This window comes from Manihot esculenta, chromosome 12 (genome assembly GCF_001659605.2).
Source record: "Manihot esculenta cultivar AM560-2 chromosome 12, M.esculenta_v8, whole genome shotgun sequence".
Taxonomy (NCBI): Eukaryota; Viridiplantae; Streptophyta; class Magnoliopsida; order Malpighiales; family Euphorbiaceae; genus Manihot; species Manihot esculenta.
This window is the reverse complement of record NC_035172.2, coordinates 331,620-383,111: the sequence shown is the minus strand read 5'-3', so window position 1 is coordinate 383,111 and position 51,492 is coordinate 331,620. Positions and strand designations below refer to the sequence as shown.

Here is a 51,492-nt window from a genome sequence, read left to right as displayed (position 1 = left end):
TAGCTTGATAATTAGCTAACTGAGGAAACAGGACACGATGCTACTTAGCAAGTACACACCTGATACATAACTGGTTCACCTGTTCAATGTGTGGCATTCCATCCACCATTTTTGTATTAGTAAGGCTCCTGAGAGCTTGAAAATTTAAGTGACTGTAACGGGCATGCCAGAGCCACGCATCCTCTTTATAACTAATCATAAGATACGCTAGCTGTACATGTATGATGTTTACCACATACAACCTATTCTTTTATCTCCTCACTTTTGCAACCAATCTTCTCCGCTTGTCAAAGAGACATAGAAAGTCTTCCTCAATCAATGTTTTTCCTCTGCATTCATCTAGCTGCCCAATACTCACAATATTACTTTTTAATTTCGGTATATAATAAACATTTATGAGTGCCATGTGTTCTCCATTTTAACATTGAAACGACATGGTTCTGCAGCCACAGATGTTCACAACTGATCCAGCACCAAACCTTACATTGCCATGAACAGTTTCATCAAGTTCAGCAAAATTTTTCTCATAGTTTGTCATATGATTGCTAGCTCCAATGTCAAGGTACCATACACTGCTTTCATACTCATCACTCCCAAACTCAGGTTTCAACTTCTCTTCATTCAACAGAACATCAATCGATGGTGGATCATTAGAATGCACCAAGTCACATGCATCAACTATTAGAAGTGTAGGTTCAATATCATCTTGTTTTTCTGCAAGATGAACTTTCTCTTCCTTCTTGTTTGCATTATAGTCAGGTGCAAAGTGCCCAAACGCATTACAATTGAAACACCATACCTTTTTTGTATCAAATCTCTAAGATCTCCAATTCTCATTGTTGCCATGTCCTCATCCACGGCCACGACCATGCCCATGACCGTATCCATGAGCACCGCTATTATCATGCCCTCTGGCATGTTCTCCGTGTGAACCAGCTTTTGAGCTCACCTTCTTCTCGCGTGCCTTCCACTCCGCACATGTCAAGAGTACATGCTCACCTCCTTTTACGTCGTGACTATGCAGGTGTTCTTCATGAGCCTTGAGTGAACCTATCACTTCTTCCATTGTCTTGCTCTTCAGATCACCGAGCTACTGAACCGTAAAGGCTATTTGAATGAATTTCGGTGACACTGCACACATCTTCTTCACTATCTACTCTTCATCTAATTTTTCACCAAGGCCGTGCAACTTGTTGATGATGGTAGACACCCTACGGGCGAAATTATCGATGCCTTCATCATCTTTCATGCAAAGACTCTCAAATTCCCATCTCAGAGTCTGTGTTTTCACCTCCATCACCCGAGCCGCCCCGAGGTGCATGGTTTTCAAGGAATTCCATGCTTCCTTTGCGATATTCTTTGCTCCAAACTGTAATAATGTCTCTTCAGTGATTCCTTGATAGATGGCCGCCAACGCCATTTTATCTTTGTGCGGTTCTATAGGATCATCGAATGAAATAGCCTCCTATATGCCCTAGGCCTCCATTTATACCTCCTTTTTAATTGCCCATGCTAGATAGTTGCTCTTGGTGAGCAACGGGTACCGAAGAGTAACACTCCCTTCTCACGACATCATCCACAATGCCATCGTGTCAGTTAGATTGCTATTGCTGGACCTGGTAGAGCTTGATGGCGAATTGCTTCTTCTTCACGACATATACTTAGGCATACAAGAGTAAGATTCCGTGATCAGTCCAAATTTAGACCATTTTATCATGATGTTATTGATGTTAATTTACACTATTTCTGCCTAATTTTGTGGTTTTGATCTTATTTTGCAGAAAATGGTATAAAAGAGGTAATTTGGAGAAAATGCTCTTAAAACTGCCTAAAATGGAACAAAGGAGAGCAAGCATGCCAAGTTGCATCTGAAGAGGAGATAAACAAGGAAAGTATTTTGAAATTCAAATTTCAAATCTCCAAGAGCATTCAAAATTCAAGATTTAGCTTAATAAGGAAAGTGCTAAATAAGGAAAGTGGCAAATAAGGAAAGTACAGTCAGCAGAGCAATTTGAAATTTAAATCTTCAAGAATCCTTTTTCTTATTGAAGAAGCCAAATCTCTAAAAGATGCACATTCAAATTTGAAATTCAAATTCAACTTGTCAAGGAAGCCAAAGAAGACATACTTGCCCTCCCAAGTCTTGCACATTCAAAATTCAAAAGAGAGGCTCCACCTCATTAATGTGCATTGGGCGGCAAGGGCAACACTTGGGCAGCAAGGAGATCAACTTGGACAGCAAGTAAGGAGCTAGGGCAACACTTAAAGGATATATAAGCATCAAGTAAGGAGGCCGGCCACACATGCTCTCTTCCCCTTCATTCAGAATCGGCGCACACTTCACCTTTGCACTCCAAGGCCGCCGGCCACCTCTTCTCCTTCTACCTTTCTTTATTCTCTTGTTTTGTTTCAGCCATGAGTGGTTGAAACCTTTATTTCTTGTTGAAGATTAGGTGATACTTTAGTTGTTTTATGGATTGGGAGATCTGAACACACATTGTTTAACTATTATTTTTCAATATTCATGCAATCTCATGCTTAATTCCATTGTTGCTTTGTTATTTTGATCAATGTGGCCAGTTGATTCTCGATTGCAAAGTAATAAATTGTTAGTTTGAATAATTTTAAGTCCGTAATTGCTTGGATTGTTCAAACATAAGTAACTCTTGGTGTAAAAACTAAGGAAATTGTATGATCTAGTGATATCACCATGCGTTTGGGTAGCTAGAATTAGGTCTCTCTATTTCTTAATGCAATTGACAGTTGTTAGATGTCTAAGGCCCAAGGACGTTCCTTGGCAACTTGTTGATTAGTGATTAGTTAGAGGACGTTCCCTAATTAATTTATGCTTAAGGAGAGATATGGTGGTGAGAAGCATCTTCCATCTCCATAACTAATTTATTGAATCAAACAAAAGAACCTAAATATTAATGATCAATCCCAACAACTAAACTGGATCCAATTCTTCAACTAGAGCTTTTCTCATATTTGAATTCCTTTTACTTTAATTATTTGCTTTATTTTAGTGCTTTCAATATTAGTTTAATTGAATCAATCTCAAACACCCCCCTTTTTAATTTGTTTTCAGTTTAATTTACTTTCAGTTTATTTTGTTTTGAGTTCATTTTCTTGGTCTTGATAAGAAAAATAGGTAAGTATCAATTCCCTGTGGATTCGGTCCTTTCACCACTATTTACAGTTGTAAAATTGTTGATAACCAAAAAGGTTATTTTTGACCGGTTTCGACAACCGCACAGTAAAAAATTGGCGCCACTGCCGGGGAGTTGATTTAATTTGTTTGTTTTTCTTTCATGACCAGATCTGAACTCAAGAAACTTATTCATGGCTACGGTAAGTACATCTATTCTCACTGCTCAAATTTCTGAACTAACCTCTGTTATGAAAAGTTTTGTCATAAGTCGAGCTCAACAAGCTCAACAACTTCAACATCTTGGCTACGTGGGATTTGCACACATGTAGGACACTCAACTGATCAATGTCCTACACTTTATGAGGATGACCAACAAGTACATGCATTTGGAGGATTTTATAGCCAGCCAAGACATGATCCCTACTCTAACATATACAATCCAGATTGGGGAGACCATCCAAACTATGGCTATGCTAGGGCTAACAACTACCAGAACTATCAAAGAAATCAAGCCCAAGTAGCACCTCCAAATTCCAACCAGTACCTTGAGAAGATGATAGAGACATTGGCAATTTCTGTGCAAAGCCTCCAACAGCAGATGGATCAAATAATCACCTCAGTAAGTGCAATCATGTTAAGAAGTGAGGAAGAGCTTTAAGATGTCGAGGCTGATGATGAAAGTCCGCAAGGACAAGAATAAGCTGCTGAAGAAAAACAGGCAGAAAACTGTTTGTCCAAACAAACTAGTCAAATAGAACCTATTGATAGTTTAGATATCATTGATTGTTTGAGTCAAGATGATTTTTATATAAATCAAGATGATATGCTAAACAATGATTTTTGCAGGAGGCTAGCCAAAAAGATGAAGAAAGCCAAAAAGAGCCAAAAACTGAAAGCTAAAGTCTGCAGCATTCAGCAGGTGGACTGTGACCAAATGCAGAAAGACAAAGGTCCACCCTTACCTCTTCAGCTTAGTTCACAGATGGACCATACGCAAAAGGAGAAAGTGAAAGTCCAATCACCCAAACCAAAGGAGCATGCGGATCAATGCCTGCCCGAACCACCGGATAAGGTAGAATTTGTTTTGCCCACATTCAGTACCAAATTGCAGCCACCTATGGAGAAATATGAATTGAAGTTCGAAGTGCTGCCCAATCATCTAAAAAATGCAAACATAAGGGCTAGAGGCACACCTCACCTGAAAGAGGAGAAGCAAACCAAGTTACTTCATGAGTACATGAAAGAAATAGGATGGGTTATAACCAAAACAAAAGGCGCGCTACACTTCTTACTTAATTCAGTTGGGACCCTTTTCCCTCCTCCAAATACTTGAGCCTTGATCAAGTGGAAAAGGTCCAGCCCGTGACCTTAAATAAGGGCGCTCACAACCACACCAGGGAAGTACTCAGTTTTTTTTGAACTTTAATTTTTTCAATACATTGAGGACAATGCATGAATTAGGTGTGGGGGTGCATATCTCAGTACTTTTATTTTTAGTCCACTTTTGCTTTCAGTTTTAGTTTGAATAGCCACAGTTTGAATTTTTTTTTCATTTTTGCTTTCAATGCACATACATGTAACCACAGTTTTTTTTTTCTTTTTTCTGTTTTGATATGTTTTACTCAAACACATAGATTATGTTGAATGAGCTTTTTTTTTTCCATGACCTCATTGATGTGATGACTCTTTAAACCTAAGTTGAATCAATTGCAGTGAGTTGTATTCATCTTTGAGAATTTCCTTTTGAATTGAATCTTTGAGCTTGCCATAGTGAAAAATATATGACAGTACTCATTGGAGAGAATAATAAAGATGTGTAAATAATGAAATATGACTTATTTTAGAATTTGGTGTTGATTTGCCTTATTCATTGAGAAAAATTAATTCAGCAAAGGCTAGACTTAAGTTGCACAAATTGAAAACTGTTCCAATGGTCAAAAGACTATGAACAGAGCTAGTAACCACTTGGATAGGTGACCAACTGAGTAATTGGGAGTGGGTAGCACAAATATGTACCTTCACGTCAAAAGGTTGGTGACTTTTTCAAGCAAGATTAAAGTACAAAAGGCTGAATAAAGTGCTTCAAGGTAAGGGCAAATCACTCTAAAAGTTAGGAAAAGTCTTAACTGAACAAGAATATATGCATGTATAATATCTCTCTTGAGGAAAACAAATACTAGCCATGGTAGGTAAAGGAAGACAAGGAAAGAAGGAGAGTAACCTTGGTGCATACCCTCTTCACTGCAATGCTTCAAAATAGGGGTCTAGAGTAAGTGCTTAAGTGGAAATAAAGGATCAAGTAGCAAAGAGAGCTTGTTTGACTAAGTTTATTTGCTTAAGGACAAGCAAAATGCTAGGTGTGGGGGTATTTGATCAGTCCAAATTTAGACCATTTTATCATGTTGTTATTGATGTTAATTTATACTTTTTTTGCCTAATTTTGTGGTTTTGATATTATTTTGCAAAAAATGGTGTAAAAAAGGTAATTTGGAGAAAATGCTCTTAAAACTGCCTAAAATGGAACAAAGGAGAGCAAGTATGCCAAGTTGCATCTGAAGAGGAGATAAACAAGGAAAGTAATTTGAAATTCAAATTTCAAATCTCCAAGAGCATTCAAAATTCAAGATTCAGCTTAATAAGGAAAGTGCTAAATAAGGAAAGTGGCAAATAAGGAAAGTGCAGTCAGCAGAGCAGTTTTAAATTCAAATCTTCAAGAATCATTTTCCTTGTTAAAGAAGCCAAATCTCTAGAAGATGCACATTCAAATTTGAAATTTAAATTCAACTTATCAAGGAAGCCAAAGAAGATATACTTGCCCCCTCCAAGTCTTGCACATTCAAAATTCAAAAGAGAGGCTCCACCTCATTAATGTGCATTGGGCGGCAAGGGCAATACTTGGGCAGCAAGAAGATCAACTTGGGTAGCAAGGAGATCAACTTGGGCAGCAAGTAAGGAGTTAGGGCAACACTTAAAGGATATATAAGGATCAAGTAAGGAGGCCGGCCACACATGCTCTCTTCCCCTTCATTCAGATTCGACGCACTTCACCTTTGCACTCCAAGGCCGCCGGCCACCTCTTCTCCTTCTACCTTTCTTTATTTTCTTGTTTTGTTTCAGCCATGAGTGGTTGAAACCTTTATTTCTAGTTGAAGATTAGGTGATACTTTAGTTGTTTTATGGATTGAGAGAGCTGAACATACATTGTTTAACTATTGTTTTTCAATATTCATGCAATCTCATGCTTAATTCCATTGTTGCTTTGTTATTTTGATCAATGTGGCCAGTTGATTCTTGATTACAAGGTAATAAATTTTTAGTTTGGATAATTTTAAGTCTGTAATTGATTGGATTGTTCAAACATAAGTAACTCTTGGTGCAAAACTAAGGAAATTGCATGATCTAGTGATATCACCATGTGTTTGGATAGCTAGAATTAGATATCTCTATTTCTTAATACAATTGACAGTTATTAGATGCCTAAGGCTCAAGGACGTTCCTTGGCAACTTGTTGATTAGTGATTAGTTAGAGGACGTTCCCTAATTAATTTATACTTAAGGAGAGTTCTCATATAGTGGTGAGAAGCATCTTCTATCTCCATAACTAATTTATTGAATCAAATAAAAGAACCTAAATATCAATGATCAATCCCAACAACTGAAGTGGATCCAATTCTTCAACTAGAACTTTTTCCATATTTGAATTCCTTTTCTTTAATTATTTGTTTTATTTTAGTGCTTTCAGTATTAGTTTAATTGAATCAATCTCAAACACCCCTTTTTTAATTTGCTTTCAGTTTAATTTACTTTCAATTTATTTTGCTTTCAGTTCATTTTCTTGGTCTTGATAAAGAAAATAGGTAAGTATCAATTCCCTGTGGATTCGATCCTTTCACCATTATTTACAGTTGTAAAATTGTTGATAACCAAAAAGGTTATTTTTGACCGGTTTCGACAACCGCACAGCCACTCCGATACCAAATATGAGATAAAAAATCCACACAATAAAAAAAAAAACTTAAAATAATAATCAAATACAGCAAATCAGGTAAAGATGAATATGAGCATGATATTTTGATTAAAATTTTTTCTGGTGCTGTACTAGCAATACCATTTTTCTTTCGGGTCAATTTTTATTCAATTAAAAACGGAGAATAAATATAGAATAAATTTTTATATAATACTTCACGCTCCTAAAGATTTGCTCCAACAAATCCATAACTAACCAATAATTAACAACATACTAAAAACGTGTTATATAAAAAAAAATCAACTGATATAATTAAAAAAATAAAGATAACAATAAACAACCCGACACAGTAATAAAATTAAAAATACCACATATGATATATATGTCACCTTCTGGTTTGAGGTCCCCTCTTCTTCGGATGAGGATGCCTACAGCAAAGTAAATTCTATTCATATCAAGAATAGAACAGGGAAAAAAAGGCAAGTAAATTGAAATATTTGTTTTCTTTGAGATGATAAGAGAAGAAAGAAAATGACTAGAAATAGTTCAGATGATAATGAATTGAGATATTTATTTTCTTTCAGATGATAATTAAGGAAGTAGCTAGGCTGCTGCCAAAGCTGTATAGTTCTGAGTCTGTCTGTCTGTCTGTCTTTCTTTTTTCTAACTTTTCAATTCATTTAATAAAATCAGTGCAAGTTTATCGTAAAAAAAAAAAAAAATTACACTTAGAATAAGACAAATAGGAAGATGAGAAAGCACTTTACAAGTGTTATTTGCGGGTCAGCAACTACTAACTACCGACATGGTTAAGTGCATGTTTTATATATATAAAAGTTGTACAACGTTAATCCACTATCTGTTGTTCTCTGTCTTCCTTTGATAGTACAGATGAAAAACATATATCATGAGTTGAAAGAACCTTTGCTTATTATTTGTTTCCATTTTGCTTTCCCATGCGCACAATTTCAAAATTACCAACTTTTTAGATTCGAAATGGGCACAAAAGTCAAGTAAGACTTGAATTTAAAATCTCATCTATTTAATTTTTATGCTGATTGATTATCGTAAAAAGAGCTATTATTATTTTATTAAACTTTTTAGCTTTGTAATATGATCATCCACACACATGTTTAATTTTTCATTTGCTTAGAAAAATTTAATTTCTATTTTCTTCATTAATCAATATTTTTATATCTTTCATAAACTTTAAATTATAATTTTCAGAAACTTGTTTTACTTTTATTTTTCAATGTTTTTTATTCATTTATTTTACAGTAATGACAATTTTTTGTTATTGTAAATAGATTTTCAACGATAAACCATGAAATATTTGTATTATAATTTTGGTCGTAAAATACCTGTTCTTTATTTTAGAAAATAGTTAAAACAAGAAATCCATGCGGCTTCAAGTTTGAATATTTTATAGGTTTTTCAACTCTAATCTAATTTTGTATTATCTGCCTATTTTGTTAATGTTGTGAGAGTTTGCTATGTAATTTTAAAAGTTATTTATATTATTACAAATAAATGAATAACACATTCAACTTTCACAATTAAAATAACTTTCTAGGATATGAAAGATATGATTTTTTTTTTCATTTTTTAATTTGCAATTTGTTTTCCATTGCCGTTAAATGCAATTTTCAAAAATGAATAGCAGATGTTCTAAGAAAATAATATAAAAAAAAAACACTTTTATTTACATGTCCTAATTTTTTTTTAATTTTTAATTTTAAAAAATACACATATATCATTACTATATTTTTAAACAATAATATTTTAATAGCGGTTATAAAATTATTGGATTAATATTATTACGATAATAATTTAAAAATAATTTAAAATTTTTATATTTTTATCATATAATATATTTTATTTTTATATTTAATAAAATTATAATTATAACAGTATCCATTATTAAAAATAAATAAATCACTGCAAAAATAAATATAAAAATTTTAAACCGATACAGTAAAATATATTAATTTTAATAGTGTTGGGTTAAATTTTTATTTTTTTTAAAAAAATATGAAAATATCAGAATTTTGCATGTGAGCATGCCATGCAACTATTTGAAATGTATAATTTAATAAAATAAAAACAAAAAGAAGTTAAACAGAATAATAATAATAAAAAAAAGGGGTCCACTCCACTTTATCCTTTTCAGTTATCACCGGAATTACATGATATATATTTTAAAGAAAAGTTGTACTTTCATAAGAAAGGAAAATAAAAAAATAAAATTATATTATAATGGATTTCGGAATCAGAGGAAATATAAGGGGAAAAAAAAATTAGAAAAGAAAAAGAGATTTTCGTTGATGGGAATATGAAGAAAAAGCTAGATACCTCAGGCTCAGAGGTACAGTATATAAATGGATAATGTATCTCATACAAATCTACCCACTAACAGTACACTATTCCACTACTAACTAGTGCTTCTCTCGTACTTGGAAAAATGCCTAGAGACAGAGATCCTCTTGCTGTTGGGCGTGTGATAGGGGATGTTTTGGACCCCTTCACTAGGTCTATCTCGCTCAATATCACTTATAATAACAGAGACCATGTCACTAATGGCTGTGAGCTCAAACCTTCTCAAGTTGTCAATCAACCTAGGGTTGATGTTGGTGGAGATGATTTAAGGACCTTCTACACTTTGGTAATTTCTTCTTCTTCTTCTTCTTCTTCTTCTTCCTCTTCTTTCATTGAAGAATCTTATATCATTTGGTTGGTACAGGTTATGGTGGACCCTGACGCACCTAGCCCCAGTGACCCAAATCTCAGAGAATACTTGCACTGGTACCTTCTGGATTCACGCACAGCAGTTTCATGTATAAATGCATGGACGTTTGAGTTTTACGTTTGATATATATATTTGTGTTTTTTTTTATCTTCCTTGCAAACTTCAATAATATAATCCAAGAATAAGAGCTAGCCTCTTCAACTGGGCATGGGTGAATAGTTAGTGGCTCAGAGAGTTGATGGAAGTGGGCAACATAATTACAGTAATTAACATGGAAACCATGAAGCCCCACACGAAAGCTGGATGAGCTATCTATAGAAATAGAGATGTGGTAGTGCCACCTTATTACCTGAAGTAGACATGTACCTGTTTTCTGTTCAAACTCCTATCTCATATCCATTTAAGAATTAAATAGAAATGACTCTTATTTAGTTTGGGTAATCCTTTCTTTAAGGTAGGGCTAAATTTATCCATTTAATCAAATTCTAAATATGATTTGGATAGTGTTGATTGAATCTACCTTTTCTTTCCATTGATCTCCGTAGAATTTAAATCCCTTTAATTGGAATTCAAAATCAAAAATATATTTTAGAAGAAATATTTTTTATTTTATACTCTTACTATTAATTAATTTTAAAATTTGACAGATCATCTAATGGTAAGAGGAATTAATCCAACTCAAGGTGATAGGTTGGTCACTTACTCTTTCTATGAACTTTTTGTAGGTTGGTCACTGATATTCCAGGAACTACAGGGGCAAGCTTTGGTCAGTACATCTAATTAATTACTCTAAAATTATATGCATGCATGAAGAAAGAATATCATAATAATATTTTTTTTTTCTAGAAACTTATTGATTAACCATGGAGAAATACTGTTGATATATGTATGTAAGTGTTGGTTGTGTAATGATAATGATGGTGGTATATAAGTCACGAGGTTATTGGCTAGAATTTTCTCTCAACTTTATTAGAAGAAACTGAATTATCAAGAGAACAATCTCCGTAGGTATCATAGTGAGGCCTATCGTCTCTTCGAGCGCCGTCACTCACACCGACCCCACACAGAATCCACAACTCTGGCTTCCTCTTCCAGTGGTCCATGTCATTTCCATTCAAATTCTTCCCCTCCCTTGTTTATATATTAGCAACACTTGTTTGAAGAATGTTGAGAGCAAGCAATACATATATTTGAAGAAACTGAGAGAGATACCTTCTCCTTTTTTCTTTAACCTCGATCGAATCTATCGTGTGAGGCCATCAACATCAATCTCATTCCACCTGATGCTTGCATGTTGACAGAATATAATAATAATAATAATACGTGGGGTTGGGAGACAACTGATGAAAGCATATTATCAACATACGAAAATTTAGAAGATTCTCTCTCTTTTTCTCTTGACCACGCATACATAAAATTTTGTTTAGTACATGCAAGTGTAATACTACTAATGATGATGTGATGGCATATATTGTAGGCCAAGAAGTTGTGTGCTATGAAAGCCCACGACCATCGGTGGGAATTCATAGGTTTGTTTTCATACTATTTCGGCAATTAGGAAGACAAACAGTGTATGCACCTGGGTGGCGTCAGAACTTCAACACTAGAGACTTTGCCGAGCTTTACAACCTTGGATTGCCCGTTGCCGCTGTTTACTTTAACTGTCAAAGGGAGAGTGGCTCCGGTGGAAGGAGACGTTGACTCCAATAATAATAACAATAATGGGGTCCCTTTCTCCACGTTCAATCACTGAACTGTATTTCACACTATATATATCTAAATAAGATATTTTTCTAGGATTTGACCCCATGCCATGATCCGCAAAAGGAAGAAGAAATGAAAAAGAAAGAAGATGGTAGATATATATATATACGCCACCACTTTAATATCTTTAAATTCTCAGCTAGCTAGCTACTATGTTCTTCTGTATGATCTCCAACTGGCTATTATAGCTAGACTGTAATCACTTAAAAAGGATGTAACCTGATCTCCCTATGTATACTTAGCATATATAAAAAGATGGATATAAGTATAATTATGCATGTTGTTTCCATCCATTTATTTACAAACGCTCATTAACGTTTATAAATTAAAGTATGAATTAATTAATGACATATATATTTTCTAAAATGTATTTAATTCATTAGATTGTGAAAGACAGAATTAATTCAGATTATCATATACATACCTCTTTCTTTTGTTGAGGGATTAGCCTCTGTATATATACAACAAAAAATTATATTAAATTTTTAAATTCCTTAATCAAAATGTCTACTATATTCTTGCTTTCTCCTTCTCCATAATTGAAAATCACTTAAAACAGCCCAATATATAATGTGAGCTCTGACGCAGAAATGGTGCTTCTTCTTTGAGAGTTGATATTTTACCCCCGATATCTCTGAAACGCTATCGTGTCATCTCTTGCTATTTGTATCAAACAATTTCTTTTCTTTTTTCTTTTTTTTTCTGTGTTTGCATAAGGGTTTTGCTTTTGCACAAAGCAAGCAAACAGCGGAACCACCTGATCAGCCCAAATTGAAGCCTGAACAAAGAACTCGATCAGATGGGGTTTTTGAGTATTACAAACAAGAGGTGAATCAGAAACAAAGGTTTGGTTTCTCTTCAGATTATGAATGATATAATTAGAAAAAGGGGAAAAAAAAAAGTATGGCGCCTGCCTAATGGAGCTCCCCCAAGTTAGCAAATCTTTACTTTACGTGGGTTTTTATCATTTTAGTGTAGTAATTAGTTTCCCAAATTTTATAGGTTTGGAGAAAAATATTGAGAGAGAGTTTATTTTGAGAATTATTTCATAAAAGGGGGAAATGACAAAAAATAATAAGGAAATTATTATGATATTTTGAGGAATAATGTGAGTGCTTTTTTTTTTTTTTTATATCTCGTTGGTGATAATAAAATAATGAGGAATTATAAATATAAAAGAGAAAGTGGATTTGTCTTTTTTACTCTATACAAGAAGAAAATAAAGTCTTTTACAGGTATTATAAAATAAACTGAACAGAACTAAATAATCTGTAACTAATCTACAGCAGATATAATTTTATTTGTCATTATTAACAATAACACAATATCAGAAATTTAACTAGGAACTAAACCAACATTTATAATTTTATAATCAAATCTTGACATGCCTTCTTGATTCAAAATCACTGATACCCAATTGTTGATCAAAATAAGTATGTTTTAGTTGAGATAAAGACTTAGTGAATAATTCTGCAACTTTATCATTAGTATCACAAAATTTCAGCTCTATTTTTCCATTTGCAACTAACCTTCGAATGAAATGGTGTCGAGTTTCAATGTGCTTTGTTATGCTGTGGAAAGCTGAGTTCTTTGTCATTGCTATTATGCCTTTGTTATCACAATAAATTTTAGTTGCCGCCACTTGCTCTTGACCCAAGTCAGGCAAGACTCGCCTAAGCCACATGGCTTGATATGCTGCAGAAATTGTAACAATATATTCCGCTTCTGAAGATGACAAAGCAATAGTATCTTGCTTCTTTGAACTCCATGAGATGGCACCTAAACCAAGACTGAAAGTATAAACTGAGGTACTCTTTCTATCATCCAAAGAACCTGCCCAATCATTACCAGTGTAATCAAATAATTTGAAATTTTGATACTGTGGTATACCAAATTCCAAAATTAACAGTTCCGGCAATATATCGCAATACTCCTTTTACTGCTGCAAAATGATTCTTTGTTGGACTGTGCATAAACCTGGATAAGTTATTAACAGAAAAGGCAATATCAAGTTGTGTATGAGACAAATAGTTCAATCCACCTATCATCCTCCGAAAATAAGTTACATCAGTCTTTTCTGTCCCATTTTCATCTTGTAATTTTTTATTCAAATTCATCGAAGTTGCAGCTATGCTGCATTTTGCCATGATGAATTTCTTAAGCAAATCACTTGTATATTTTTGTTGTCCAACAAACATTCCATCTGCACATTGTTTCACCTCAAACCTAAGAAAATATTGCAATAACCGCAAATCTGTCATCTCAAAATTTCTCATCATAGAAGACTTAAAATCAACAATAAAACAATCATTGGACTCAAAATAAATCATGTCATCAACGTAAATACACACAAACAAAAATCCAGCTTTGCCTTCCTTTTCAAGTAAAAAGTAGGCTCATTTTCACTTTTAATAAAATCATTCTCACAAAACTAGCTGTCAATTTTACTATACCAGACTCGTGGTGTTTGCTTAAGCCCGTAGAGAGCTTTTCTCAATCTAAAAACTTTATTCTCATGACCATTTTCAACAAAGCCCTCAAGTTGAGAAACATAAACTCTTCCTCTAAATCTTCGTTCAAGAAGCCAGACTTCATATCAAATTGAAAGACGGAAGGGATAATTGAATAGCTAAAGCAAGCAATAATCTTACAGTTTCAAGGCTAGCGACTGGTGAGAATGTTTCTTCATAGTCGATATCTCATTGTTGGGCATATCCCTTTGCTATAAGTCCCTCGCATTCTCTATTTTTTTCCAATCCAAAAAATTTATTTTTCATTTTTAAGATTTCAACTTAAAAACGTAAAATTATTCTTACATTATTTACTCATCATTTAATATACTGTAATACGCCATTTTTATTGTTAAAAAGTAATTATGTCACTTAATTGTTAATTTATTTATATGATTGAAATTATTTATTAAACTATTTAAATTTAGGAAAATAAATTTTAAATTTTTATAAATAAAAGTATTCTATAAGTAATATTATATTAATTAATGGTTTTCACGAAAATTAAAAAATAAATAAATTTAGAAAATATAAGTTTAATGAGTAATAGATTAAATAATTTAAATTTACTTTTAAAATAAATGAAATATTACTTTTATAGATAACAGGCAAGACTATTAAAATTTAGAAAAAATGAAATTGAAAGATTGTTTTTATAAGTAATAAATTAAAATATTTAAATTTATAAAAAAATATTTTTTATTATAAATATTATATTAAATTATTATATTATTTTAACAGTATTATTTTTTACATATTTGAATATCACAATTATAATGAAAAGAATTTTTTATACGATATGTATTATTAAAATTAATTTTATAATAGAATAAGAAATGAAATTTTGATCAATGGCTTATATTAAAGATATATTTATATATGATTAATGAAGTTATTATTAATATATTTTAATTAATGAAAAATAAATAATTATTTTTAAAGTAAAATTACTGATTATATTAATAAAATTTTATCAAATAAAAAGAGATATTATTCCAAACAGAAAAACGATCATACCTAATAAATTCTCTAGTCAAAGTATAAGTAATTAAAGTAGCATGACGAATTCTAGGGTCTAACAAAAATTTACAATTATTCAAAATCAAATTCAGTTTAGAAATATCTAAATATGGAAATTAAAGAGATTGAATTACTTGCAAACAGTCCATAAGAATAGAACTATTAAAAGGCAAAATTTCATCGCAAAGAGCAAATAGTGACGGAGAGCTAAAATTTTTATTTCCATCAAAAATAAAATGTCCGGCTTGTAACTAGTAACCAAATCCTTCAATGCATTAACTGTCTGAGAATTGCCGAGTTCTCGGCAATTTCAACATAGGATGATCATTGTTTTCGGCTATTCCGACCTTTGACGGGATGAGTGGCTTCACTGTTACCCGTCAAATTAATATTAGAAATATCATCATCTTCCTCTAAAAAATGCCATAAATCTGCCAAAGAGGTCTGCATATTCAGAAAATTGATTAGATTGTATGTGAGAAATATCCCACCATACAAAAATCATAAATGACGATCTAAATATTTCTAGAGTTTTTAATAGGGACAATAATATTTTCTTCTTTATCGATAATCAATTGACGCATATAGTATTTTATGGAGAATTAGGTTTAAGGTAAAAGAAAAAGACGAGAAACTTAATGTTAATGGCTTAATTGAAAAATAGATAAATTATAATTTAATTATAATATTTTGTAAAATTATTTTTTTATCACTTATTTAAATAGAATCCTGAGCTAATTTTTTTTGCATCCGCCACTATCGCTAAAATTATTCGATATTGGTTAGAGTTTGGAGGATAACTTAAGAACTTAACTAAAGTTGGAGGATAACTTAAAGAACTTGATCTACACCGTTGAGATTCATTGCTTTGTCAATGATTTCTGAGAAATTTTGTTCGTAGTTTGACATGACGACGAGGACTGAAGGAAGGAGGGAAAAAGTTGAGTAAATACAGAGGAGGAGCTAGGTGAAAGAGTTAAGGAGAGATAAAAGGAAAAGATAAGAACAGGGTTGAGGAAGAAAGACGAATGGCTAAACCCAGAGAGAGAATCAGAAAATTCAATAATGGCTTGAGAGTAATCGGGTGTGGTTGAATGAGTAGACATAACTTGTTTCCTGACATTTTATTAATGTGAATAGAGAGTGGACCATGCTGCAGATACTATTCATATTTCCTTTTTTTTTTTTTTAGGTACATCCCACCCATGGGACTCTGTAAATAATTAAATAATGTTCAAGGGAAATAATTAAATAATAAAAAGAAAACAATGGCCACTCTGTAAATAGGGTTGAAAGGAAAGGCCATCTCCAAAGCATTAGTCTTTAAAAGACGCTGTTGGGTGTTGCTCTTTTCTCCATCCATCTTCCCTGTTCTTGCATACAAACAATGATTCACAATGTTGGTCCAGTAGCCTTCCCAATCCGAAATCCTAGGTCTTATTCCAATATCTTCATGGCGACCTACACTGCTTCTTGGTGAGTTCCATTTTCCAATCAACACCATGCCCACATTTCATTTCTAGTTCTATACATTAAAAAATTATTAGAATATGTGTAATATATAAATGAATTTGGTCGGTTTCAGGGAGGAGGAGAAAACAGGGACGCCCTACTCCTACCGCCCCGCTAAAGAGGTGCATTTTCAAAAGACTCATTCCATGCCACCACAAAAGTCTGAGATTTTCAAATCCTTGGAGGGTTGGGCTGAGAATAACGTATTGAACCTTCTAAAGCCTGTTGAAAAATCATGGCAGCCTCAGGATTTTCTGCCACAGCCTGACTCTGAAGGCTTCTATGATCAGGTCAAGGAGATGAGGGAAAGAACAAAGGAGCTTTCTGATGATTATTTTGTGGTTTTGGCAGGTGATATGATCACTGAAGAAGCAGTCCCAACGTATCAATCAATGCTCAATACCCTTGATGGACTTGAGGACAAGACAGGCGTGTCTCTCACTCCTTGGGCAATTTGGACTCGCGCATGGACTGCTGAAGAGAATAGGCATGGGGACCTTCTCAACAAATATCTTTACCTCTCTGGACGTGTAGACATGCGAACAATTGAGAAAACTATTCAATATCTCATAGGCTGTGGAATGGTCAGTTGTTTCTTTTCAATTAAGAACATGTGCATTCAATATCAACTTCAAAGTTGTATTACCAAAATAAGAAAATATCAACATCAAAGAGTCTAGTTTATTTGTCTTGTAGGATTCTAAATTTGAGAACAACCCCTACTGCGGATTCATTTACACTTCGTTCCAGGAGAGAGCAACCTTTGTGTCCCATGGTAACACCGCCAGACTAGCTAAGGAGAAGGGAGACATTAAGCTTGCACAAATATGTGGAACCATAGCTGCTGATGAGAAACGCCATGAAACTGCATATGTGAAGATTGTTGAGAAGCTATTTGAGATCGATTCTGACACTACTGTCTTGGCTTTTGAAAACATGATGAGGAAAAAGATTACAATGCCAGCTCAGTTGATGTACGATGGGGAGGATTATAACCTTTTCGATCATTACTCAGCTGTGGCTCAGCGGCTTGGAGTCTATACTGCTAAAGACTATGCTGATATTTTGGAATTTCTTGTGGAAAGATGGGGAGTAGACAAGTTGACAGGTCTTTCTAGCGAGGGACGTAGAGCTCAAGATTTTGTATGTGGATTGGCTCCAAGGTTTCGAAAGCTGGAGGAGAGAGCTCAAGAAAGGGCCAAGAAATATGCCACCATTCCATGTAGTTGGATTTATGGCAGAGAAGTACAACTTTAAGTTCATCGTAGAATGTCATCATCGGACAACTTACTAATTAAATAATATACACATGCGATGATGTGGAGCCTGCCTTGTTATACATGTGGTGTATAATTTTTATTAGTTTCTCTTTATTTCAATAAAGAATTTAGATATGCATTTACATCTCAAATGAACTTGTTGGATCAACTGTATGTAGATAGGATGGTAGATGTGCATTAAGTATATGATATAAAAGTGTTATAATAAAAATAGTAGAGTCTACATTTAAAAATATGTACCAACTAATTTTCATTTGTACCTTACCCATCTCCGGCCTTTAATGGCTTACATAATCCCTCCTTTTTATGATTTTTTATGCCAGCATCTCCGCATATCATTTGTACTTTTATCTACCCAGCCATTAATGTCCACCAACTAAAGTTTCGACCTTCATTGACCATGGGAACAAAGTGGTCAAAAAACCACTTCCTTTTGTTTCACCAGTCAAGGAGAGCTGAGCTCACGGGTAAAAACCGGAAGAGAAGAAAAAAAAAAAACAAATCTGCTGCTTACTAGCAATTGAATTGTAGCCTGAACACAGCGGCTTGAATTGTAGCCTGAATACAGCGGCTTGAATTGTAGCCTGAATACAGCGGCTTGAATTGTAGCCTGAACACAGCGGCTTGAATTTTGAAAGAAAGGAAGATGCTTTCATTAAATCTCATTCATGCACAAACCAATGCATCCCATAAAAAAAATATTAAATAAATAATTGAATGAAAAAAATAATAATAATCATATTATGTGGCAGCAGCACCACAACCAGATTCATGTAAATTATAAATTTAGACTTGGAAAGGCCAAGGCCAATCCTTCAAGTCCTCCTCCTGCTGGACCTTAGCACTTCTCTTCATGGCAGCATTCCCACTACTAACGTCGCCCTCCACATAAGCATAGTACTTCAAGAAAAATGCAAGAGTAAGCACCACCCACTCCAAGCAGAATATGAGCACACACAGCCCACCAGCCAGCTTCAGTATCACCTCCCCATCTTCTTCCCGTACATACGACTTCAACTGCCACAGGAAATCCCCCGTTCTAGTAAAGATCAACACTGATACTGAACCTTGGAATATTGCTGTGAGCACGGTGGCCACCATGTGTGCAGCGTACCACCTATTAGTCCCTGCTGATGCAGCAGCACAACCTGAAACTGCTCCAACAATGGTCAAGATGTGAAGCAGAATCAGAAAAAACCCACATATTGAAGGCACCAATCGAAGCGAAAGGGTCAAGAATATGCAACTAGAGGCTGCTCCCAATAGAATGTAGTTGGAGAACAAGAAGATCTTCTGGGTGTTATAGTGAGACTCGGACATTGATTGTGGGTTGCCTAGTGTGATTCCCATTTGCGTTTTTCTTGACGATTGAATTGCTGTTTGTGGCTGGATTGTGATTGTGAATTGGAAGTGAGAGTTTGTAGAGATGATATACTGAGAGAGTAACGGTCATATCGGCATTGTGACCGTTGAGAGAGAACACAAGGACATGGGGCCTCTAAAGTCTCCAACGGCTAGTTGGAAAATAAAACTGCTGTTTTAATATTTACCCAATTGGATTTGGGAGGGTTCGGTTTTAAGTAATAATAAACAAAAAGACAAAGGAAGCCCACATATTTTCTTGAACATTGAAAATACTAAAAAGAATAATTCTTACTTATGTTAGAAAAATTATTTTTTAGTTTATGAAATATATTCTAATTAATAAATTTTTTTATTTTTAAAATTTAATATTTTTATTTTTAAATTTAATTTCATCAAAATTTAAGATATTTTCATAAAAAAATTTTACTAAATCAATTATTTCACTTGATAAAAAAAATAAATATAATTTCAAAAATATTCTTATCAATAATAAAATAAAAAAATTACTATTTAGCCTATGGAAAAATTCATTATTTATTTTTTTAAATTTAAAAAATATATTAAAATATTATAAACATTTTAAAAAATTTACTAATTAATTTTTTTATTAATTTTATTATTAACTATTTTATTATTTAATTCTTATAGTTTAAAAAAATTATTAGTTGATCTTTCAAATTATTAATTAGTCTCTATATAGAGATATTTTAAAAAAAAATTTATAATACTTAACGACTAAAATTAACGACGAAAAAAACTAATTAATAGACTTTTTAATATCATAAATATTTTAATAAAATTTTTAAATGGCAAGCAGTTATCGATAGCAAGCGGTATCACAAAAATAATTTATATTGAATTTTAATTTTTTAGTTTTAATAATTTAAATTCTATATAATTTTATTTTTATTATCTTTACTTTTTAAATTTATTGAAACTTTTATTTATTTATGAAGATTAAGTTTGAAATTTTTTTTTTCGAATTTTGATGAAATTAAATTTTAAGAACTAAAGTGTTGAATTTTAAAAATAGAGAAATAATTGATTTAAAAAAATAGAGGGATAAATCTATTAATTATGTAATATTTTAGAGATGAAAACGTAGAACTATAATGAAATAATCTGGTCCAAACTGATTCAAATAACTTTTAAATCCACCTTTCACTTGATCCAAAATAGTTAAACCAAATTATTTAATAGTTTTGTACTAACTATTATATACCATTCTGATTTTTTATAATCTTCCGATGTGGAACAATTTCTGCAACGGAAGCAGGAAGCAGGCAGGAGAACTTTACATATAAATTTATAGAAATTAAATTTTAGATACTAAAGTGTTGAATTTTAAAAAAAATAATTCGATCATTTTTCTTGATGACATTTTTAATGAAAAAACCTCTAATTTTTACAGAATTAAATTTAAAAAAAAAGATATTGAATTTTAAAAATAAAAGGTCGAATTCGTTAATTATACTATATTGACAAAAAGTAAATTTCTCCTTTTAGTTTTTATAATTTTAATTAATGAATACTTACTATTTATTTATTTATTTTGATAATGTATTTATTTATTTTTTTATTATTAATACTTACTATGTTGTTTATTATTTTATTACAACACCCTTAATTTTCTTTTGTACAAACAGGTTTTCTAATTCCATTAAAAATATAATTAAAAAATTATTTCAAGTTTTTAAATTAAAACTCTATCATAAAAGTTAGATCTATTAATTTAATGAACAAATTCAAATGTTTGCATGACATTATTTTTATAATCAAAACTAAAGATAAGTTATAAATATAGTTTTTAAAATTTTATTTTATTAGTGAAATATTCCATTAGTTTGAATTTTTATATTTAGAAATAAGGTCTTTATGTAATAAATATAAATTTTTTATAAATGTAATAAATATAATTATAAATATATTAGTTAAACAATCTTTTAAAAAATATGATACCATCTTAATTTATGTGCTATTAATTATATAATTTTCTAAAATATATTTCATATTATATTTATAATCTAATTGTATGATTTATGAAAATTTTAAAGAATGTTTTAGCTAAAATATTATTAAAAATATTAATAAATTATTCTTATTACTAGATTGTGATCATTAATTAAATTAGATGAAAATGTATTTTCAATCACCTCACTGATTAATTAATAAAATAGTTTTACTTTAAATAAATACTCCACGTACCTAAAAAAACTCAATGCGCACCGTATTAGTTAAGTCTCCACCGCAGTTATTTCCCAGCTCAATGCGCACCGTGGTAGGCCCAAGTTTGTTGTCGATTACGTTTTAGTGAATGGAGTTGATTTGTTTCCTTGGAAAAAATATCGCATGTCCTGTCCTTAAAAATCTGAGTGGCTTGGCTTGGATTACTTGACCTGCATTTCAGTGTTTGACTACTCAATGGGATTTTAGTGGACGACTTGATGTGCATTTTCTGTTTCCTTTGAATGAGTAAAATCCCTTGTTCATGATTTTCTTGCACATGGCAATGGAAGTCTTTTCGCCATTCAATTTTTCTCCTACACTTGATTCATCATCACTACTACTTAGAGGATTGACTTCATATGCCTTCGATTAGATTCCTTTTGGTTGCCTTGCTTACCCACCAATCCTTTGACATGTCAAAGAAAGACGATGCTACAGAGACTGACATTAACAGCTCTGTCTGCGTTCTCAATTTTCACTCTACCTTCTCTTTTGGGCGGATGACTCAATGGCCAGCTTCAAGACAAGAATCAAATGCAAACACTCATAAATGTCATTTTTCATTGAAACTCCTCCACAAAGAAGTTGATAATTAAGGTCCTAAGTGCATTATCACAAAAAAGGAAAATGGCCCATTTTGGAAATTAAATAGTGAAGGAGCATCATGGACTAGTTCCTTGTCTCTCCAAATTCCAATCTTGAGTTGAAAACTCTGAACATTTCTGCACTATCGAAGACTATAACTATCTTCCGATGTTAATTCCAAGTGGACCGATAATGTAGTGCAATTGCAGTCAATTTTGTGTGCTGTCCTCTTCATGCACAGACTGAATATTAGCAATCTTCATTTCCATCTATAAAAGCATAGGTAGAGAATTTCAGACAGCATGCCAAGCATGGCTAACATGGAAATTTCATCACAACACCTTCTTCTCCTGTCCTTTTATCTATATTCTCTATTTGTTTCCCCTGAAGCTGTAAAAGCAACTTCCATTTCCAACAATTTCAGTGCTGCTTGCTCAGAGATTGAGGTGAAAGCGCTCCTCGAATTCAAACATGGACTTGAAGATCCATCTGGTCGGCTTTCTTCATGGGTTGGTGAAAACTGCTGTCAATGGGATGGTGTAGCATGCAGCAATGGAAAAGGTAATGTCATTCAGATCGATCTCAGGAACTCGTATAACGTTACCTATCCTGAGTATATTATGTTTGGAAGAGAGGCAGAGGCCTACGAATGGTCAAGTTTGGGTGGTAAAATTAGTCCTTCTTTGCTCAACTTGAAATATTTGAGTCACTTGGATCTTAGCAAAAACAACTTTCATGGAATTCAGATTCCCAGTTTCCTTGGTTCACTTAGGAGTTTGAAATACCTTAATCTTTCTCATGCATCTTTTGCTGGAATGGTTCCCCCTCATCTTGGAAACCTCTCAAATTTGCAACACCTTGATCTCTTTCCTTATTCATACACTAACGTTGATTCTGAAAGCCTTTGGGCATCTGATTTAAACTGGCTCTCTGGACTCACCTCTCTTAGGTACCTAAACCTTGGAAACGTGAACCTTAGCTTGGCATCAAACCATTGGCTGCAACCAATTAATCTGCTTCCTTCTTTAGTAGAGTTGCATTTGCCAGCTTGTGATCTTCGTAGCCTCCCCAAGTCTCTTCCAAATGTAAATTTCACTGCCCTTCGTGTCCTTGATCTCAACAACAACTATTTTTTGTCTTCATTGCCCCCCTGGTTTTTTAATATTAGTAACCTTGTGGACCTGAGACTTTCAAATTCTGAAATCAATGACACCATCCTTGATGATGCATGGAGAAATTTTTGTAACATGCAAGCTTTAGACCTGTCTTTTAATGGATTTAGAGGTGAATTCTTGGGTAGCTTGTCTAAATGCAGTAACACAAGCTTGAAGGTATTGCGCCTGCGCTATAATAGTTTCAGTGGGCAAATTCCCGAGTCATTGGGAAACTTTAAAAGCTTGAGATGTCTGCAACTCAATGGGAACTCATTCACGGGTTCAATTCCAGCATCAATAGAGAAATTGTCCTTCTTGGAGGAGTTGGACATCTCTAGCAATAGATTGAGTGGAACCATCCCAGAAAACATTGGACAGCTCAGGGCTTTATCTTATTTAGATCTTTCGATGAACTCTTGGGAGGGTATTGTATCTGAGATTCATTTCCTCAAACTTAAACATTTAAAATGTTTGTCCCTATCGTCTGTAAACCAATCCTTGGCATTCAGTGTGAGGGATGAGTGGGTTCCCCCATTTAGCCTACAAGTCATTTGGATCCAAGATTGTCGATTGGGTCCTGCATTTCCTGCATGGCTTAGCACTCAAAAGGAATTGGTTAGCGTAACCCTCATAGGAGGACGAATTTCAGGCACAATACCTGGCTGGTTCTGGAAACTGAGTCCAAAGATTAGGTGGTTGGGACTTCAAAACAATCAATTAACTGGAATTCTTCCCAAATCTTTGAACTTTTCACCAGGTGCAATCAGAGTGGACCTAAGTTCTAACCTTTTTAGGGGCACACTCCCACTTTGCTCAAATGTTCAATCTGTTTCCCTCAGCAACAATAAATTCTCGGGGCCAATTCCGCAAACCATTGGCCAAGAAATGTCATTTTCTCAAATCTTGGAGTTGTCAGGGAACTTTCTGAGTGGCAGGATTCCCTCTTCCGTGAATAAAATGAAGCAATTGACCACTCTTGATCTCTCAGGCAATCAGTTATCGGGGAAAATTTATACTCACTGGAAGGGTTTGGACGAGCTAAATGCTATAGATCTTTCTCGGAACAATCTTTCTGGCGGTATCCCAAGCTCTATGTGCTTGCTTCCCCAGCTTCAGGTGATGAAATTAAGCAGCAACAATCTTTCAGGAGAGTTGTCTCTGTCTCTGCAACACTGCACACATCTGGCGACGCTTGATCTTTCAGACAACAAGTTCACGGGGAGGATACCAAATTGGATCGGCGCGAGGCTACTTTCAATGTCAATACTAAATCTACGAGTCAATATGTTCAGTGGAAGTATTCCTGAAGAACTTTGTGGTCTTCCTGCTCTTCACATCCTGGATCTTGCACAAAACAATTTATCAGGGCCCATTCCGCCCTGTTTGGGCAATCTCAGTGCCTTCAGTTCTTTGAGACCTTACTTTTCAGTGCCATATGCTTCCCCTTACTCAGAGGAAATAGAGTTGAATGTGAAGGGAAGGCAACTTGAGTATATCAAGATACTTTATCTTGTGAACATCATTGATCTTTCAGGAAATAATCTTCGAGGAGAAATCCCAGATGAAATTACAAGGCTGTCATACTTGGGTACCTTGAATTTATCCCGGAATCAATTGACTGGAATTATCCCAGAGAATATTGGAGACCTGAAGCTGTTAGAAACTCTAGATCTCTCATGCAACAAGCTTTCAGGCCACATTCCCCCAAGCATGCCTTCCATGACTTCCTTGAACTATTTGAACTTATCATACAACAATTTATCTGGACAAATTCCATCAGCCAACCAATTCCTCACGCTCAATGATCCATCAGTTTATGAGGGTAACCCTGGACTTTGTGGTCCTCCATTGCCAATAAACTGTTCCATGCCAAATGAAGATGGTGCGCACAAGCAAGACGATCAGGACGAGGAAGACAGGAGTGAGAAGATATGGTTCTACTCAGGCATAGCAGTGGGGTTCGTAGTGGGATTTTGGGGTGTCTGTGGGAGTTTGATAGTGAAGAAGTCGTGGAGGTATACTTATTTCCGATTTGTGGATAGGCAGAAGGACAGAATCTACGTGATGATAAAGGTGAATATGGCTCGTTTACGAAGGAAGCTGACAAATGGGGGAAGATGATCGAGATTATTATTATTATTATTATGGAAGTGCTGCAAGTAGGTGAGCTTGAATACACACAAACACATACATGTAACTTGCATCTTAATTAATTAACTTGTGTTTTCTCTGTTCAGTTTGTAGATCAGTAAGCATATGCTTAATTTGAAGAAAGACGTACATGTGGAAGAAAGGAAAGCATGCATGCATATGCATATGCATCTGGCACTGCATAAATAAAGAATAGAAGAAAGCTTGAATTTACAGTTTCTTTTGGTTTTATATTGGGGGGATTGTATTTGGTTAATCTGTATACGCTTTTATCCAAGTGAAATAACAGTAGCCAGTTGAATGATATAAAAGCATTCTCAGACAGTGAGTGAGAGAGAGAGATCCAAAAAATCTTAAACGATAGAGTAGAACAAAATTTAAAGTCTCATGATCCTATTATAAGATTAAGATAGAGTAAAACACAAATTAAATTGAAACTTAACAAAATTTACAGCTTTTTAATAACATTAATGCGATGTTGTTTTGGGTAAAAGCTTCAACTTGAAAGGGCGAGCAAGAATCTTGTATTTAGAAAGGCTATACTGTATTTATCTTATCCATTCCCCTACTTATAAATGTGGAGACTGTTTGAGGATAGGAAAACCTAAATTTGAATAAGATTTTAAAATCCTATTAAGGATGTGGGACCAGTTTGTTTGTTTATTTGGTTCAAATTTTATGTATTTTAAACTTTGAGAGAAAAAAGAAGCCGACAAATTTTGAAAGCAGCTCTTGAAATCTCACCCACTTAACATGTGGCTTGTAAATTACAATTTTATGCTTTATTTGTGGGCTCCAAGGACATTACCTTTTTCCACACCCATTAAACACAGCGCAATCTGCAATCATGAACTTACTTTGGTTATTTTCTTTCCTCGCTGCTAACACATTTCATGAATATTATTTAAAATAAAAAAATGAGTATCTCAATTTTTTTCCGATGGTTTCCCTTCCAAATGCATTGTATAAAATAAAAAATAAAAATGCAAAAAAGAATAATTAAAAATTTAGAAAATTTGTTGTATTCTTTTTGTTAATCATATGTTTTTTTACGTCGCCTCGTGCCGAGGACCAGCATTTGCCCAACCCAAAATATTCCTTCATCTATCTATATATTAAAATCTCCGTTTCACTCTCTGGCTCACTGTCTCTGCGTAGTAACGAAGCCGAATACGAAAGAATGAAAAACAAGGAGGAATTCTTCAAGGAACATCCATATTTGCAGGAAAAGGAGGTCTCTCGCTCTGTCTTTCCTCCTACTTTTCTCTTTGGAGTTGCTACTTCTGCCTATCAGGTACCATTTTCTTTTCATCATCATCATCATCATTATAGATATGTCGTTGTTGATTGGTTGCAAAACCTGATCTGGATATTTCACAGCTTTCTGTTACTCATTTTCCTTTACTCTCTTTACTTCTGCTTCCTTTTTTAACTAGATTGTAGATGCTCTACGTTTTTCTGGCTTCTTTCTTTTTCTTATTAAATTTCTCATTGATGCTTTCGCATGCATGCATTTGGCTGCTTCTTCTATCTCTTATGATTTTTTTATTTTTTTATTTTTGGAATGTCACTCTTTTGTAATTTTTGAAATTCCCTTTTTGCTTTATTCTGGGGTTCTTTCTAAGGATCAATCATTTCGGCTACTCTGTACAAATTCTTATTTTTTATACCAAACAATTGCAATTGGTTTTTATATTTGGTATTTTTCGTGATCTGTTTTATATGCTTAATATAAGCATTTGTTCGACATAATCGATTTTAACATCATAGCATTACTTCTCTGACTCCCCGCCCTTTTCCTTCTCTGTCTGTAGCAAAGAAATTTGCTAACCCTTTCATGTTAATCTTTAGCTTTGGTCCTGAGTGGATTTGGCGTGATAAGTCAATCTCTCAATGTTGATCTGTTTGACATTAAAAAAAAAATCCCCATAAGAATGTTGTATAGGAAAAGTATTCTCATATTGAACATATCTTTATTACAAAGAACTTAAAACATAAAGTTCAAACAAGGAAATGAAGATTCTTTAAGGAGAAATCGCCCTGATATGCAAGAACTTGAAGGCAATGAATAACTATAACTCATACTGCGTTGTTTTAGAATGTACCCCAGCAAAGTAGCTGCACTGATCGTTCTTGTAGCGTGTAAAGGCTATTGAGAACTTGCTCAATACTTCAAATTGACTCCTTGTTGCTTATTTTTAGATTGAAGGTGGCTGCAAGGAAGGTGGTAGGGGTCCTAGTATATGGGATGCTTTTTCACACATCAAAGGTACCTCCTTTTCAAATATATTGATGAATGAATTACTTGTTTATGTATTTACTATGTGATACCATTACTGGTATTGTTTTTCTCAATTTCAATCTTGAACTTGGTTGTAAATTCACATTTGAAATTTTTCGTTTTTGCAAGGGAACATTCTTGATGGAAGCAATGGTGATGTGGCAGTGGATCATTATCATCGATACAAGGTTAGCATCAGTGAGCTTGGCTAAGATTGACTTGCATTTTTATGTTTCTTCTCTATCACTGTGGCATTTAATAGAAGTTCAATTCCATTAACTGCAAACTTTCTGCAATGCTTCTTTCTTGGGTGTCCTTATCATTTCTTCTTCATTCTTCACCTTTATAGGGGAGGCACCTGGGTCTGGGTGTCTTATAGCCTCGACCCTTAATCTTTTCCCTTATCAAAATTAATGTTTTTGGTATGTCACTTTGCCATTTAATGCGGTCATGGACCACTTCTTGAATCGTTCTCAAATTTCAGAAAATCAGTGAGGTGCTATTTATTATGCATAATCATTAATAGGTCATGTATCTTTAACTATGTTAAACACTATTTCAGTTTTGTACTTGATACTTAACTTTATCCTTTATGCATATCAAACTTATGGATAAGCATATGCATTCACAAATGGAAAATGAAAGCAGCCTCGTGGTGAAAAGTTTACTGGGTTTTGGCTATTTGATGTGACTAGTTAGCGTTCACAGTTCACAGCAGCCAAGGATTCATTTTTTATATGCTTAGGATGTAACTCAATTTTTTTTTTTTGAAAGTTGAATTCTTTTAATTTTTCTTACCTTATTACTTCTTCAACTCATCCTTTATATTATGCCTTCTTTTTTTGTTAGATTTTTTCTTTTTTTACAACTCAGCTATTGATATACAGGAAGATATTGAACTCATTGCTAAGTTGGGGTTTCATGCTTATCGATTTTCCCTATCATGGTCTCGCATCTTCCCTGGTATGTGTTCCTCTAAAGAATGTCATATATATTAGTTCTTAGTTCAGTTAGCATCTGAACGAAGTGATTGTTATTGGAATTACAATTGAACATGGTTAAACATGATGAGTAAACCTTCATGTAGAGGGCAACTTAAGAATCATACTTGAAGTGGAGGTGGCTCCCACTAACCCTCCAAAATCCTTTGGTAAATGGCCCCCTACTGGCCCTCCAAAAATCCTTTGGCCAACTTGACTTTTGTTACTCTTGCTCCTAATTTTTTTAAGTTGTCCCTTCTTTTTGCCCCTTAGTTAAACTTTTCTGGAGTGATGACAGTAGCGGAGTCTCAATCCATCTTTTAGATGGATTGATTTTTGAGTTTTGCTAGAAGCTTAGGTATAATGATTGAGCGTAGTAATGGAAGACGGTTGATGAGATGACAAGTGCATAGTGAAAGTTGTTTTTTTTTCTGTCTTTACATGGTGATAACATTAAAAAAATGAGCTTTTTGAGATCCGGACACGTGTATCGAGCTCCTAATGAGCATGACATGTCATAGCCCTGATACCAACAACACCTCGGGCTTCAGGGCTCTTATTAAATAAAAGTGTCTTATCTTCGACCTCTAACATCTGTATAAAGTCTTAAATGCGCGTGTTATGATAATCCTGATGTAATGTGTGAGTCAAGTGTAGTATGGTTTAAGCTGGCTAAGCATTAATGAGCCAACTGCCAATGAGCCGCCTGAAAAGTTTGCCAAAAGTGCAATTGTCCCTTCTGAAGTAACATATAGCAAGTGTACAACGTACGAACTCGGGTATAAATTCCTCTGCAGCATTGGAGAGAGAGATAATCTTCTTTGTCTTCTGAAACTACCATTTCTTCCACTGCAACTCCCGAACCTTAGCCCTCCGAAGTATACCACCTATCACCATTACAATCCTCATTTACTACCTTAAGCATTCCTCTTAGAACCCTAAAAAATCACCCTGCATGTGTCTGAATCCTAATCACCCCCGGATCTCAAATACATCACATGGTATTCCTAAGTTCAATTTCCTTTTATTTGTTCGACTTTCCCAGTTTAATATTTACTTGTCAATGCTAGCAGTTAAAAGCTTTTTAGTTCATCTTTCTGTCCTTTGTCCTTCTTTTTCACTTCGTGGGACACCATCTACTTGTGTGATCTCCTCACTTGCATATTATTTGTACCTTCTGTAATGTGTTGCTTTTGTTGATAAATTTGTTTTCTTATTCTGGCAGATGGTTTGGGAAGCAAACTCAATGAAGAAGGGATTTCTTTCTATAACAATATCATTAATGCTCTGCTTGAAAATGGTATGTAGTTGGTTGTGCTTGATTTCTGTCTGTGTGGCAATAATTCATAGTCAATCACTTTATGTAGGTATTGAGCCTTACATAACTCTGTACCATTGGGATCTTCCCTTGCATCTTCAAGAGTCGATGGGAGGGTGGTTAAATAAAGAAATTGTGTAAGTATTGATGTGAGTGCAAATAGTTTGATATTAAGCAAGCATATATCTCAATTCTGGAAACTTTGTAATGCAGCTTCTAAGTACATATTTCAAGGAAACGTTTTATGTATTGTTTATTTGCAAAATTTTGCAAATTAATTTGGATTATGCATTAATGATTTTATGGCTTCTTTGTTTGGAAAACATCCAGAAAATACTTTGCAATCTATGCAGACACTTGCTTTGCAAGTTTTGGAGATAGAGTTAAGAACTGGATTACAATAAATGAGCCCCTCCAAACAGCAGTTAATGGATTTGATACTGGAATATTTGCTCCTGGAAGACATGAACAGTCAGATAGAGAACCGTATTTGGTTTCACACCACCAGATCTTGGCCCATGCAACCGCTGTTTCCATATACCACAGCAAGTACAAAGTATGCCATTTAAGAGTTTTGCTTTGGGATAAAGAGTGTATAAATCCAAGAAATTCTGCAGTCATATGGCTTATGCTTTTTTTTTTTTTGGATTGCCTGCAGTTCTTGCTGTCATTTGTCAATGTGGTGGGAATACTTTTAGTTGTTATGAACATGATCTTTCCATTTTCCCTACCTACTAAAGATTTATTTATTTTGTGTTATTCAGAGAAAATTTTTTGTCTACATAACCAGCACTAGCTCCAGTTTTAGTCCTGTCTAAGTTTCAAAGACCAAGTTTTGTGTTTGTCACAGGCTATAGCAGTGTGTCAGCAGTGCAGATTATTAACTTTTGAAAGGGAAAGAGTAACCTAAGAACTATATTAATCACTTTTCATGTTATTTGGGTCATTTAAAGGATAAACCCTGTTCTCACTGCTGTTGCTTTTTCAGGACCATCAAGGAGGACAAATAGGTTTGGTAGTGGACTGTGAATGGGCAGAAGCAAATACAGATAAAATTGAAGATAAAGCTGCTGCTGCGAAGCGTCTTGAATTTCAGCTTGGATGGTACTTCTCCTTGTCCTTTTTATTTCGGATGAGTCTGTTATGTTATTTGGTTTTTAAAATATTTATAACCCAATTATTCATCCTTATGCACACATATTCAAATTTTCTGTTTGCTGGTGCATGGGAGTTTTCAAGGATCCAGGTAAGGGTTAGGACTGGGGTTTGCTTTACTCAAGCAAGGGAGGTAAAAATTAGGAGTTATCAAATTATTGTTCAACCTCTTCATTTTTTAGTTCATTAATTTAAACCCAAAATGGTTACATTGCTAGAATCCATGCTGCTTTAGGCCAGTTATGTCAGAGCATCCAGGTGTTTTGTTCAAGCTAACCTGTGGCAAGACCCATGAATTATTATAAGTAATATGATTTAGTCTCATTGGCAGGGGCAGATAGAGGTGTTGTGGGAAGCCCCCCACCACACACACACAATTTTTTTAAAATTATATATATTTATTTAGTATCACAAATATATATAGTTTTTTGCCTCTTAAAAGAAAATTAAATACCACAAAATATAGTGAGTCAATAACAATAATAACAAATTTATGGATTGCAGAGATTATCATGCTAAAAGTTATTATAGAAGTCAACAAAACAATAACTAGAAACAAAAAAAAAAAAAGGTTAAAAGTAAATATATAAAAATAAAATTAAAAAGACACTGGAAAATGATGACAAAAAATAAAGCTAAAAATTTATGTATGCATTAAAATATTATCTATACTCCTCTAATGAATTGTTTTGTTAAGTTATTCTAGTTATTTAAAAATAATAAAATACATAATGTATCAAGAAAATAATAAATATTGATTATTGTTTGCAAAAGGTGCAATTTGTAAATTTTTATTAATTATACAAACTGTCTGGATATTTAAATTTTTGGCCCCCATTGTGTATCCACCCTTGCTTGTGGACCAAAGAATCATGGACTGTAGCAATGAATAACCAATACCAAGTTTGATACTTAACTCGCATATGAGTTATTGCTCAACCTTAAGGCAGGTAGCGTGCAAATTTCTGGAAAATATTCTTCTATCACCTACAGTTTGTTAATGATTTCTCTTTCCAGTGCAGGTACTTGGATCCTTTATATTTTGGAGATTATCCTGAAGTCATGCGTAAAGCACTTGGAGATCGGCTCCCAAAATTCTCGGAGGAGGATAAGGAGTTGCTTAGGAACTCAATTGACTTTGTAGGTCTAAATCACTATTCTTCAAGGTTCATTATTCATGTTACAGATAGTCCTGAAGAATGCTATTACTATAAGGCCCAAGAAATCGGGAGAGTTGGTAAATATTAGTATTATTGAACCTTAATTACATCGTCTTTCATTTCTATTCTAATTTCCTAAGTTCAGTGTTTTTGTTTTCTGTCAGTTGAATGGGAAGGAGGTGAACCAATTGGTGAGAAGGTATGACATATGAGCTAATCTTTCCCTCTTTTGAGCCACACATTGGGTGCACATGTATGGTATATATGTATAATGCTTCCCCTCTGATAATAAAATATTTTATGCATGTCAGGCTGCATCAGAGTGGCTCTATGTTTGTCCTTGGGGACTTCGGAAGGTTCTCAATTACATAGCTCAAAGATACAATAGTCCCAAAATTTATATTACTGAGAATGGTATGGTAATAATTGCTTATCCAGCAATTAAATTCCGTCTTCTCCATGTTTTAGGTTGAGGCTTGATTTGCTAGATTGCAGGTCATTGATGAGAGATTGATTTTTTGCTGTGAGATTTGCAGTTCAAGATAGTTAGAAGTTTCCAATACTAGAGTAGCATTCATTTTGTGAGAACCTGCATTCCATGCTATTTGACAGGTATGGATGATGAAGACTCGGATGCGCCGCTTCACGAAGTGCTGGATGATAAACTGAGAGTTCGCTATTTTAAAGGATACCTTGCTGCAGTGGCTCAGGCAATCAAGTGAGTTACTCCCCTTTTTATCATGTATGCATATTAAAAAAATGATTGGAGAAGACTGATGGTTGATGCCTGGTTATGCTTTTGTTTTTGGCATCACGTTAACATGTCAAAGGGAGAACAGGAAAGGATAATCTGTCGGTTTCTAAAATTAATTTTCATTTACGTGGTTATATAAAATTGTGGAGGGAATTCTGAAATCTCCCTCATGAATTAAATGGACAGGGATGGAGTAGATGTGAGGGGATATTTTGCATGGTCGTTGTTGGACAATTTCGAGTGGGGTCAAGGTTATACTAAGCGTTTTGGTTTGGTTTATGTGGATTACAAAGGTGGACTTGCTCGGCATCCAAAATCTTCAGCTTACTGGTTCATGCGGTTCTTGAAAGGTGGTGAAGGGAAAAATGGGAAAGAAGAGTGACCAACTTGAATTGTATGTTTTAAGGATATTTTAGTTATCCTGTTAAATTGCTACAGAGGATTGTGTACTTTTTATTTCTGCTGTGTATGTTCCTTTTTATGCTATACTAATAATAAAATAAGCCCCAATTTATAAGAGTCAGAACTCTGAAATGCATTTGCAGGTTTTTAGGGGTTTTGTTTTGTTTTGTTATGTACAATTATGGTAAGGCCTTCTCCAGCAAAAGCAATGATCTTGCTCTTTCTCCCCCCTTCTCTGCCTAAAACTCCTCTATTAAATATTTGCATTTAGATTTTTATACTCACTTATGCACCTTGCTTATAAATGTTTGATTTAATAATAGTTTGACAACTTGTTCTCATACAAAGTCAATTTTATATTAAATAATTTTTTATAATAATAATTATTATTATTATTATGAAAAATTACTTCTGAAATTTATTAGTTAATTCTTTAATTTTGAAAAATACATTAACCTAGTCTTAAATATTTTATAATTTTAAAACATTTATTAGTTGGTTTTTTTAATTTTTAAAAAATTTATTAATTAGTCTATTTATAAAGAGTATTTTAGACTTCTTGTATAATATTTAACGGTTGAAATTATCGAAGAAATTAATTAGTAAATTTTTTTAAATATTAAAATATTTTAATATATTTATTAAAATTAAGAAATTAACTAATAAATTTTTCTATACCCTACGTATATTACTTTTATTGTGAATAAAATATTTTAACTTTTAACTCTATTCAATAAGCAACAGTGTTTAATACTAGAATTTAGTATTTGAATTGAGTTAAAATATTAGTTTTTATTATTTTTTATTTAATAACTATTAATTTATAATAGTGTTTGATGATTGAACTAACTAGTAATTATAAATTTTTTACATTTATATTCTTTTGTTTTCTATAAAATTTACACATCTATTTATATAATTTATTATTTTTTTATTCAACAACTAATTCAATATTTATTTTTTGTCAAATGCTTGTATTTTAAATATTATATAAATAATTAATAACTAACGGTTAGTCAAATTACTAACCTGTGGAATAGAATCATAATAAGATTTTCAAGTTTAAAAGATAGAGGTATGAGAAAATTATCTTTCTTAAAAATAGTATAAATTTTCATTTGATTAGGGGAGTGTGTTTCTTTAATGATAAATATTAAAAATTGAAAAAAAAATAAAAGAAATTTTTAATTGCTCATGTAATTTATAGTTTATGTTGAAGGGTTAATTGATTTGAGTGTTAGATGTAGAGGGCTGAAATTTGTATTAAGTGTTAAATAAAATTTTTTATAATTATTATTGTCTAAAATAATTAAAAGCTTATACATCATATACTTTGTTTTACCATTGAAAAAATATAAAATTATTAATTTATTATATAAAAATATATAATATCACAAAAGAATTACAATAAAGAAATATTTTTTTTATATTATCGAATGCAAAATTAATATGATAAATAACAGTATTTACTGAGCTGTGACATGCTGTTTAATTACATCTTTTTAACTTATATAGAATTAGAAATAAGAGTATTTTGAATTTTCTTTTTCTTTTTGTGGAAACATTAATGTAAATTAAATTGCAAGAGTTTTTCACAAATGAATATATAAGTTTAACATTGATCCGTTTTTCAAAAAAAAAAATTCAAAACTCGTAATTAAACCTAAGGCCACTGGCGAACTTTCAGGAGCTGAGTTTTGTAGTGGACTTCTGTACTGGTGGTCTCTCGCAAAGGAAAAAAAGACCTCGGCGGAAAAGCTTCCTTCTCGGCTTCTGAATCCTCAAGTTACGGTGTAAGACTACTCTTTTAACGTTTTCATATTCTGTTTGGTGGTTTATTACCCCGTTGTTTGGCTGCCGAGAAGAAACTGAAAGCTGACATTCCAATGGTTTAATCTTCATTCAAGTTTCGACTTGCTAAGCTGATTATTCAATTAGCTTACCTGAAATTTTTTTGCTATTCTAGTCTATACCTTCCGATTATCTAGTTGTGGACCTACTGATTATTCGTGCGCATTTTGCTCCTGCTTTTTTCTTTTTTTTATCGACAAATCGCTCAAACCCTTCTTTTACTGTTACCCATATTTGCGTTGATTTTATGTCGCCAGAGGACATGTGACAGCTTTTGACAATCCAAACCATCTGGAAGGTTTTTGACTAACAAAGAACAAGTCATATTATTTTCCTCAGTGTGAGTCCTCGAATATTATGAGATGGGCACATCATTTGATATAAATGAATCTAGTTATCATTTCTTCTGTTAAATTGTTGAGGCAGGGAAAAAAGAATGAGTACCGGGGGAGAAAAGGGATCAACAACCACAAAAACGCCAGCCGATTTCCTCAAATCAATTCGAGGGCGACCTGTTGTAGTTAAGCTCAATTCTGGAGTTGATTACAGAGGTTGGTTGCTCTTTTTACTGCTGCATTTATGTTTAATGTTGCATTTTAAATCATTTCGAGATTGTTATATTGGATCAGCACGTATAAGAATTAAAACAAACCATGAATGTCCTGTGTACCTAGTAATTTAATCTTTCTTCATCGACATTTAGTCCCCTAATTTTTGTTCATGAAAAGCTAGTTGGCAGTTGCTACCCACAGAGACTTTGCGAGAATGGATATTAAGATACTTTGTGCATGTGCCTTGTAGACCAGCAAATGCATCAATATTGGAAGTTTGAGAATATTGAAGTTAGTTCTTTCTCAAAATGTAGCTTTGAAATGCGTGAAATGAAAGGATCTTATACTAACCATGACTTCTCTGGAAATAAACATTTGCCAATTTGTTGATTTGATTGAGTTAATAAGCTAGCTCACCTTTCTTCTTGTGTGCAAATATGTTATTTTGAGTCATCAAGTAGGTAGTTTAAAAAGGATTTGTACAGGTCAAAAACATATTACACATTACCAGTACCTCATCACATACCTCCTCTCTTTCCCTCTCTCTCATTCACGCGTCCTGATACACCTTATAGTCTCCAACACCTATTTTTTCTCCTGCCTTTTAATCTCCCCTCACGTTAACTCTTAGTTGTTACTTCCCTTGCAACAGCAGTCCCTCCCATTTAATTTTATTTTTTCTCCTTTTCCTCTGAACTTGGAGATTTACACCCCGTAGTTTTATTATTAGCATTTTGACACTTCTGATGATGTTCATGGGTATTGTGGCGTTTTCAATTTGCTTATATGATTGTTTGTAGTTTTTATTTTTTCCCTGTGGAAGCTCCAGATTGAGAAACTGAGAGAATCTTGAAGGATTGAAACCCAAGAGACTGATTTGCTAATCCAATGAAGATATTTGGCATTGAGGTCAATTAACTGGAAATCTTGGACGGTTACGGTTCAATCGTTTTTCTGAACTGAACTCAAATTTGTGCTCAGGATTGAAGGAACTCAACTGTGATTACCTTGAATTATAGCAAAATGTAATAAGTGCTGAAACTGTTTTGGGTTGTAAATGTTAGAAGCATATTACGGCCCTTCTTAATTGTGTCAGAACCTTTGTTATTTCCAATGCAAGTGCTTATTTGTTATTACAATCAGCAAGTTGATATTTGCAGGTATTCTAGCTTGCCTGGATGGCTATATGAATATAGCCATGGAACAAACAGAAGAGTACGTAAATGGACAATTAAAAAACAAGTATGGCGATGCTTTCATTCGAGGAAATAATGGTAATAACCAAAAGGATTATTTTATGTTTGGCACTTTTAATCTTTTTATCTGTAAGAGAAGAATCGGTTGATGATAGACTGTATTTGTCCTATTTTGATGCAGTTCTGTACATCAGTACATCAAAGAGGACGCTTGCAGATGGTGCATAGTTACGAGGAACAAGGACTACAGGAAAAAACTGCTTTGAGTATTGGTATCATTTGCCGCTCTTTAAATTGGATTAGAAATTATGCCGTTGAATTTTGTTCCTTTGTGGGAGGTGAAAAAAGACACAGTAATTGAACTGTACGGACATTTTGTTTAATTTGCATTGATGCGTTTCTACTTATTCATCATGATCAACCTGGCTGCGGACTAATGCCGAAATCATGAATTCTTCATGAAGTTACCATCTCATAACCTTAGCAAGTAAATGAATTTGCTTTATGCATCCACACTAGCAAGTTCTATAATGGACAAGATAAACGTAATATAGCACCCAAAAACTCATCTCATCATTCAACAGCTGCTACAAGGAAATTCAAATGCTTCCAAACTAAACTTGGGTCCAGTTAAGAAAAATACTTTATTTCTTGTACACGCAAACAATTTAAATTAGCATGTACACCTGGAAATGATAATATCTTTTACATATTTACAACAGATCTACATTCCAACAATTTTGTTATAAACATGGTGACATGTGAAGCCTTGCCCCATTACTCATCTACCAGTTACATAAACAGAATCAAAAAGGGGAAAAAAGCAATTTGGCGGAGGGAGAGGGGGGCGGTGGTGGGGGGAATCTAATGACCAAAACAGAGCAGGAAAACAAAACCCAGCATGCCTAAACATCAGCCAAGCTTAAGACTACATGTACTTTTTATCAAATGCACGTCTTCCTACCTAAGAGGTCAGAAGTCTGATTCGACTAGCTTTGCTCGTGGTTTTATATTAATGTTGTCAAAAGGCTTCGCCTGTTCTACATGGACATAATCCCTTGTTGCAAGTACCTGCAAATCAAGGAAATTATATCAACAAACGCTGGAATTCTGAAAGGAAGCATAAAATAAGTCATCAGGATTCTTTTCTTTTATAATGACAGATAAATTCTCAATTAATATTATCAGTTTCTTGGATTGTTTCTTTCACGGCTCAAGACACTAAATTCTTAAATCTGTCGCCTGTTATTCCAACTCTATCCAAGACACATACGTCATTTTGATGAACATACTCAGGCCACAACTACAGGCTGCATGCAACTTTAAACTGTTTGAGGACCATACCAATGTCTCAAAGAACATTCTCGATGCTTCCTTGCGTGTTTTACCAGCTAGTAGGTTGTCCATCGACAGGACCTTTCCATGTCCTGCTTTCTTATCAAATAGAGTTTGAAGGTACTTGGCAACAGCTCTGCAAACAAGTGTACAATGATTTGACTTGTGCAGCCTAATTTTTGGGGAAAATTATAAATATGATAGAAAATCATTCATGCAATCAAATAAACTATAATTAAAGGACAACATAAATTCGTATACCATCTTGGTGAAAACTATTGAGTTCCAATAATTTTATGAATCAAGATTTGTGAATTGAGCTTTGAGAATCAAAATCTTCAACTTGTGAATCGATATTCGAAAGAATTACAATTTGACGTTTAATATTAAAATTAATACACTTCATTTGTTTCCCTAGCCTTTTTCTGGGTAAAAGTGAGTGACCTTTTTCTGGGTAGAAGTGAAGTGAAATATTAAATTTTGATAGATTCATATCACATCGTATGATTCTAAAAAAAGAATTGGTGGAATCGATAGATTCATATGGTAGCATAAGATTCAGTTTTAAATAGTAAGATCTAGTCATAATTCAAGTACATTCAATTCACCCCATAGATTCAAATCATTAGGGTGCAAATGGAATCAAATCATACAAACTGAGTCGGGAATTGTAAAATTTTAACAACGGATAGGAATGGTTAGTCAGGAATACACCATGTGAATTGAATAGAAACTGGGGAGGATTGAATTGGTTAGTCATGTCATGATATCATCCATCACGATAACTAAGAGAAGCTATATATCATAAAGAATTAGTTAAAAAAAGAGGCGCACCCATCACAATAATTAGCCCTCTGGAAATATGAGATGAATCATTCTTAGTTTTCTACTGAAACTCTACCAGAACTGTCATTATGGTTCCTTCAATTAGCTAGCCAGCAGCCAACCACAAGCAACTTGATATGTTTAGCAAGAGAAAGAACAGAGAAGATCCTACCAACCAGATTTATGTTTGGGTAGTGTCCAAATTAGAAATATGAGATACCATATGCTCACTTGTACATGCAACATGTCATATCAAGTAAACATTTATCACACAAATCATGTGCACCTGGTGCGAGAAGACCATCCACTGTTCTCAAGAAGGCGAGTGTCTTCAGCATTTGGCATACCTTCCTCATCATCTTCACCCATTTCATCACCATCTACATTCAAGAACTCTGCAAAAAGGGCCCAATAATCTCAGAAACTCCTCAAGAGTGAGAATATAAAAGCAGAAAGACAGAACAATTTAACATAGAAAACCACTAAAAACAAATCTCCTTAAATAGCTCAATGAGCAATCAAAATGACAGATGCACAAGAATAACAACTAGGCCTTAATTCCTAACTAGTCAGGCTTAGTTAAATGGATTTGGATACATAACAGGTACGTAACAAAGTATATATAGAGAGCTGTTGCATGGATTTGGATACATAACAGGTACATAAAAAGTATATATAGAGCTGTTACATGGATTTGGATACATAACAGGTATACAGCAAAAACACTTAGAAAGTTAAACTGCTAGTACTCGATGGACTTGGATATCCAAGCAGAAAAAAATAAAGTCCATTACTTTGATCAATAGGATGTGATTGGTTTAGTGGACATGATAATTCTCCCTCGTCCTGTTTTTTTGTGCACCTATGTGACAGCTTGTCCAGTTCCAATCAATAAGAATATGTTAAAAATTTCTTAACTAATACTCCCTCCATTCCATAATTTTTGTTTACCTTACTTTTTGCTTTTTCATACATATTAAGAAAGAAAGTTTTTTTATTAACTTTCCAATTATACCCATCTTAAAAACATTAAATTTTCTTAAATATTGAGAAAGTTTTAAGAAGTTTCGTAGAAATAAGATAAAATTAAATAAGGTTATAAAAGTAAATTTATATGTTATTATAATGTAAAAAAGGCAAGTAGACAATAATTTTGAGACAACCAAAAAAGAAAAGATGGATAAAAATTATGAGACGAAGGGAGTATATTTACATATTTTTCAAACACATCAATATTAATTTGTGCTGTTCAGGATACACCAATCACAATAAAGCACAATTATTAGTATGATTTCTCTCATATCGTCCCACCCCTTGCAACAAATGCACCCTCAAAGATTAAATATTTATGGTATGCTGCAATTAGAAAAATTCAGGATCCATAATTCCACAACTTCCTGTCTCCAGCAGACCTCAATATTCACAAAATTACAAGAATACTGAAATCAGTGGAATACTGACAACTACCGCAAAGATCTATTAAATAATGTTGCCAGATATCTAAAATTAATACAACCGAAACTCAAAAACAAAGCAACAAGAGAGATGCATACCTGTATTATTCGCAAAAGCAGTATCTTGAAAATCCTGCACCAACAAAATACATATTAAGCATAAAAAGCAATTCCTTGGAAAAGATTACACACACCTAATTATAATACTAGACAGCAAAACACTAATTCTAACCACTAAAAGGAGTGATATTATCAGGAAATATCCTTATTTTTTAGTTAAAATTGGCAGAAAGAAGTTGAACAGAAGTAATTAAAGACTGAATAGTGGAAGTTCTCAAAACAAGGCAAATTAGGATGACAAAGAAATTAAAGAAAAAGCTAACCAGAGTTACTATGATCTGAAGATAATTTGATATGAAAATAACTTAAGGGGAGAGGAGAGGGGGGAAGGGGTTTTTTTTTTTTTTGGGTGGAAGCAGAGAAGAAAAATCACCATATATAAGCTAACATTCAACAAGCCAAAGAACGGTACAATATGTTGTGACCTTGGTCCACAAGGAAACACTAGGCACAAAAATGTACAGGTTTATGCGATTAATACATCTGCAACATATGTCATATTTTGAAATTAAGGAAAAAAAAAAAAAGTGTAACAAACAAATCAGATGAACCCAACCAGGGAAGTCAAAATATTTTTTACAAGAAAAGCAAAAGAGATAAATTCAGGAGTCTAACTTACATCGCAAGCTGTAGTAACATGATCAAGCGGTGTATTTTGTGTATCCATGGCGCTCTGATGATCAATCTGTTGACATACTGTATCATCTCCATTCATGGAAGTGCTTTTGAAATCCCCATCAGGTCCTATCATGCATGCAGAATCCATTTCAGATTCGTCATTACACAAATGATTAGAGATTTGGTCCTTAACATCAATGCACCCTGATGTCACAGCTAAGCCTCCATCTTCGCTACGAGTCCCATTCTTATCATTTCCAATCTCGTCCAAAGCTTGGTCCACATTTACTAAACTAAAGCTAATGCATCCACCAGTTTCAGAAGGTACCTTAGCAAGAGAACTATCTGCTTCATCAATATGTGCAGAACCTTCTGCCAGGAAATCTCCTACTTCCATTGATGTACCAACTTTGCTTTCATCCAGCGGTATTCCTTCTGCCCCCAATTCAGTTCCAATTGCAACAATTTGCTCTGCAGAATGGTCTAGCACTTCAACACCATCAAAACCTCTGTCAATGCCCATGTCCCTTAAAGAAATAACTTCCTCCACCAGACGTGTATCAATCTTATCAGATGGTAGGTTTGAAGCTTCCATCTGCACAAAATCATCAGCGGCAAACATTTTGTCCATTATATCTGACCGATCAACTGTACCAGTTGCCATTTCAAAAGTATCTCTAGGCACTGGCTCACTTTGGCATGTGATCAACCCCTGAGCAGAATCATGTGTGCCGGCATCAACAACTATAGCATTCACGTTATCAGTTACTATTTCACTAATTTCTCCCATATATTCATGTTCGGAAGTTCTGTAACCAGCTGAATCAGTGATACCATTTATGTGCTCTTTATTAACAAAATCATTGGAGCCAATGAGGCCAGGACGCTGGTGATTATCATTCTGAATGGGAGTCTCAGAGGATTGTCCATCCAAGTTACTTCTGCAACTACCAGGTTCTGTGGAACCTTCAATTTCATTATGTAGGATAACATTTTGCTTGGCAGAATCTTCATCACTCAATGCTTCCAGAAAAGCATTATTATTAATGTCATCATTTTCAGAAATCCTGATTCGGCTCAAATCAAATGCTTCACCGTTCAAATGTGTCAGTTCCGGTAATATGCCTGAAAGGCCAAAACTTAGTTTAACTATGCACCATTATAAGCATATGACTTGTTATGTGAAAAACAAAAAACAGAATAACAAAGGATGGGACGAAAGCTTGTGACTATGCTCATTTCTGATGGAATTTCACAAGTGTCTTGCAGTGGTTATGGAATTGGGAGACAACACCATTTCATAGGATGACCAAACATACAATTTTAAGATATGTACTACCTACATAATATAACTTTCTCAATAAAGGAATATATATAGATAAACTGCAGGTTATCTTTATCATTTAATTCATTATCATAAAAGGTGACCCATGAAATTCAAAAGTTGGTTCTAGATGTTTTACTTGTGAGGTATGAAACATATCAAATGAGATTGCAATCGCAAAGCATTAACCCCAAAAAGACAAATTCCCTCACCCTCTACCCAGTACCACCCAAAATAATTTGAGGGAGCAGCATTAATGATGTCACACAGTAAACATAAACAAGGGCAATCACAAAACTACAATAAAATATAGAGGCAAAGCAAACTCAAGTTATAGCACGATGAACTCACCAGTTAATACTGGTTCACAGAAGATCTCCTCCTCCAAGGATTGCCTCTGAATTATCAAAATTTCAGTACGTGTACAAGGTGCTTTCTTACGCATTCTACGTATGTCCTCTGTGTTGGTCAATTGTTGACGTATAGTACTTCAAAGGAAAAGAATCAAAATAATCAAATATTTGACCATGTCAGATGATATACAGAAACCAAGCATTTATTAGTATTACATGATACACATTGTTGGAAAACATCAAATATTTAACATGCTAAAATTGATTGATTAGGGACCTATATTGTTGGAAAATATCTCCGGAAAATACAGGAAATTAAAGAAAAAGATTGTTCAACCAGATTCTTCTTGGACGCTGTAATGTTAGTTTTCAGAAGCAAGTTATAGCAAAAAGAATCAACACCAAAAGCAAAAAACCAGAGGTGCATTGATGCAGTCAAGGAAATTTACATTAGAGATTAAAAAGGATAGTTTGTTACATTAAAAGTTCAAAAATCTACAAATATTAAATGTCATAATTTGACAACTACAATTAGAGAACTAAATTAAATAAGAAAAAAAAAAAAGAAAAGAAAGATGAGGGAGAGGGAAAAGAATGGCAAAGTTAACTAAACAAAGGTTTTATGTGCCCTTCTCATAGCAAAAAAAGAAGTGAAATCTTAAATTTTGGAACTAAAAGGTCTACTAAGCCTTTTGAAAAAGCGTTGACTGAATCGGGTGAAGAATCATTCAATGCATATTGTTTCACATGATTCACTATTTTGATTTAATCACGACTCAAGTACATTTGTGATTAACCCCATAATTGAATTGTTAGGATGGGAATCGAATTAAGAATCACAAAATTCAGGTGTATTTGAAATTTCGTAAGAAAATGGCCTTACTTAACTCTCTTCCAAAAGCTAGCTCGAGTGGAGAGGAGTGACCAAGGCATTATAAGAAACACATTACCCAATTTCAAACCAATGTGGAAATTATTAAATTCAAATTGCCAAGGTGGGGAATCAAATCGAATAATAAGATCCTAAGAACAGTGCATATCCTATTTAATATTTTAGCATTGGTTTAGAATCTTCCTAATATGGGATTTTCACCTTACTAGTAGTAAAATTAATTATCAGATCTCTAAAGGTACCAATGTAACTTTGGTCATTTTCTAGAATTTTTTAAAATGGAGATACAGGTATTTGATTTGAAAGGCTCAATGACTACATTTTCTCTCCCCTTCTTTTCGCTCTTTCCTTCTGCTGCTGCTTTGCTTTGGCCTTTGGGTGCTATTCACAGCTCCAAAATAACCAGAAATTTCTCTGCTTTCTAATCAGCTATAGAGTTTCCCCTTCTCGCTTGAACAGAATCACAAAAATAATGAATTGCTTTCAATTTGCCCCACCATAAAAGCACTTATAGTTTGGTTCCATAGCTTGACCTACATCACACATTCTCTACTGGTGACCACTCAAGACAGTATGCAAGACAGTTCTTATCAAAATAGAAAATATTCTATATCCATGCAGAGACATGGTAGATGAGAGTGCTGACGTACTCGCCATGCAAAACCATTGAATCATCCATGAGAACCTTTCTCTTCAATGCAGTAGATCGAGAAGAAGAACGGACACGCTTCACTGATCGTACTTCAGGTATGGGTGGAGTGGGCTTCATTTTCAAAACTGAAGATCTTCTTCCAACTGAGAAAGCAAACAATAAGCAATACGTCGCAATTGACAGCCCACCTTGTAAAGCAAATTCCCTAGCATATATAAAGGAATCAAGTAAGAACATGATACCTAATATAGAAGAGAGCAAGTCATCATCATCAGGAACAGAATCTACAGCTCTCTTTGATCTGGTCATGTCAAATGATTCCACTGACTTTATACTTTGCACCGTGAGGCAACTTTCAGCAAAACCACGCTTTTTACCAGATGTTTCAATTTGCGCACCACTTTCATCACCCTCGCCTCTTACTTCTTTGTCAGGTGTCTCAACTAGTAAATCATGTGGGCTATTCAGAAGCCTCTGGGGTGCAAAAAGCAACTTTTCAGGTGCAGGCAAGTCAGAAGTCATGGAGCTATTCAAATCCGAACACTGATTATTAGAGATTGCATTGTCCAGTTGCTCCTCTTGCTTTTCTCCATCTGCCTGAATTTCTCCACTTAAAGTGGGCTCAGAAATCCACTTTTCCTCTGATTGCACAACATCAATCACATGGCATTCTTGACCTAAAAAAGAAGTAAAAATGTTTAGCAAATGGAATGAATCAAGAATTATCAAGTTAAACTTTACAGAACTAATTAACATCTAACAGCACCCGTCTAGCTTGCCGAACAAACCTTGCACCTTAGTGGAAGTTCCTGAAGCATGGAATTCTTCCTCCCCTTGAAGTGACTCTGTTGATAGCAGTACAATGCCTGCTGATTGCAAGTCAGAAGTAATCGCAGAATTACGAACATCACAAGATAATGTATCAGGCTCATTCAAATGGGCATTGCATGTCCAGAGCACACCTGTGCAAGCAGGTGGCATCCGTTCATTATAATCACTGTCATTCAGTGCTTTAGGATCCTCCAATCCCTGACAACCCTGACCTTCAACATTAACAGAGTTTGGAGCACTAGGTGATCCCAGTAAATGGACGACATTTGACACTACAGTTTTCTCATTTGAGTGTGAATCTTCCATGTTCTTGAAGATTTCACCATCATTAGTTTCTCGCAACCTAATTGATGTGGATTCTTCACACTCCCCATTCATTCGATCTACAGAGGGTACAGTCTCTTCATTATTGCATGAAACAACTCTACTTGCATCTTCTACCATGTCCAACCCATCCAGTCCACTAACAGTCCAATCTGATGAAATATGTTCTGTAGTCACTGAAGTAGAAAGTAAATCTCCCTTTAATGCTGTTTGATTGACCTCCAAGTCGCCAGAAGGATGGCTGCTCTCCCCAGTAGGAAGACACACAACAGAATTATGATTTGAATTATCACCTAGAGACAAATCTATAGCACCATCCCTATCATGAAGATCTGACTTATTGTATGCATTTTCAGAGCTCTCTATTCCTAAAAATCTTCTTAAATTATGATCTTCTGATTCTAAGTGATCATCACATGCCAGAACTTCCTTGACACTTGATACATTTGGCTCTTCCATCAATCCAGGGGTAGATGGAGCCTGCGCAGAGTCAATGCCTTCCAAATTTGCAGCAAGACCTTCAATCTGTCAAAAGGGAAAACTATTTTTATCATATTGGACCAGCAACTTCTCTCACAACTGGAACATGATCATTCCCACAAGTAAAATAAAAGCAACACGAAAAGGAAATAAAAGAGCAAAGGCATTTGGGTGAACCTTTTCTCTACTACCATTAAATGGCATGTCTTTTGAAGATCCAGCCATCCCTTCGTGACTCCTTTCCACTTTTGGATGTGGCATTGATTCAACAGATGTTTGAGCATCATTTCTGAAAATCAAAGAAGACGAACATAGATCTTTAGAATTATTGATTATGCGAAAAAAATTCTCTAGATCAACCATGAAAATAAGTACCAGAATCCACATTAAGAATCAACCAATAAATCAACTATAAGGTAAACTACCACCAGCAACAACATCCTCATGACTGAGTTCCGCAATGTAGTGACCAAAAACAAATTAAAGGTAAACCATCTTTTATCACCGGAGACATTTCAGTAAAAGTGAAAAATGGGCAACCAAGTAATGTTCAAACAATTACATTCCTGGAAGTTAGAAAAGAAAGACAATATTCCAAAAAGAAATCATGACAAAGAAATAATATTACAAACTCGCCATGACAATGCAGGGATAATAAGCCACCTGATCAAGGAAAGTCACAACCTATGAAGTGACTCGATAGAAGTATAATCAAACAATAGATGTGTAATGTCAAAGTCCTCCATTTATACAAAATTCAGATCTCTTTTTATTTTTATTTTTTTTCAATTTGAAGACTCGATAACATATGACCTTTTATTTACTAAAAATCTGAAATACTTCAAACTATACATGTGAAAAAACACAATAATTCATGTCAAATAACCTCTCCTTACCATTTAAAAATGAAAAGAACAGATAAAGTTAGTATACTGAATACATGGAAATGAACCCACACCCCAAAAAAAATGATAAAAGTAGGATTCAAGGATTAAGATATCAGTGAAAAAGATATGAAATTCTTACTCAGAAATTTCATCATGTTTTCTTGCTGCAACCTTATCTAAGAAGAGATCCTGTTACAATCAGCCAAGAAATGCAATTGAATAAACACAGTTGTATAGAACTCAGAACAGAATGGTAAGAGCTCTTGAATAAAAGCCAAGAATTGATGAATAGTGGAACTTGCTGGTGCATGAAACAACAGATGTACAATCTCCATAGGACAGGGGAATAGTCTTAAATTTTCAAACCAAAAACAAACTGGATTAAACGTAACTGAACAATCAGGGGAAAAAATCCAATTATATTGACCAAGTTGTATCTCTCTGTCAGATTGGATTCCAACCAGATTTCCAAGACAATGGAAGCCAGCAAGCAAAATAGTATTACCTCTTCAAGGTCCAAACCAACTTGAGTAGTGTCACCATCACCAAAACGCTCTGAAACCAAAATGTCACATGTAAGAAATGGATTATAAAATTGCACAATTAGCATTAGATAATAAAATATACCATGAAGCCATGACATGCAAAGGCTTGCACTAACCATCCAATCCAAACTGTGATGTGGAGTAAACAACACCATCCATGGTGTCTTGCAGAGTAATCTGCTCCCTAGTACTGACATGATGGTCAATGTAGTTGCTGCATAATAGCTAAAAGTTAATATGCAAAGGAAAAAAGGAGAATCTTGTACAAGTATTAATAGTTTTAGGCAAGAATTTTTGTCATCTCATTGCCATAAGATATAATCCAAAGCTAATTGAGTAACAAAGGCTAAATTGTCATCATCAGGTATACTGTCAAACAAAACCTAGCAGATAAACATCCACAAGAACACCCACTGGTTTGACCTTGGGAATTCCAAAGAGGTCATGCATTCAGAACCCACTTGTATGAGCAGGGAAATTTTATGCAATACAAGTGTGCAGCCTCATGCAGAATAGTAAACAAGAGGCTACTAAAGAAGAAGGACATTGTTGCCCATACATAGTGAGACCTTTTAAATAGAACTGCAAATTAAGCAAGCTGCTCTGGGTCCAGACTTTTACATGGTGATCACATATCTTGAACTGTGGCATCATAAACAGAAACCATAATCTACAACTTATTATAGATTTAGCCAACACCAATTTCTGATTTCATAACTAACCCTTGAAAAATATCATTATCTGGCAGCTCAAAATCATCAAGATCAAAAGTCTCTGGCAATGTAATGGAGTGATATGGAGCAGTTGATTCTTCAGGAGGTAAATCAACTGCAGTAGAGCGAAAAGCCTGCTTTATCTTCAGCAAAGCCTCACTGCAGTCATCAAAAAGGTAGTTCACCTTTCTAGAATATATCCTCACCACACCAAGAAGAAGATGACTGGACAACCTAAGTGCAATTGGTACTTCAGGAAAAAGAATGGAATCTGTGAGGGGAAGAAAAAAGAGTTAGAAGAGTCAAGACATCAACATGACGCACAAGAAATGTGTGATAAATGAAAGACTTGTATGTGATAGCCTTATAACTTGTGTGAAAAAGTGACTCGCAAATTCAACAACCTCAACAGCTTGTTACAACATTTTTTCCAGCCTTAGAGCTCAATTTTTAATTTTGGCAATCACAATTAACCTTCAGGTATGTATTTTCTCAAATGATCAGTATTTCATGAAGAAAGCATAACATAATGGTCACTAAGTGAAAACCATGTTACTACTAATCACATATAAAGAATGACTGCCAGATCCACATCAATTATTTACTGGATTAGATCCAGGCTTTGGAAACAAGAGGTCTTATTAATGGCAGGGGGGAGGGCAAATTATGGTACTTGTTTGTTTACAACCAACTTTTCCGCTGGGGTGCATCAAGACTTAGAAAACAAGGATATAACATAGAGCTCAACAAGAATATAACATAGAACCTCAAAGATTGCATTATCAAGGAATAGTTAAGATACCCTTGTACAAGATAATTTTCATTTTGTATGCAATTATGAACTAAAAATTGTTACTTTATTGCTCTAGTTTTTCAATGAAAAAAATAATCATGAAAATATAATCAGTGTTAAGACAGTTACCACCAAGAAACTTCTATGTTTCAGTATATAGATGGACTAGCTTAATCCCATCTTTCATTTTTTTATTATTATTATTTTCTCAGAAAGGAAGCAAACATAAACGAAACGTTAAACATAGAACAAGAAGCTTGCTGAAAATTTACCTACAGAGATACCAATATCAGTGTCCGCAACCTGGTTCTTTCGAAGCTTTCTCTCTAAATGAGCCGCTATCCATATCGTCCCCAAAGGCCCTTTCTTGGCCAATATAAACTGTGAATAAAACATCTCTTACGCATATAATAATTTATAAAAAAAAAAAAAAAAAAAAAAAAAAAAAACAGTTTTTAGCACAATAGACTCTCCAGAGTTTGCTAAAACTTATACTAACTAAAATCCACCTACAAATCAAAAGCTAATAAAAACCCAAAATTCACTACAACAACAACAGTCATTAGCTTCCAAACAATCTTATTTCACAACACAGAACTTGAAAGACCAAGCAATAACACTTGAAACTCCAAAAAAGTTCAGCAATTTATACACGGAAACCCTAACTCCACTACAACAACAGCTTCCTCTTAATTCACCCGAAAAAGCCCTAATCAGGAAAGATAAACATCGAATAGAGATGAAAACAACGGAAATTCAGCAACTTGACGTAATTCAGCATAGAAACCGTAATCTCAACAACACAAGCGTAAATTAGCTAAACTCTAGCAAGAAGCCGAAAATCCGAGTTGCATCCGAAGATAGACTGGATACGGCTGAAGAAAACGCCAAATTTAGCAGCAAGATTCTAATATTTGGTCAGCTACCACAGCAGCTGAGAAACTTGGAACAGAAGAAAGTTGCTTGATTTCGACGGACTCCAAAGAAATGACAATTCAGAAGGTGGAAAGAGTAGCGGGAACCATGAACAATTGAGAGGTCAGGGAAGCGAAAAACTGAAACCCTAGTTTCTGTAGGGGAAGGACGTCGCAGTGACGAAGCATAGAGGAAGGAGGAGCAGCAGACCAGCAGCAGGAAGTGAATGAGAATTTTGATGTAAAAGCGTAGAATTTGATTTTTAGCAAGAGATCGGACAGGGAGCAAGGAGGAATCTAAAAACCAACACTAATGAAAGAGAGCCAAAAACGAAACGGGTGAATTACTTTGAAGTACCTGAATATTTAAAAAATTTATTAATTCTATCTCTGTTTGTAAATAGACTATTTTATAAAATTCAACTATTTAACTATTATTTAAAAACATTAACAGTATTAAATATTTATATTTTTAATTTTTATGATTTTAATTATAAATATTATTTAGTTTTATAATTTAAATATTTATATTATTTAATTTTTTTATTAAATTTAAAATATATTTATTAACAATTTATTTAATAAAATAATTTAATTTTATAAAATATAAAATATTTTATTTAAATAATTTTAAAATATGAATAAACTAATAAATTTTCAAAGTAAAAATGTGTTTAAGAATTCATAGACAAGTACTTTGTCTCTTTAATTTTAGGATACGTGTCTTAAGTATTTTCATTATAAATTATGCATTATGTAATATGTATTATGCAAAAGATGATAGAAATTAAGTAAAGACATAGCCCTCTTAGTTATATTCATTATTTTCCATTCCTTCCCTTCAACTTCATTATTTTTCTTATGATGAAAATTTAAAAATTTTAACATGGTATCATTAGAGCCTTCCCATCTATGAGCATTCATTACGTGTTTGACATTGGGAGTTGATGTCCTTACCCCCAGGAAAGCGGGCTATTGGGTACAAATGGGTGTTTATAGTAAAAGTAAATCATAATGGATCTGTTGCTCGCCTCAAGGCTCGTTTAGTGGCCAAAGATTATGCACAAACTTATGGAGTTGACTATTCTGATATATTTTTCCCAGTTGCCAAGCTCGCATCTGTTCGATTGTTTATTTCCTTAGCAGCTACATATGATTGGCCTTTGCATCAACTGGATATTAAAAATGCTTTTCTTCATGGTGCTCTTCAGGAGGAGGTTTATATTGAGCAACCACCTGATTTTGTTGCTCAGGGGGAGTCAGGCAAGGTTTGTAGACTTCGAAAATCCCTTTATGGCTTGAAACAGAGTCCTCGGACATGGTTTGGCAGGTTTAGTGAGGTGATCCAACAGT

The 51,492-nt window shown here is 34.0% G+C and overlaps 7 protein-coding genes across 14 annotated transcripts; 5 read left to right on the top strand and 2 right to left on the bottom strand.

Annotated features, from left to right (window-relative positions):
• Nucleotides 1–3,810: 3,810 nt before the first annotated feature.
• LOC110628860 (protein HEADING DATE 3A) lies at nucleotides 3,811–11,565 on the top strand. Its single transcript, XM_021775680.2, has 5 exons — nucleotides 3,811–3,825; nucleotides 9,592–9,780; nucleotides 9,859–9,920; nucleotides 10,590–10,630; nucleotides 11,342–11,565. The coding sequence occupies exons 1-5, from the start codon at nucleotides 3,811–3,813 to the stop codon at nucleotides 11,563–11,565; spliced, it is 531 nt and encodes a 176-aa protein (XP_021631372.2).
• Nucleotides 11,566–16,429: 4,864 nt separating this feature from the next.
• On the top strand, nucleotides 16,430–18,103 carry LOC110627854 (stearoyl-[acyl-carrier-protein] 9-desaturase 5, chloroplastic). Its single transcript, XM_021774229.2, has 3 exons — nucleotides 16,430–16,634; nucleotides 16,744–17,254; nucleotides 17,367–18,103. The coding sequence occupies exons 1-3, from the start codon at nucleotides 16,546–16,548 to the stop codon at nucleotides 17,925–17,927; spliced, it is 1,161 nt and encodes a 386-aa protein (XP_021629921.1). The 5' UTR covers nucleotides 16,430–16,545; the 3' UTR covers nucleotides 17,928–18,103.
• Nucleotides 18,104–18,584: 481 nt separating this feature from the next.
• LOC110627855 lies at nucleotides 18,585–19,362 on the bottom strand. The gene has a single exon (XM_021774230.2). The coding sequence runs from the start codon at nucleotides 19,298–19,300 to the stop codon at nucleotides 18,737–18,739; it is 564 nt and encodes a 187-aa protein (XP_021629922.1). The 5' UTR covers nucleotides 19,301–19,362; the 3' UTR covers nucleotides 18,585–18,736.
• A 2,761-nt stretch (nucleotides 19,363–22,123) lies between these two features.
• Nucleotides 22,124–25,737, top strand: LOC110627825 (receptor-like protein EIX2). Of its 2 annotated transcripts, none has more exons than XM_021774196.2 (2): nucleotides 22,124–25,439; nucleotides 25,518–25,737. In XM_021774196.2, the coding sequence occupies exon 1, from the start codon at nucleotides 22,429–22,431 to the stop codon at nucleotides 25,399–25,401; it is 2,973 nt and encodes a 990-aa protein (XP_021629888.1). In that variant the 5' UTR covers nucleotides 22,124–22,428; the 3' UTR covers nucleotides 25,402–25,439; nucleotides 25,518–25,737. The 2 variants fall into 2 exon arrangements, with proteins under 2 accessions (XP_021629888.1, XP_021629887.1); XM_021774195.2 differs by having other exon boundaries at nucleotides 22,125–25,443.
• Nucleotides 25,738–26,307: 570 nt separating this feature from the next.
• Nucleotides 26,308–33,598, top strand: LOC110628887 (beta-glucosidase 42). The gene is made up of 13 exons (XM_021775709.2): nucleotides 26,308–26,725; nucleotides 27,634–27,700; nucleotides 27,842–27,900; nucleotides 28,600–28,675; nucleotides 29,918–29,992; nucleotides 30,060–30,147; nucleotides 30,341–30,566; nucleotides 30,999–31,114; nucleotides 32,188–32,402; nucleotides 32,490–32,524; nucleotides 32,637–32,739; nucleotides 32,938–33,043; nucleotides 33,266–33,598. Exons 1-13 carry the CDS (start codon nucleotides 26,612–26,614, stop codon nucleotides 33,459–33,461), a joined length of 1,476 nt encoding a protein of 491 aa, XP_021631401.1. The 5' UTR covers nucleotides 26,308–26,611; the 3' UTR covers nucleotides 33,462–33,598.
• A 1,532-nt stretch (nucleotides 33,599–35,130) lies between these two features.
• LOC110628259 (sm-like protein LSM36B) lies at nucleotides 35,131–37,486 on the top strand. Of its 3 annotated transcripts, XM_021774834.2 has the most exons (5): nucleotides 35,131–35,274; nucleotides 35,590–35,672; nucleotides 35,759–35,883; nucleotides 37,044–37,157; nucleotides 37,261–37,486. In XM_021774834.2, the coding sequence occupies exons 3-5, from the start codon at nucleotides 35,769–35,771 to the stop codon at nucleotides 37,305–37,307; spliced, it is 276 nt and encodes a 91-aa protein (XP_021630526.1). In that variant the 5' UTR covers nucleotides 35,131–35,274; nucleotides 35,590–35,672; nucleotides 35,759–35,768; the 3' UTR covers nucleotides 37,308–37,486. The 3 variants fall into 3 exon arrangements, with proteins under 3 accessions (XP_021630526.1, XP_021630527.1, XP_043804930.1); XM_021774835.2 differs by lacking the exon at nucleotides 35,590–35,672; XM_043948995.1 differs by lacking the exon at nucleotides 35,131–35,274 and having other exon boundaries at nucleotides 35,282–35,672.
• A 223-nt stretch (nucleotides 37,487–37,709) lies between these two features.
• Nucleotides 37,710–50,483, bottom strand: LOC110628258 (sister chromatid cohesion 1 protein 4). 5 transcript variants are annotated; one of them, XM_021774829.2, is made up of 15 exons: nucleotides 49,498–50,482; nucleotides 48,442–48,703; nucleotides 47,836–47,933; nucleotides 47,680–47,729; nucleotides 47,314–47,363; nucleotides 46,465–46,576; nucleotides 45,441–46,332; nucleotides 44,895–45,329; nucleotides 44,651–44,795; nucleotides 43,107–43,243; nucleotides 41,433–42,556; nucleotides 40,793–40,826; nucleotides 39,526–39,634; nucleotides 38,424–38,550; nucleotides 37,710–38,150 (listed from the first exon to the last, which is right to left on the bottom strand). In XM_021774829.2, the coding sequence occupies exons 1-15, from the start codon at nucleotides 49,619–49,621 to the stop codon at nucleotides 38,052–38,054; spliced, it is 3,798 nt and encodes a 1,265-aa protein (XP_021630521.1). In that variant the 5' UTR covers nucleotides 49,622–50,482; the 3' UTR covers nucleotides 37,710–38,051. The 5 variants fall into 5 exon arrangements, with proteins under 5 accessions (XP_021630521.1, XP_021630522.1, XP_021630523.1 ...); XM_021774830.2 differs by lacking the exon at nucleotides 38,424–38,550 and having other exon boundaries at nucleotides 49,498–50,483; XM_021774831.2 differs by lacking the exon at nucleotides 49,498–50,482 and having other exon boundaries at nucleotides 46,479–46,576; nucleotides 47,802–47,933; nucleotides 48,442–48,601.
• Between the last annotated feature and the right edge of the window lie 1,009 nt (nucleotides 50,484–51,492).

Coding starts and splice junctions, on each gene's coding strand:
- LOC110628860 (XM_021775680.2), top strand. Junction 9,781..9,858: donor TAAGGACCTTCTACACTTTG/GTAATTTCTTCT, acceptor TGGTTGGTACAG/GTTATGGTGGACCCTGACGC. Junction 10,631..11,341: donor AACTACAGGGGCAAGCTTTG/GTCAGTACATCT, acceptor CATATATTGTAG/GCCAAGAAGTTGTGTGCTAT.
- LOC110627854 (XM_021774229.2), top strand. CDS start 16,546: ATGATTCACAATGTTGGTCCAGTAGCCTTCCCAATCCGAAATCCTAGG. Junction 16,635..16,743: donor GCGACCTACACTGCTTCTTG/GTGAGTTCCATT, acceptor GGTCGGTTTCAG/GGAGGAGGAGAAAACAGGGA. Junction 17,255..17,366: donor ATCTCATAGGCTGTGGAATG/GTCAGTTGTTTC, acceptor TTTGTCTTGTAG/GATTCTAAATTTGAGAACAA.
- LOC110627855 (XM_021774230.2), bottom strand. CDS start 19,300: ATGGGAATCACACTAGGCAACCCACAATCAATGTCCGAGTCTCACTAT.
- LOC110627825 (XM_021774196.2), top strand. CDS start 22,429: ATGCCAAGCATGGCTAACATGGAAATTTCATCACAACACCTTCTTCTC.
- LOC110628887 (XM_021775709.2), top strand. CDS start 26,612: ATGAAAAACAAGGAGGAATTCTTCAAGGAACATCCATATTTGCAGGAA. Junction 28,676..29,917: donor ATGGTCTCGCATCTTCCCTG/GTATGTGTTCCT, acceptor TTATTCTGGCAG/ATGGTTTGGGAAGCAAACTC. Junction 30,567..30,998: donor TATACCACAGCAAGTACAAA/GTATGCCATTTA, acceptor TTGCTTTTTCAG/GACCATCAAGGAGGACAAAT.
- LOC110628259 (XM_021774835.2), top strand. CDS start 35,769: ATGAGTACCGGGGGAGAAAAGGGATCAACAACCACAAAAACGCCAGCC. Junction 35,884..37,043: donor TTCTGGAGTTGATTACAGAG/GTTGGTTGCTCT, acceptor TGATATTTGCAG/GTATTCTAGCTTGCCTGGAT. Junction 37,158..37,260: donor TTTCATTCGAGGAAATAATG/GTAATAACCAAA, acceptor ATTTTGATGCAG/TTCTGTACATCAGTACATCA.
- LOC110628258 (XM_021774829.2), bottom strand. CDS start 49,621: ATGTTTTATTCACAGTTTATATTGGCCAAGAAAGGGCCTTTGGGGACG. Junction 39,635..40,792: donor TGCTTTTGCGAATAATACAG/GTATGCATCTCT, acceptor CCCTTTTTGCAG/AGTTCTTGAATGTAGATGGT. Junction 38,551..39,525: donor GGATGGTCTTCTCGCACCAG/GTGCACATGATT, acceptor ACTTGTTTGCAG/AGCTGTTGCCAAGTACCTTC.